Here is a 69,119-nt window from a genome sequence, read left to right on the forward strand (position 1 = left end):
GCCACATAAGTTAGTGTTTATAAAAATATATCAAGTTCTATATATAAAATAACACTATAACTATAAAAGTAGATTTACCCTAGTAACCTTTATGCTTTTAAATATAATTTTTTTCTTACAGAACAAAAAAGGAGCAGGATTACCCTGAAGAAGACTTTGTAGAAAGTGACATTGTTCTTTGATCAAGCCAACTAAAGACGGAATTTCTTCTGACATCTTTGGAGTAATCCCAAAATCTATTCTCATTTTAGGATAGGAGAAACCTTCTGTAGCAAATTAATTTGTCATCTAATACATGATGAGTCTAATTGGAGAGAAACCAAATCTGTGCTCTGAGTGTGACAAAAGTTTTACACATAAATCACAGCTTCTCATACATCAGAGGATTCACACAGGAGAGAAACCATTTAAATGCTCTGAATGTAGCAATCATTTTACCCGAAAGTCATATCTTGTTACACATCAGAGGATTCACACAGGAGATAAACCATTTACATGTCCCGAATGTAGCAAGTGTTTCACCCAAAAATCACATCTTGTTACACATCAGAGGATTCACACAGGAGATAAACCATTTACATGTACCGAATGTAGCAAGGGTTTTATACGAAAGTCACATCTTGTTACACATCAGAGGATTCACACAGGAGATAAACCATTTACATGTCCCGAATGTAGCAAGTGTTTTACCCAAAAGTCACATCTTATCAGTCATCAGATGATTCACACAGGATATAAACCATTTAAATGCTCTGAATGTAGCAAGTGTTTTACTGAGAAGAGATGTCTTGTTCACCATCAAAGAAGTCACACAGGAGAGAAACCATTAAAATGCTCTGAATGTAGTAAGTGTTTTACACAAAAGTCACATCTTATCAGTCATCAGAGTACACATACAGGAGAGAACCTTTTAAATGCTCTGAATGTATTAAGTTTTTTACTGACATGAGAGATCTAGATAGACATCAGAGGATTCACATGGTAGTGAAACTATAGAAATGCAGCAAGTGTTTTACTAGATAGATAACACTTATTAATCACACAAGGAGTCACTGTGAGTAACTGAATGTAGAATGTGTTTTTTAACATAACTTGTATAACTGTAATATGCTTACAAATGATATTTTCTTTATCTTCTGTATATGTTGTATATAATTCAATCTTGATAAAGCCTAAAGTTGAGAAACATATATAGTTGATCCTATGCACAAGTGTAATGTAATAAACATTGTGATTGGTGAAGCCCTCATAAATTGCCTAAATTATTATTTACTACCTTGGATAACCAGAATTGCCCTGGTTGAAGACTGGACCCTGACGTATACTCGCAGCCTTTATTTTTTTACATTGTCCTCATTGTCCTTACATTGATCCTGAAGAGGACCCCACTGATTGATAACATGCATTCAAACAGAGGCATATCTACTGTGGGTACAAATGGCAATGCTGCTATGGTGCCCAAGCTTCCTCTATGGCCCACCACTCTCCCTGCACCCAGTAATGCATATAAGGTGGGACAGAGTTTTCAAGGCTGCCAGGGGGGTCTAGGTGTCAGCGTTGTTAATTTAGTGCCAGCCTACCAGTTGCTTATAGCTGGAACACCAGCAGGCAGACAGAGAGATGCAGTGCTGACAGTTATGAGGCAATCAGTGCTTGCCCATTAGCATCCAATCAGCAGTCGTGGCTCCTTATTGGCTGCCAGTCTGCAAGCTACAATTGGATTGTGACCAAATCCAAATTTAAATTGCACTCGGTGCTGTCTGTCCATGCCTGTCCCTGCCTGCTGGTGTGCCAGCTGTAATTAGCTGGTATCCTGGCACAAAATCCACACCTGCTGTCTACTAGTGGCACACATGGGAAGGCAAGAGGCTGCTGGAGGTACACATGAATGTGAGTTGCTGGGGAGGGCCTGTATGTAAAGTGCATTTCTGTGTAGTATAATGTTATAAGTGCCATTAATGTGTATCATAATGTGTAAGGAGCACTTCTATTGTGTGGAATAAAGTGTTAAATGGAGCACTAATACTATGGTGCATAATCTGGAAAAGGCATTTCTGTGCAGTATAATATGGAAGGGGTATTAATGTGTGGCATATTGTATAAGGGACACTACTACTGCTTGGCATAAAGTTTATAAGGGATACTACTGGACTCTTAATGGCATTACATTAATGGGCTCTATGTGGGGGAATGGTATTATTACCAGTTATTTATATAGTGCACACATTCTGTAGCGCACTACATAATTGGCCATTCACTTCAGTCCCTACCCCAGTGGAGCTTACAATCGATGTTCCACATCACATGCACACAGACATACACACTAGGGTTACATTTTGTTGGATGCCATTTTACCTACCAGTGTTGTATCAATGTAAATTCATTGCATACATGACTTCCACATGAGTTGGGTATTTTTACCATCAGGAAATTGATTTCCAATAATACTCTATATAAAGGCCCTGATCCAAATTTATTTTGTGAGCTTTTAGAATTTTTTTTGTATAATGGAAATCATTATTTGCAATTATCTGGGTGTGTGATAGGGTCCTCTGTGGCTCCATTGTATGATAATTAATTTATGTTTAGTGTTGAGGAAGATCTTATTTTCTAAGACTCCTCTGTGTCTGAAAACATCTTGTACTATACGGGGTACATAGATGATGTCCTGCTCATATTGACTGGGAGCAGGGATCACCTTTGTTCAATACTGGACAATCATTATGGCAGACAGGGTCCTATTCAATTGTCCTACAAAGTTGATACAAGGATTATTGAGTTTCTAGATGTTTCAATTCAAATTGTGAATAACAAACTTAATACATCTTTGTTTGTAAAGCCCACTGATCGTAACATCCATCTTTCCCCTACTAGTTTTCCATCCAGATCCTGTCCATAAGGGTTTATTATTCTTGCAATTGTTGCAGGTACTTCAAATTTATAACATGATCAGTACATTTGTAGAATAAGGTTATGAACTATATACTCTCCAAAGAAAATCAAAGATAAGGTGGTGGCCATTCCAAGTAATTCCACATTATATTCTTAACCACAAAAAATAACCAGTAACCAAATTACTTGGCCTAGCAGATTTAACACCGCTAGCTTCAAACCCATAATGCCATTAAAAATACTGTCCTTTAATAACTAGTGATAAAGATCTTAGTGGTTTACATGACAAAAAGCATTCTATCATGCTATTCCCTTGGTAAGAAGATCAGGAATTACCTGGTACATCCAGATGTGACCAATATGGGATAACAAGTTAAAACATTTTTTTAGTCCCTTTGAAAGAAGGATGCTTTAAATGTGCAAGCTGTATCACCTGCACTTATATGACTACAGGTGCCACTATTAAACACTCCTACTCAGCTAAATCATTTAAGATACTTCAGCATTTATCTTGTATCAGCAAATGTGTAGTTTATGTTCTAATATGTCCCTGCAGGAAGTATTACATTGGGAAAATGGAGCATCATTTTAAAGATAGGATGGCAATGCACAGACCTGTGAAACGTGCTGCCACCCTTTCGGGTACTAGTGAACAACATGTAGTGACACATTTTGCCTCTGCAGGTCACTTTTTAACAGCTATGAAACATATTATCATAGATCAAGTTCCTCTAGTAACAAGATGTGGCAATAGATCCAATTTGCACCTGCAGAAGGAAGCTAAGTGGATCTTTCTGTTAGATACTCTAAGGGCCGTATTCAATTAGCTGCAATAAGTCCAAATCCAAGGAAAAGTATCGCGGGTGATGTCATTTTGCCAGGCGGAAACATATCTCCAAAAAAAAGTATGTTGGTGCTGCACTTATAAATAACAAATTCAAATATTAAATTAATTAATAACTGGGCATGGCAGAAAATAGAGTCAAGACACCAAATATGTGATTAAGAAATCTCTATTTATATTAATATTTAGCAATTGCAACAATACTACAATAACCAATATTTAAAAATACTTCTCTTAAAGAAGTCAATACAGACTAGTCTGAGTAATATATAGAGAAAGCAACAGCTGCTATATTTCTATTATATATATATAGAAAATATCCCTACTGGGGATCACATATACTTTTAAAACATATGAAAAACATCCAAAAAACACAGTGATCTCACTGGACCATAATTCAATTGACAAAAATATTAATCCTTTATCTCCGACCTCCAGGTCTTTGCGCAGGATATATATATATATGTATATATATATATTTTTAAGTCCTCCATATGAAGCGACGTGAGGTTTCTGGTGTAATCACCTCTAGGACTTAAAGCAATGTAGCACTTGTTGGTCTTTGTGGGATTAGCAGGATGGGCTGCGAATGTGGTTGCTTGCAATTTAGAACAGCTGACACACTGATCTGCAGCCCCAACGGGTCCAGAGGCTATAATAGAGTCAACTTGTGACCGCCTTCACCTGTCCCCATGATAATCCGATTCCAGCATCACCAAGCCAAGCGTGGTAACTAAAAACTGACTCATTCTCAGCAGAGCGCAGTGCTGCTGCTGCCATGTCAATATTATAGCAGATGAATCAATGTATATTAGTAAGCAGTTTTGATGAATAAATACTGATGTGAGTGTAGCTAATATAATAATAAAGATAATCTCAGGTATTGGTGATATGTACACAGATTATTTAAAAATGTACCCTAGAGATTAGAAATTGAACACATCAGCAGGCATCAAATATAAGACAATTGGTCTTGTCTATTATATACTATAGTAGCCTGCATTTTGAGATTTGAATGTCAAAATATGCTAATTAATATCTGTGATTGGGGACACTAGCTATACCTTAAAAATAAATAATATTTTGAATAAAAGGGGTTTACAGGAATATTGGAATAAATGAAACACACATTGTACTACAAAAATAGAGCTTGATGTACGACTGTGAATGAGCTGAGACCTATTGCTACATATATTGCCAAGAGAGCAACATTTATATCAAACTCTGACTGAAATTCCTTGTAATAATACAAGACTATTACATAGTTTATTGCAAGAGTATACATAGTTAGAAGTATGTGATGATCAGCTCAGTCTGTACACAATAGTCACATGATATATGCTCATGAAACATGGACATAATATGAATTGTGAGGATCATTAATAGGCATGTAGCAGTTTGTTTTATACATTTCGTTACTTTAATCACTATTTCTTTTATTATCCTTTTTTATATTTTCAAGTATTACATTCTATATATAACATACTGTATATACTGTATATATATATATATATATATATATATATATATACATATATATCGAGAAGGGAGTTATTGACTGTGGGCGACCAACCTGCTAATAATAAATATTCACACAAATATATAAATATAAATAAAGTGCTGAGTGCTAACGTGCTTGAATCAGCTTGAGCAAGTATACATAAATCATAAAGTGCTTAGTGCCAAATAGTCCTAGCAGCATAGACCAATGAAGTGCTTAGTGCAATATAAATACTTTTAGCAGCATACAAAAATAAAGTGATAAAAGAAAGCTAGTACCATAAAAAATATTTAATAGGGTTTGACAAAAAGAAGATAAATACGATTAAACAATGTGGTTCCTAATCAGGAGTAACCACCAGAGAGCAATAAATAACCAATAAAAATAAGATCAATTTAAGAGGTAAAAGAAGAGTTTTAGCTTATCTGAAAATCAATTTGAGAGGGTCTGGGTGTAAATCCCAAGGGCAAGTAATGAGTCCCAACGCGTTTCGTCCGTTGACTTCTTCCTGGGGATGAAGGTTAAGGAATGGTGATCACCTATTTATACTCCTTCTCCACCTTCTATTAGGGACAAAGAACTTCCGGGTCACAGTTCAAAAGTGCATCCGGGTTACATTCTAAGAGCTAAATACTGGCTCAAAACTCAAGGGGGACACCTAATATCCAAGCGTCCATCATAGGTAATGTCCATAGGGCAGTATCCTTAAAACCTTTTAATTTGTTTTAACCATCAGGTTTGTAATAGTTACATGCCTCCGCCCTTTCATATGTGTACTTCCGCCAGGCTGATGACATCACGTCCGGTCAGACATCGCGTCCGGTCAGATGTCCCACTCCAGGATTGGCTAGCATACTCGTCTTGTCTTCCGTCTGTCACGCGTCATGTCCGGACATGTGCTTCGCCACCAAGCAACATCAGGACTTATGTGAGAAAGAGGTGGGGACAATTACGAAACACAATTTGAATGGTCAAGAGAAGAAAGCTTTGAAGGAATTGAGAAACAAACAGAATATTGTTATAAAACCTGCCGCTAAAGGGGTGGGTTGGTGATCATGTACCGATCATACTATATTGAGGAAGCAAATAGACTCCTCTGTGATACAGTTTCTTATGAGAAGCTAGAGCGAGATCCAGTAGAAGAATACACGGATGAATTAAGATCACTCCTGGTCTACGGATTACATAATAAAATTATCACCAAGGAGGAATTTCAGTTCCTAATGAAAAACAACCCCATTACCCCCATTTTTTATTTTTTACTCAAAATACATAAGTCATTGGAGAAACCACCGGGTAGACCTATCATAGCCAGGATAGAGTCACTTACATCACACCTTTCAAAATATGTCGACATTTTTCTACAGAAATATGTGAAAGAGTTGGATTCGTATTTGAAAGACACGACTAATGTATTACAGTCCTTGAAAGAGATACAATGGAGAGAAGAATATAATTGGGTTACAATTGACGTACAATCACTCTATACTTGTATCAAACACACAAAAGGTATCAATGCTACAAGAGAATTTTTAGAGATGGATGGAAATGTGCACCACCTGCACAAGGAGTTTTTATGTGACCTCATATCTTTTATATTGAATCATAATTATTTTAAATTTTTAGACCAATTTTATAAACAAATCTGTGGTACGGCAATGGCGACTACTTTTGCTCCCAGTTTCGCAAATCTGTTTATGGGATGCTGGGAAAAAAACTATATTTTTTAGTAACAATCCCTACAATGATAACATTATATTTTACAAAAGATATATAGATGACATTTTAATCATTTGGCAAGGGCAAGAAGAAGTTTTTAATCAGTTTTTATCTCTGGTTTCAAACAACAACATGAATTTAAGATTCACTTCGAATTTTAACCATAAATCTGTTGAATTTTTAGATTTGGTTTTAATGGGAGATGGAGGCGAAATATCTACTAAGAATTTTATTAAACATGTAGATGCCAAAAGTTATTTGCACTTCAAAAGTTGTCATCTAAATAGTTGGAAGGAGAATATCCCTTTTTCCCAATTTTACAGAATCAAACGCAATTGTAATGACCAAAGAGTATGCAATGAACAATTGGAACAATATGCAGATAGATTTAGAGATAAAGACTATCCTGAAGAGATTCTCGAAAAAGCCCTGAATAAAACTAAATCTCTGGATAGAAACAACTTCTTGGAGTATAAGGATAAGAAGTCCAAGGCTGATTTGGTTCCATTCATTACTACGTTCAACGGACATGAAAATAAAATAAAGAAATCCTTAAGAAAAAATTGGAACATTCTCCTCATGGACCCTGTTCTGAAGGAGATTCTTCCACCAAAACCACAGATTGTTTTTAGGAAGTCAAGAAACCTAAAGGACTTACTAGCACCCAGCCTTTTGCACAAAAATGTTAAGCAAATGGGGAATGGCACTCTAAGTTGCAAGGGTAGCTATAAGTGCGGGCGGTGCAATGTATGTAAATACTTACATCCCATGCGTAAATCTTTTCCAAATTCAGCAGGTTCAAAAGAGTTCCCCATAAAAAGTTTTATGAACTGTAATTCCACATCTGTCATCTACTTGTTGGAGTGTACTTGCGGACTATAATATGTTGGCAAAACCAAAAGAACATTGAAAATACGTGTCCAAGAGCACATTAGGAATATCAAGAATAAAGTGGAAGGCCATGCAGTGTCTAAACATTTCTCTGAGAAACATAACTCCAACCAAGAAGATCTTAACTTTAAGGCCATTGAACATGTCAAGTTGAGTGAAAGAGGGGGTGACTTAGGAAACCTCCTGTCTAAACGTGAGATGTACTGGATTTTCACTCTTGATACAATGGTCCCCAAAGGATTTAATGATTATTACGAGATTGCACCGTTTCTTTAAAAAGAGGACTTTGAGATGTATCGAATCGGTTTCTTCTACTACTATAACATCATTTCCCATCTGTTGATGGGTGCCCAAATGGGGTAATTTGAATTGTGCCTGGATAGTACTTGGGAGGGAGACCCCCAAAGAATACCAGGTGAAGTAGATTTGCTTTGTCCTTCAGTTCATTCTAAGTGATGGTTTAATGGTGAGGAGCCTTTTAAATACCTACTACCATACCAGTGTGCGTGTGCCCAATCTCGTCTGATCTTGGAAGCTATACACAACTGGGCCTGGTTAGTACTGGGATGGGGGACCTCCTGAGAATACCAGGTGTTGTAGTTTAAGAGTTTCTAGGCTTTCCCTCTACCAGCACATGAAGGCATCCACCTTAAGACCGAAATCCAGTCCTACATAGAAAAAGAAAAGATGGAATAGACAAAGTAGAAAAACAGAGAGAAAAAGAAGAAACAAGAAAGATACAAAAAGAAGAAGAAAGAAAGAATTCTATGCATTAACTAATTAAAAACCTTCAACCTGAAAAGGAACTTCTATAACTTACAACACCAGGAATATTAGGTCCAATGTGAACTTTAAACAACAGAAGCTTTCTCTTGTAGCCCATTTATGTACTTTTGATCTAATCACTATTAGTTCCAATCCCCTCATAATCTAAAAAAGAAGTGACATAATTAACTGTTCCAGTAGAAATTTACACTTATGATTATTCATTCATTTTTTTAATGATGGTCTATCCTTTATGTTAGGTATCGATTGGTTGTATCTAATAATATCTATCACTACCTTTTGTTAATAACATTCTTGTTAGAACTTGCAGACTTAATTATTTATGGCTGATACTCAGAATACTGAATCACACTATATGATGATTTGCACTAAGTAAAATGTTATTAGTGGTGGACAACCCTGTGTTTAAATATATTGATCCGCTTATTTATTACTGCCTCCATTCATTTATAGATCCGTTCCATTATGATTGAAATTTTCAAAATCGATGGACAGCAGTGACGGTGACTAAAGGCGGAAGTTAGCTACTCTTTCCCCACAGGTGCTGGCGGATGTGCAGGAATTGAACTACACAACAGATAAAAGCAATCGGAGGAGGCGTGGAGCGGTGCACGTGATCACGTCACACAGACGTATGACGCAATCACGCAAGCGAGAACATGGTGGCGCGATGATGCTTGGTGGCGAAGCACATGACCGGACATGACGCGGGACAGATGGAAGATGAGACGAGTATGCTAGCCAATCCTGGAGTGGGACATCTGACCGGACGCGATGTCTGACCGGACGTGATGTCATCAGCCTGGCGGAAGTACACATATGAAAGGGCGGAGGCATATAACTATTACAAACCTGATTGTTAAAACAAACTAAAAGGTTTTAAGGATACTGCCCTATGGACATTACCTATGATGGACGCTTGGATATTAGTTGTCCCCCTTGAGTTTTGAGCCAGTTTTTAGCTCTTAGAATGTAACCCGGATGCACTTTTGAACTGTGATCCGGAAGTTCTTTGTCCCTAATAGAAGGTGGAGAAGGAGTATAAATAGGTGATCACCATTCCTTAACCTTCATCCCCAGGAAGATGTCAACGGACGAAACGCGTTGGGACTCATTACTTGCCCTTGGGATTTACACCCAGACCCTCTCAAATTGATTTTCAGATAAGCTAAAACTCTTCTTTTACCTCTTAAATTGATCTTATTTTTATCGGTTATTTATTGCTCTCTGGTGGTTATTCCTGATTAGGAACCACAGTGTTTTATCGTATTTATCTTGTTTTTGTCAAACCCTATTAAATATTTTTTATGGTACTAGCTTTCTTTTATCACTTTATTTTTGTATGCTGCTAAAAGTATTTATATTGCACTAAGCACTTCATTGGTCTATGCTGCTAGGACTATTTGGCACTAAGCACTTTATGATTTATGTATACTTGCTCAGGCTGATTCAAGCACGTTAGCACTCAGCACTTTATTTATATTTATATATTTGTGTGAATATTTATTATTAGCAGGTTGGTCGCCCACAGTCAATAACTCCCTTCTCGATTTACTAGGTAGTGTATTCACCAGCACTACAAATTATTGACTAAGGAGCAGACGCCCTAGGTATACGCCTTGGGTTATACTTGCAATTGTTCAAAGCACCAGTAGTTTATTCATTGGTTTAGGTTCTGGCGCCGGAATCATAATTATTTCTAAATATATATAGATATATATATATATATATATATAAAATGAATATTGAGTTCTTGATAAAAGTCATACAGACTGAAACGTTGAACGAACATACCTGAGTTGGAGTCATTCTTCCAGTACAAGACCCGTGAGTGCCGCAGTATTGCCCTATACATACATATATATATATATATATATGCAATCAATAAAGGTTATATTTTATTTATAGGAAGCATGCCATATACAGATACTACTCATTTCCATAGACCATGATGTTTACTTCTAGAAGGTATGTGGTCATTTTGTGTATATCCTCTTTCTCTTCAAAATTAATCTACAATTATTCAAATGTTCCATTATTAATGGGGGAGCAATACAGTGAACAAATTAAACCACAGATTGTTTTACTAGATGTTTTTTTTTCCAATGGAGCATTTCTTTTTGCAAAGCAATTTTTCAGGATAATCAGAGACAAAATGATTTTACCAGTAAGCAAGTGGATGGCCATCTAACAAAGATGTCACTAAGTCATTAGAAGCAGCACATAGCATAGTATTTGTTTGAGCTGGTGAAGCACAGGTGAACAAGCCTAATGTCACAGTGCGCCGGACACCGGCTGCCACTTACTGGGTCCAGCAGCACTGGAGTCTGCGGTGGGCGGTGGGCGTGGAGCCTCTGGCACCTGCTACCTTGACATCAGCTCCTGGTCCCCCTCCTGCCAGCTTGAAGTGCAGGTGGCCGTGGCTCTCCTAGGAGCACGCGCCGTCCTGCAGAGAAATTTAAAGGGACAGGCGCACCAAACGTGAAGTTACGTTTGGAGCTAGATTTGAATCTCCTCTATAAGAGGAAGTCTCTAGCACCAGACAGGAGCCAGAGTATAGGCTCCAAACCATACTCCAGCGTTCCTAGTACTTACCTGTTATCCTGATATTGACCTTGGCTTGTTTGTGACTCTGATTTTATCTGATCCTTTGTACTGCTCATGATATCTGTATCTGACCTCGGATGCCTCCTCTGACCTGTTTATGTCTGCTCAAAAAAAGAGAAGTTAGTTAAGAGCTGCTCTTAACTATCTCTTTTACACAGCACTTTTCTTACTATGGCGGTGCCCTGGGGTGGCTTAGCTGGGCCAGTTTGGGGGTGTCCTGCGCTCTGGATTTGAATCCTAGTATGTTAGAGACCTACCCGACAGAGGTTACTTGGATGCGGTGGGTAGGCCCATAAACTTGGCCAAGATTATGCCAAAAACCTGTATTCATTGCAAAAATGTATTTATTTATATACAATCAGTTAATTTGGAGTTGAGCACCTGTACTTCTCTTTTTTTTGTGCATATATCAATTGTCTCCACAGGTAGCACCTCCAATTATATATATATATATATATATATATGTCCAAGGTGTGCAGTCTGACGCCCATTTCCCATATAAACTGTTTATGTCTGCACCCTGGTACAGTCTCGTCTGTTTGGTGTTGACTCGGCCTGTCGACTATGTTTATTATTCTGCACCTCGTCCAGTGTCCACCAGTACCTGTATTGGGGAACCTAACCTGAGAGCGATGACCTGTGTGTCGGATACAGCCAAGTCCATACCTTCTTGCGTGGGTCCCTGGTGAATACCGCAGGTACATTAGACTCCACACCTCAGGCATAGGTCTAGCCAATTCCCTAAATACGGGCCACATCCACAATCAATCCGTGAGTTGTGACAGAATACTCTGGCAAATAACATGGATGCTACTGGTAATCCGATGCCACAACACCTGGAGTCGAGAAGCAAGAACAAGACCATGTTTAGATTATTCAGTGTTTATAGACACTGATGCAACAAGTCAGTGTCACTCAAGAACCTCCAGTACAACCAGGTCCTTCTTCTACAGTACCAGCCGCAGGGGCTTCCGCACCAATACAGAACCCAAATCCAATGAAGTATGATGGGGATCTGACAGGCTGTTGTTGATTCCTGAACCAGTGCTCAATCGAGTTGAAGTCCAGACAGCAAGTTTCCCTTCAGGCAGGTCAAAAATTTCTTATATCATCTCGCTATTGTCAGGTCAAGCATTGGCTTGGGCATCTCCATTGTGGGAAAGGAATGATCCGCTTGTCAACAACAGTGCCGAGTTTCTGAGAGCCTTTCGGAAGGTCTTTGATGAGCCTGGGCGAATTTCCTCCGCAGGGGCAGCCATCTTGTAGCTGAAACAGAGCAACTAATCTGTGGCACAGTATGCCGTACAGATCTGAACCCTTGGCTCAGAGTTGGGGTAGAACAATGAAGTCTTGGTTGCTGCATTTATGCAGGGACTGTCGGATCAAATTGAAAATGTCCTTGCATCCAGGGAATTGCCAACTTTCTTGGATGACTTGAACTCCTTGTGGATCTGAGTAGACCTTCGCCACAAAGAGAGAGCACAAGAAAAGGAACAGTCTCGTCACTTCACCTTTAAGCTGGCCCCATGAGTCACGGCACCTACTGAGTCTCCAGAAGAACCTATGCAGATTGGGAAATCTCACCTTCCTGCCGCAGAAAGAGAAAGGAGGTTCAAAAATAAACTTTGTTTGTACTGTGGATGAATCAAGCCATCTCCTCTCTGATTTTCCAAAACATCCGGGAAGCAAGAATGCCTAAATGATCGAGGGGTGGTTAGTTTAGGTGCATTGAAATACACCCCAAAAAAACAAGATACTTCCCAGTTTTTCATCAATGTAACCCTGGTTGTTTGAAATTCCTTTGAAGAAGTCAAAGCCTTCTTAGATTCAGGTGCCGATGGCAAATTCATCATGGCTAAAAAGGTCCAAGAATTAGGTATTGCTAGCATGCCGGTACAAAAGCCCCTTGACGTCATTGGCGTGGATGTAAATAAACTTCCCATGGCTACCAGTCATTTACAGATGAAAAAAATCAACATGCAAATAGGGGCTCTTCATCAGGAATCAATAACTTTCTATATCCTCCCATCAGCCGAAAGTCCTGTTATCCTGGGTCTCCCTTGGCTTCACAAGCATTTCCCTGCTCTGTACTGGAAAGAGCCTTAAATCCTGTCATGGGGTTCTCAATGCCGAGGGACTCGTTTATTACCTGTCAAACCACCTCATTGCATCATTTGGTCCTACATTTTCTCTTCGGAAGATCAGCTTCTGGCACCATAATAGTCCTTCAGTGATGTGTTCAGCAAAAATGCAGTGTAGATGCTTCCTGCCCATTGGGCGTGGGATTGCACTATAGATTTATTGCCTGGAAAGGTCCCTCCTCGTGGAAGAGTTTTTCCCCTCTCAATTCCCGAATCCCAGGCAGTTACTGAATACATTACAGAGAACCAGGAACGTGGATTTATCAGAGTCTAAATTACCTGCTGGAGCTGTTTTCTTTTTATTAAAAAAGAAACAGAGGGGTTTGAGACCATGCATCGATTACTAAGGCCTGAATGCAATTATCATCAAGGATCGGTTCCCGCTACCTCTGATTTCAGAACTCATTGATCGGATTAAGGGGGCAAAGATTTTCACTAAGCTAGATCTTTTAGGGGTCTACAATTTAATCAGAATCTGATCTTGAGATGAGTTGAAAACGGCCTTTAACACTCAAGATGGCCACTATGAACACTTAGTTATGCCTTTCGGATTAAGCAATGCCCCAGCCGTATTTCAAAAATATATGAATCATTTTTTATGGACTCTGTTGTATAAATACGTAGTGATGTATTTGGATGATATCCTAATATTTTCTGAAGATATAGCAAGTCACCGCCAACATGTTTGTGAGGTGCTTTCATGACTCCGAGCTAATCAGTTTTTCTGCAAACTTGAGAAATTTGAACAAAATTATTTGACTTTTCTGAGGTACATCATTTTGGGTTCCTGCCTTCGAAAGGACCCAGAGAAGCTTGCCGCTATTTTCAACTGGTCCTGCCCAGTTGGATTGCAAGCAATACAATGCTTCCTTGGTTTTTGCAACTTCTACTGCCAATTCATCAGGAACTACTCTTCCATCGCTGCTCCCATCACTGCTTTTACCAGAAAGAGTCAGGACACTCATGAGTGGTCAACTGAGGCAGAGGAAGCCTTTGTCCATTTAAAACAGCACTTCCTTTCAGCACCATCCTGAGACAACCTAATTGTGACCAACCATTTTTTTCTGGAGGTGGAAGCTTCCACGGTTGAGGTTGGGGTAGTCCTGTCACAGAAAGACAAAGGAAATAATTGGTATTCCTGTGGCTTCTTCTCCTGAAAGTTCTCTACATCAGAGAGGAATTATGCTGTTGGTGATAAAGAACTACTTGCCATCAAACTGGCTCAACAAGAATGGCAATACTTGTTAGAAGGAGCCAAATTTACCGTAACAGTCTACACTGATCAAAAGAATTTGATGTGTCTCAGGACAGCTCACTGTTTAAATTATCATCAGTCAAGATGGTCATTATTCTTCAATCATTTTAATCTAGTGATTACTTACTGGCCAGGTAATAAGAACATCAAGGCTGATACCCTGTCTGGAGCATTTAGTTCTGCTGAAATGGAAGAAGTAAAGGAGGATAATGCCATTCTAAACCCTGCCTGTTTCTTAGCAGCCACCAGGAGGGTCAAGATCCCACAGGGGAAAGCATTAATAGCTTCAGAACTTTGGGCTAAACTGCTTCAGTGGGTGCATTTGTCAAGTTTCAGTGGGCATGCCGGCATAAACAAAAACCTTGGAAATGATCTTCAGGTGGTACTGGTGGCCAACGAACCATGAGGGTATGTAGGACTTTGTGGCAGCCTGTCATATTTATGCTCAGCACAAGATTCCACCACACTCTCCATCGGGTTCCCTGTTGCCACTAACAGTGCCTGATTGCCCTTGGACTCACATTTCCATGGACTTTGTGACTGATTTGCCTTCATGCCACGGGTTCAACACAATTCTGGTGGTGGTAGATTTTTTTTCTCCAAGGCCACTCATGTTGTTCCTTTGAAAGGTCTACCCTTAGCACCAAAGTTGGCAGATATTTTTGTAAGAGAAATCTTTAGTTTACACGGATTTCCTAAGGACATTGTTTCCAACAGAGGGGTACAGTTTACCTCTAAGTTCTGTAGAGCATTATGCGGGTGCTTTGGCATCAACCTGAGCTTTTCTTTGGCCTATCATCCCCAGAGTAATGGCCAGACTGAACGAGTAAACCAAGAATTGGAAAAGTTCATTAGGATGTATGTTTCAGCCAATCAAGATGACTGGGTCTCTCTGCTACCTTGGGCTGAATTTGCATACAATAACCTGTACCATGAGGCATCGGGACATTCTCCTTTCTTTGTTCAGTATGGTCTGCATCCAGTGTTACCCGAATTACCAGGCCTTCAGCCAGTATCGCTTCCAGCCATACATGGTACAGTGAATTGATTCTTTAGGATCTGGAAGATGGTAAAGAGGAATAGGTGTAGATCTTTTTCAAGGTACAAGCTGTTTGCAGATAGAAGAAGAAGGAGGGGTCTGATGCTGGCTCCTGGTGATAAAGACTGTCTGTCAATGAAACATCTAAGATTAAGGGTTCTGATAATAAAATTTGTTCCCAGATTCATTGGTCCTTTTCAGATCTTACAGGTGATCAACCCAGTAGCATATTGTTTTAAACTTCCAAACACTCTAAGAGTACCCACTGTATTTCACGTTTCTCTTCTCAAGCCTTTGGTGCTTAATTGTTTCTCAACTCCTTGCAGCCCTCCTCCTGCAATTCCGGTAGACCATCAAGAGGAATATGAAGTAAAACACATTCTGGACTCTAGGGTTTCTAGAGGAGCTGTTCAGTTTCTAGTAGATTGGAGGAGGTAGGGTCGGGAGGAACGTTGCTGGGTCAAGGCTTCTGACATTCATGCACCTTAGCTTCTTCAGAAAATCCACCGGAAGTTCCCCAACAAACCATTTGTGGGGTGTTCGGTGCCCACCCCTAGAAGGGGGTGTAATGTCACAGTGCACCAGACACCGGCCGCCACTTACCGGGTCCAGCAGCACTAGAGTCTATGGCGGCAGCAGGTGGGGAGTCTCTGATGTCCACTCTGGGTCCCCCTCCTTCTGGCTTGAAGTGCAGGTAGCTGCGGCTCTCTTAGGAGCACACCATCCTGCAGAGAAATTCAAAGGGATAGGCGCGCCAAACATGAAGTTACGTTTGGCTCAAGATTTGAATCTCCTCCTTAAGACAAAGTCTCTGGCACCAGACAGGTGCCAGAGTATAGGCTCCAAACCATACCACAGTGTTCCTAGTACTTACCGGTTATCCTGATATTGACCTTGGCTTGTTTGTGACTCCTATTTCGCCTGATTCCTTGTACTGCTCCTGATATCTGGTTCTGACCTCGGCTGCCTCCTGTGCACCATTTATATCTGCTCCCTGGTACCATCTCATCTGTTTGGTTTTGACCTGACCTGTTTATTACGTTTATTATTCTGCACCTTGTCCAGTGTCCACCACTACCTGTATAGGAGAACCTAACCTGAGGCCTGCGACCTGTGTGTCAGACGCAGACAAGTCCATACCTTCTTGCGAGGGTCCCTGGTGAATACTGCCTGTACATTAGACTTTGCACCTCAGTTATAAGTCTAGCCAATTCCCTAAATATGGGCCGCATCCACAATCCGTATGTGAGTTATGACACCTAAGCATTGAAATGCGCATCCTGATCCTCCCCCCGCTCTCCATGCAGGGATAACATTGTTATGGAGCAATAGGAGAATCAACCCTGCACTTACTTCTCAAATATTATTTTCTGTGTAGGCAGTCCCCACACAGTGAATTTAGCTTCTGCAATATCTCACAGATATCAGAAAACATCTAACTCCTAGCATATGCGTGACTGCCTCCACTCTACTGTTGTTTCTAATGGCTGGAAAGCAGAAGGTTTCAGGGCATCTGTGTGCTTTACTTTTAACTACCTATGCTCTCACTCTAGGTACTAATTATGCTCAATTGCTCATAAACATTACTGTCTATCTGTATTAGTGAGATGTTTTACAATTATTGCTTTGGAAGCAGTTATAAGATGTAGCAAGTTTTGCCATAAAAAGTGTCACAGGATTTATAATGAGCTAATTAATCCCTACTATATGTTTGTATTGAATTGGGCAATAATTATACATATTTGAGAAATATTGTAGCATTGTTAAGGACATAGATCAGGGTGTAATTAATTCAAAATTTACTAAACTTGCAGCTATATTAAAAGGACAATAAGGTGTCTACAAGATTTATTTGCTTTAGTTATAGGAGATTATACAAAATAATTATTCTCTATTGTTACCAACTGTGAATGCATGTTATGCTTATATACAGTGTTGAAATACATTTTGACAACTATTAATATGATGCAAAATAATGTATCTATTTGTTACATTTATTTTTTAAAAAATAATATTTTTTTCCAGTGATTGAGGATATTTTGATATTTGGGTGGATTTATTATCTTTAGAAGTCTGTGTGCTTTAATATTTTAGATGAAACATTAATAAAAGATATGTTTTAATATTTATTTCTTGTCATATCTTTGTCATATAACCCATTTAACCATAGTAAGCAGTAAGTAAGTCCACCCAAATATAGGCGTAACGGTACAATTGCACCATGCGCCCCCTGAGCTCACAATGCTATGACATTGTGTGCATGACAGTATTACGCCGAAGGGTGCGACACATACTGTGCATGGCGCCCATCTGGACAGTGGTTGCTGCAGCAGAAATCCTGGCTGCTGCTAGCTAGGAGCAAGGGTCATGAGTAGGTGACTGTGCCACCCATAGAGCCTCTGAGCTCTATGTGGCAGCACCGGTCCTATTTCTCAGCAGTACTGAATATACTACTCACACTGGTACATCTATATACATAAATTCGATGAATGTCCCAGCTCGGGCTGGCCTCCTTGGGGGAATTTGTAGAATTTCATAATCGGAACTCATTGCTGGGATATTCTCATAGTCAGAGGTATCAGCATTGGGAAAAGAAATTGACCTGGGTTTGGTTAAAGGCAAAGGCATGAATGGCAGTCTAGAGCTATCCTCGAAGGACTCAACCCTCGCAACACTCCTGCTAAAAGCTATAGACGTTCCCTTCCTCTTTATGTCCTTGTAGAAGAACATAGCAGTAGGAGAATTGGGATGACAATGCATCCCAGAATGACTGTGTAGTTGAGGAGATGGATCAAGGCTGCTTTTGTCTCCATCCATTAGCCGGAACGGGCAATGGTAGCTTAACTGGAAGGATAACCTGGAAGAGGAAACATTAACATCAACATGGACCTTGTTTTCTGTCTTCTTCCTAAACTTTAAGGTGGGGAACCTCTTGAATGAGGACTTCTTCTTTTTGAAGGATTTATCAGAAGAATCATACTCAATCAAGAGTGAAGGGGAGCTTTTGATTATTGGATTTTTGTAATGCTGGCAAGCTCAAATTGTGGAGGGATATCCACTAAAGAGGTAGGTGTGGACATTCTGCTTTGTGTATGGTAGTTTCTCAGTGAAAAGCTACCAGAGGATCTAATGATACATGGAGAGAAGCTGACATCAGACTCAATATACATAGAGGTTGCATTTTCCCTGCCTTCTACAGAGTAAGGTATAGGATACATGATAAAATGATTTGGCTTCCTGGGTAGAGCCCGTAGAAAATCTGCATGTTTTGATTCCAGCTTTTCACACTTGCTATTCATCATTGATTCATTACTCAATGGCTGGGAGTCCATCTCGGCCCCCGTTTCTTCAGGCACAGTCTCTGGAATATTGCCTGGTATTTTTCCTGAGTATTATCTTGTTCTTGTGACAATGTTTTTTCTATTAATGCAAAGTAAATGGTTGTCTCCATCATTACTGCATTCCTCCATTGTGCAATGAGGGTCGGTGGCTTCTTCTGTGTTGTTTTTGTTAGCTAAGCCTTCCATAGAAGTTGTGCACTGGATTGGAGTATATATGTTGAGTCAGTAGGAAGTGATGCTGCACATGTACAAAAGCGCCAAGACGAGGGGGATCGGGTATAAATTACATGGGCCTGGGCTTCCTGAGGGGCCCAGCGGGGGTCTGGCACTGCACCCCCCTCCGTCACAGCAGCCCAGCACACCGTGTGTGCTGAGCTGCAGTGGACGCCTGCTCGTGGCTACTGAGCAGCAGCCACAGCAGTCTCCTATGCCTGTGAGGGGCAGCGATCACACTGATTGTGCCCCCCCTGGCTTTTCACCAGGCTGAAGGGGCTCAGAGTATCCCCTCGCCAGTGTGCAGTGCCGCTTCGTGGTGGTGCATAATTATTTTTTTTTCCTCGAGGGGACGTGGCCACGCATCCCACAATTAGGCCATGCCCCCTGTTACCCAGGCCTGCCGCAGCTATTGGCGGGCCTGCACATGTATGGTATTAAGATTAATCATTACTAAATGGGTTTTGTTCTCTCTCTCCTCCTACATGCACCAAAATCATCTGCTGCTGGAGGTCAGTGTGCGTGCAGGTGTTGATATTGCAGATATATAGGCACAAGCAGCAGATGATTCAAACTATGTACAGCCCAGTTACTTAACCAGTGGTGTTGGTTTATTGAAGGATAGCAGGAAAAGCCATATTCACTGTTACAAGTACACTGGTGATAGAGCGGAGTGAGGTTCTATACAGATCAACAGCCAGTGAGTGTATGCTGCAAACAGGTAGTGATGCAGGGATAGGAACAGTGTTATAAGGAGGTATTAACCAGGTTCTCTCCAGGAGTTGAGTAGGATACTTCTATCTCCCACCATGTCACTTTTACACAGTAAAGTGACATGAATTATATGAATTCGCACACGTTATCAGTGTTCACTCAGTGCTCCAAATTGTAGTCAGAACATTATCCCCTGAGTGAAACCTCACATATAGGTGTATTAGAATATTAGACTGTGGAATCAGAGTCTCCGTTGCCCATATAGATCAGCATCTGCCCCCAAATGTTAATTCTGCAGATGATAAGTGGTGTATGTTAGCCATGTTGGACTACACTGACACCTCAGCCCTCCAAGTGTATAGTAATGCCATAGGTAAACCACTTTATAACACTTCCAATGGGATCGGTATGACTTACCGCCGGCCGCCGGTTCAAATCCCGACAGCGGCAGCCGAACAGTACTGATACGAATTTATGCAGCTGGACAACTAAAAAGAGTCCTGCCATTCCCCAAACTGAGTGATACGAGATCCAGGGAGGGGATTTGCATTTCCTAGGAGTGAAGTCAGCAGGCAAAACCCAATGGAATTAAATGGTAGATGTCAGAGATGCATTCAGCCTGAAAGCATAGGGGTAATCTTTGTGTGATTATGCTCGGAGGTTGAAATGATAGGGACCCAATGTACTTTTTCAGGGTACTGGCAAATGGAGAAACCCTCTATGGAGAACCATTGTATGATATCTTTGTATGATATCTGGTACTTCCCAGAATCCTAATCAATAACCGGTCAATGATCTAGGATACTCACTAATAGATATTTACATGAGGGAGATAGAGAGAGAGAGGGTGGGATGTACTAAGCTCTGGACTTCACCACCTTCAGACATTAAACTGTGCTTTACTCCCTTTACAAGATTATACGGTACAGGATCAATCAGTCCGGAGGAAGAAGTCTCAGAAGAGCTATTAGAAATCAGCAAACTGATACCATCAAACTTGGTAAATCTACAAGCTCCTTATACCAAGGTTGAACATTTTTTTTGGTGTCTCAAAGGTTCGAGTTCTTAAAGATATCTGACAGGCTCATTCAAGATTTTAGAAGTTTTTTCAAGTTTTTCTGGGAAGCTTTTTTGTATTTCTGGAAGGAATTTTTTTGTGCACATTTTTGGTGTCTGGAATCCGCCCTGAAGTGGGTGGTACTATCAGGATGCGGCCTGGGTTTGGCTGCTACTCACCTCTACACCAGCATCCTTGGGCTTAGGTGTTCAGTCACTGGGAGTAGAGGTGAGAGGTGACTGGGTTTTCTCCCTGCCTGGGGTCTGCTAGGGCTTTTTTGTGTGCATCCTTGTTTCTGTGGTGCCAAGCATGGGTGAAGCCATGTTGGTCCATATCACCTGTCTTAACTCTCCCAATGGTAGTCCTGTGGTCACTCAGCTGATCCTGTAATCCAATGACTAGTTGCCCAGGGTATTTAAGTTTGACAACAGGAAACTGCTGCTCAACTTTGCTGTTCCAGTGACTGAGATACTCACCAGTGTTGCTTTGTGTTTTTTCCTTCAGAGTGTTGCTCCAGCCTATTCACAGTTTTCCAAGGTTACCTGTATTAGTTTTCATGCTATTCTCAGTCTGAGAGTTTAGCTCTCTCTCAGAACTCCAGTGTCTTATGTTATTTTCCTGTGTGTCTGTCACAAATTCTCAGATGGATTGTGGATGCTACCCATATTCAGGGAATTGGCTAGACCTATTCCTGAGGCACGGAGTCTAATGTGCCAGCCAGCAGCAGGGATACTCGCAAGAAGGTATGAACTTGGCTGTGTTTGATCGCAGCCCTCAGGTTAGGTCGCAGCCCTCAGGTTAGGTTTCCCTATACAGGTGCTGGCGACCTTGCTTGGAAAGCAGGATACTTTTGCGTAGTCAACTAACCGGGTCAAAACCAAACAGACAAGACGGTACCAGGGAGCAGACGTAAATGGGTCACAGGGATTAGCCACAGTCAGAACCAGATATGGACACAGAACCAGGGGTCAGACAGAATCGGAGTCATGAACAAGCCAAAGTCAGAACCAATAGGTAGGATATGCACAGGAATGCTGGAGTATGTTAATGGAGCCTATACTCTGGCACTGGAGTGCTCCCAGTAACTTCCTTTTATATTTCAGAGTTCAAACCCAGCCCCAATCAATATTCCCTATTCCTGCGCCTGTCTCTTTAAATCCTATGCAGAGCGGCACATGCTCCTATGGGAGCCGCAGCCACCTGCTTCAGAAGTAGAAGAGCTATCTTGGAGAATGTCACTGTAAGAAGAACAAAAGACCCCTTGACATCAGAAAGATCAGATAGATCACTACACTGGTGTAGCAAGGGCTCTTTGAAAAGAGCTTACACTTTCTGTTTTTTCCAAGTGAAGCCACCAAGAGTAAAGACTGGTGAGAGGCACATGGATGAAGGCCCCCCAAGTGTCAAGCTGAGGATCAGGAAGGAGGATCGCTGACCCCTATGGGGAAGGGTCAGCACTGGGTGCCCCTCTGTGCCCGCCAAGGTAAGCCTAGACTGGTATGACATTTATATCTGATTTATAATAATGTTGGAATGCAAGTCATAGCATTAAATATCTATCATATAATAATGTTTTCTAAGCATCGCATAACAACACATCCCCATCACATATAGTAATATTTTTCTAAGACACAACAATATTTAACTATGACACATAACTTTTTTTTACTGCACCATAGAACAATTTCTAACTAATATAATATAATATGTTATTGTTACACCTAATAAGGGGCAACTTTTAACATAATTATTTACGTCAGTTATTTAAAAATATAACTGCGATGTAACAAGGCGGCCGAGGTCTGCGGGTGGAGAGATCTACTCAGCGCTGGAACTGGAAGTCTGTGGAACAACAGAAGAGGAGCTGCCACTGGAGAAGTGTACTCGCTGTATAGAAAGGATTGTGTAATCGTACACACTTTTTTAATCTTTGGCAGACCACCTCCCTCTCATAAGCAAGACTGTAGCTACATTAAGTGCATATAATGGGACTGCTATGGGGACCAGGCCACCTCTGGGCCCTGGCTCTCTCCCTGCACCAAGTTATACTGCCATCTCATTTTTTTAATCTCACCAGAGTGCTGCTGTATTTCATCTGGGCCTAGAGCTGATCTATATGGGCAACGGAGGCTCTGATTCCACAGTCTAATATTATATCACAAATATATGTGAGGTGTCACTCAGGGGATAAGGTTCTGACTACAATTTGGAGAGCTTAGGAAACTCTGAAAATGTGTGAGAATTCATATAAATTCCACACTGCAGGCTCATTGTCAATAGGGAGTGCATTATGGGCATACGTATATAGGCGGTGCAATATGTTAAATCCAGCAACATACTTACCATATGTGCCTCAAGATGCACAAACGGTAGCCCCTTACCATGGTAATTATACAATTAAATGGGTAAGGACGCTTCTATCTCCCACCATGTACCATTACGCCTATATTTGGGTGGACTTATAATCTTTAGAAGTCTGTGTGCCTTTAATATTTTCAGCAAGTGACTAAATTTTGTAGAATTATCACTTTTTAGAGCCATGCTTTATAATGACATAAGTAGGTGATAAATCAGGGGAAATAGACCTGTGTGTTTTACTTGCCCTTTTCTGGACCTCAACATCAAAAACATTTTTTAACCAACTTAGACCCACCATAAACTTACATAGCACTGCTGATTGTCATTAGGTTAGAGCAGGGATTCCCAACCACGGTCCTCAAGGCACACTAACAGTCCAGGTTTTATCGATAGCCATACTTGCACACAAATGACTTAATTAGTACCTCAGTTATATTGATTTAACCATCTGTGCACAATCATGGATATCACTAAAACCAGGACTGTTAGTGTGCCTTGAGGACCGAGGTTGGGAATCACTGGGTTAGAGGTTCCCAAACACGGTCCTTGAGGCTCCACAACAGTTTAAGTTTTAGAGATATCTATGGTGGAGTACATGTAATTTATTTAAAGTGAAAGAGTTGCTAATTAAGCCACCTGTGCTCAACCATGGAGGACCTTGTTTCACAACATCTGCATAAGGCATTAACTAGCAGAAATGATGATTAACTCTTTATGTTTCATTTTCCTCCTCTGAAATTTACTCTACTTCTAAATGAATACTACTTGTTGGAGGGCAATATAAAAAACAAACAAACAAACAAATATTTTTTTCATAAATATAATACTTTTGAAAAAAAAGACATACATAGGCATCAAATTTACTATGTATATATGTCTAAGAAACTCATATTAAGCCTTTATATCACAGAGTCTTTCAGACCATGAAAAACATACATTCATTTAGGTTTGGACAAACATTTGACTGCTAATATATATATATATACTGTAGGTTTATTTATGTAACTATTTACAATGACTAATTGTAAGTTTCCTGCTAATATGTAGGAAAAGTATTTCTGCTGATACTCTGCCCAGACAGTAGGTGATTCCTAAACAAAAAGGTCCCTGTGGTGACATAACAGGATGCCAGAGGCTGCTGTGATCTAAGTAGAATACAAGGTGTTACCACTGCTAAGGTGTAATTAGCATTTCACACTGTAGTAAGTGACCTTAGGAATATTTACACCTCATTTTTCAAGACAAGGAGCTACCCATGGGAAGCTGCTTTGTTATATAAATATAAACTAATGTTATGAGACCCTAATTTACATGTCACCCTCAGTGTAAGAATTCTGACTGGTCATCCTGGGCACTATGGAGAGAGATGGGGAGGGATGACTATAAATAGGCTGTATCAGGCTACTGAGAGCTAATGGCAGAGCTGCTGGTTTAGTTGCTGGTTGGAGAGCTGGACGGATGGAGGAGTAAGAAAGACAAAGATAAAAAAATCTTCATAGTAAGGTAATTATATTATAAATAAAAATATATTGATAAATATTATAACAGTTATAGATTTTTTGCCTTCTATAGAAATGTACACTAATCTATGCAATAATATGCTAATGACATAGGAAGCATCTTATGTAAATTGGCACTTCATACTGGTTATCCTTATCAGCTGCTGCATCCATAGATGCAGCATTGGATCATCTATGTGACCAATGACCTTCTGAGAAACCATCATATTACCGGGGAATTCATTCAGTTAGTAAAGCTGCATCCAAGGAAACAGTCACTGGCTTTAGCACACCCAGAAAACAGGGCTGACATGCTCCAGTTTCCTGTATTGCTGTCTGCCACCTAACAATTAGGGCACTGCAAGTAATCTTGTAAAACAAGATCTGCACATAAGCAGTTTGGCATCTGCACTTTGCCCGTGAAGGACTTGTTCATAATGTAGCCTTCATTGTGAACAAGCCCTGAATGAGTATAATACACATTTTACTCATCTAAGTGACACCCAGTTTCTGTAGAGGTGACTGCCACTTGAAAACTTTTTGAACTAAACTTAAAGGTATTTCCCCTTCAGGGGTGGGCTGGGCCAGGGTGTAGGGGTACATATGTCCCCCAACCCAATCTCATATTGGGCTGCCTTGGACCAGTCAGTGAGCCACTTCAGTTTTTCCCTACACTTTGGTGTTGAACTTATTGGTTCTAGTGAAGATCACAATAAAGCTTCTTCCAGTTCCACTGTATATCTGGCTGCTTTTTCTGTTCTGTAATTACTGGGCTCATAATTACAAAAAAATGATATAGCAGTCAGGCTTCAAATGGAGCAAAAATAAACCATAGGTGGAACCAAAGGGTGATCCAGGTGTGTACAGGACAATATCTCACCAGTGCCTCTTCAATCACCATCATTCACTGCTAGTTCCATGTGTCTGCAGTGAGCATGCTCAGACAGCTGGAGATGCCAGTCAGGACTCAATAGATCATCATTCACTGGGGTGACTAAAGCAAAGTCATGATCAATGGCAGATTACTCTGGGGAACAAACACCTCCTCTTTTCTGTTTCCAAGTGATATAATGCAGTCTGTCTCTATACAAAGCCAATACACAGTGATCCCTACAGATGCAGCACTGACACAGCAGGCAGCTTGCCTCCCTTGGTAGTCCGGATCACAGGTTACAACATGACCTGGAGCTCTACATAGAGAGGCAAGAAACATAGTGGTCCTATGGGTAACTAGACCACTAACTGCCAGTCTAGCTATTGTGAGAATGCAAGTCCCAGCACACCTTGTCAACTGGATATGCTGGGACTTGTAGTGCCATGGCAACAAGATACAAATGTGTTTTTTCTATATTTGTATTTTGCTTTTGATACATTTCATTTAATTGCAACTTTTTAATTAATTTGTATTTTTTACTTTTTAGTCTGCATTAGTAATTCTGTATATGTGTATATATATATATATATATATATATATATATGTACATATATCCATCTTTCACATAAATTAAAATTATAGCTGACCCTGGTGCATCAATATGTGCAACTTGCTTAATAGGCTGCAGTCATAGTACTTAAATATACACACTGTGTATATATGTATACATTTGTGTATATGTGGCATATTTAGCAATTATTAAGTCATAGACCTGATAGTTATCCTTTCTTATTGCCACTATTTGCTGCAATAAGTAATTAAATACAGCCATCATGGCACTAAACACTTGCATGGACAGGGGATTAGATAGGAGACCACCCCTGCAATGTGTGCAATTAAAAAGTAATCACAATTATGATCACTTTAATTTATTTGCTAGTAGCAATTGCAGTACTGAACATGTGCAGTCTGATCACAGTGCATGCGCTATTGGTGAGTGTCAGGTAGGGATCCTACCATTCCTTGTCCCATAAATTTTTTGCAAAATGTAGCCTTTAGACTACAATGTTATCTTTATCATCTGATGGTCATGAAACATAGTGGCAAACTTCCAAGGTTACATATGTTCTAGCAAATTGTTGGAACTGGGACCACCAATTATTGAATGTCTAGTTTCCCTATGATTAGGGCACATATGACATTGCATTGCTAAAGGGAATAAGAGACTATGATTGTGACTGTTGCACTTAGCTAAGAGCCTATGATTACCACCTTCATCTGCCAGCACAAAGCCACTTGCACCATGTTCAAGTCCAGTTACAGTTCATCCCAACTCCAGGAGTCAGGAAAACTGCAGGCAGCGCCATAAGAAGGATGGGCCCCTGCTATTGGCCAGTGCTGTGTGCTTGCCTCTACAGCTACAGTTTGCCAGCCTGCCCCTGTTCTCTTTTCAAAGGCACCCAAGCATTTGGTCCACTGGGTATTTCTCTGCAAATTACTAGTATCAGGGAATTTTCTAGCTAAAATACTACAAACAACAGAAGTGATTCTCTTCCCTATACTTTCTCTCTTTGTACCATATTCCTGTGGTTTTCTCATCCACCATTCACTACCCTGTAAAGAAACCCTAGAATATAAGAACTAGACAATGTTTCAATTACTACCCTTTCTATTTCACAGTTATTATGTCTTTGGGTAGTTAGGATAGAGTTATATTTTGCTACTGCAAATCTCATGAAAACACATCTCTCAGTTTAATGCACTAAGTGTGCTTTTATGATATCTGTATACTACACATTGACTAACTTAAAAACTATTGGCTGTTGATGGTTGTCTGGAAGATATTTATTCATTTTATATTAATCTTCAAGTGTATTTTTGATGTTATTTGGTAAGCAATATAATTTATGTTTTCTTTAACCTATTACACTAAAAATTATTGCTTATACATTTATTAAACACCTGTTTAGAAACTATTTCGTTTAATAATTAGACACTGACATTTCTGTCAAAATGTATTTATATAATTTATGTTCCTCTTATACTTTTGATCAACAAAAATAAACTATTTTCTGGTATTTACATAATCAAATTATGATAAACACAAAAATAAATTATAGTAATATTTAAAGAAACTAATATAATTTCTCACAATATACATAATTTATGTTCATGCAGAAATTGTGTTATCTGCTGCTATAAAACTTGTTTTAAAATTTAATAAACTGACTTTTCCTCAAAGAGTTGCCCCCAAAAAGCTTTTCTTCTTTTTTTTGCACTCTGCACAAAACAAGTTTTGAGTATCTGAATTCATACTCAGGGGAGCAATGCCACCTCCACAATGTAGCAGTTTCTTTAACAGTCTTCTCTAGCTTTTCTGATAAACCCGATTCCTCTAATCACATCACTACTATGGACAGTGCAGGGGGAGAGTAATGTATAATCTACACATTCTAAATTCATAGTTTGAGGATTATGCAATTTGCATAGTAACATTAATAAACAGTGTGTACTATAGAAATATTGGTATCTGATGAAGAGGTCTCTGTGATGAACTTTTGTTTGGCTATAAGGATATAGTACTCTGCAAACTTACACACATATTTAAATAGGTAAAACATGTGTCACATAAGTTAGTGTTTATAAAAATATATCATGGTCTATATATAATATAACACTATAACTATAAAAGTAGATTTACCCCAGTAACCTTTATGCTTTTAAATATATTTTTTTTCTTTCTTATAGAACAAACAAGGAACAGGATTCCCATAAAGAAGACTTTGTAGAAAGTGACATTTTTCTTTGATCAAGCCAACTGAAGACATTATTTCTTCTGACATCTCTGGAGTAATCCCAAAATCTATTCTCATTTCTGGATAGGAGAAACCTTCTACAACTAATTTATTTGTCATCTAATACATGATGAGTCTCATAGGAGAGAAACCAAATCTGTGCTCTAAGTGTGACAAAAGCTTTACATGTAAGTCACATCTTCTCATACATCAGAGGATTCACACAGGAGAGAAACCATTTACATGGCCCGAATGTAGCAAGTGTTTTACCCAAAAGTCACATCTTATCTATCATCAGATGATTCACACAGGAGAGAAACCATTTAAATGCTCTGAATGTAGTAATTGTTTTACCATAAAGTCATATCTTATCAGTCATCAGAGGAGTCACACAGGGGACAAACCATTTAAATGCTCCGGATGAAGCAATTGTTTTGCCCGAAAGTCACATCTTATCAGTCATCAGGGGACTCATACAGGAGAGATCCATTTAAATGCTCTGAATGTATTAAGTTTTTTACTGATATAAGAGATCTTGTTAGACATCATAGGATTCACACGGTAGTGAAACTAAATAAATTATGTAAATGCAGCAAGTGTTTTACTAGAAAGAACACTTATTAATCACACAAGGTGTCACTGTGAGTAACTGAATGCAGAATATATTTTTTAAGTTAACTTGTATAACTGTAATATGCTTACAAATTATCATTTCTTTAATTTCTGAATGTGACAAGTGTTGTATATTCTTCAATCTTGGTAAAGCCTAAAGAGGAGAAACATATATAGTTGATCCTCTACACAAGTGTAATGTAATAAACAATGTGATTGGTTAAGTGCTCATAGATTGCCTAAATTATTAATTACTAGCAGGGATATCCGGCATTGCATTGGTTGAAGAATGGACCCTGAAGTACACTCGCAGCCTTTATTTGTTTATATTGTCCTCACGTATAAACCCAATATATTGATCCTAAAAAGGACCCCACTGTATGATAGAATGCATGCAAACAGAGGCATAACTACTGTTGGTGCAAAGGGCATTGCTGCTATGGTGCCCAAGCTGCCTGTATGGCCCACCACTCCCCATGCACCCAGTCATGCACATAAGGTGGGACAGACTAATCAAGGCTGCCAGGGGTGCCTGGGTGTCAGTGGTGCTAATTTATTGCCAGCCCTCCAGCTGATTATAGCTGGAACACCAGCAAGTAGACAGGGACAGGCAGTGATGCCAGTTGCGAGGCAATCAGTGCTTGCACACCATCATCCATTCAGCAGTGGTGGCCAGTCTGCAAGCTACGACTGTATTGCGACCAGATCCAAATTTAAATTGCACCCGGTGCTGTCTGTCCATGCTTGCTGCTGCCTGGTGGTGTGCCAGCTGTAATTAACTGGCATTATGGCACCAAATCCACAACTGCTGTCTGCTAATGGCACACAGTGGAAGGTGAGAAGCTGTTGGACTTACATAGGGTTGTGAGTTGCTGGGGAGGGCATGTGTGTAAAGTGCGTTACTGTGTGGTATAATATTATAAAGGGCATTATTGTGTTTCATAATGTGTAAGGGTCACTTCTGTTGTGTGGAATAATGTGTTAAATGAAGCACTAATACTAGGGCATAATCTTGAATGGGCATTACTGTGTGGTATAATGTGTAAGGGGCATTAATGTGTAGTGTAAGGGGCATTACTGGGTGGTATAATATATAATGGACACTACTGCTTGGCATATTTTTAATAAAGGGGTACTACTGGACTCTGAGTGGAATTAAATGAATGGGCTCTGTGTGGGGAAAGGTTAGGACTTAGAGTATCTAACAGAAAGATCCACTTAGCTTTCTTCTGCATGAGCAACTTGTATCTATTGCCACCTCTTGTTACTGAAGAAACTTGATCTATGATGATATGTTTCATAGCTGTTAAAGAGTGAACTGCAGAGGCAAAATGCTTCGCTACAGGTTGTTCGCTAGTACTTTGCTGAGTAGGAGTGTTTAAAATTCTCACCTGTAGTCATTTAAAGTATCCTTTTTTCAAAGGGCCTAAAGAAATGTATAAACTTATTGGTCACATCTGGATGTACCAGATAGTCCCTGAAATTTTTACCATGGGAATAGCATGCTAGAATGTTTTTGTCATGTAAACCACTAAGATCTTTAACACTAGTTATTAAGACCAGTATTTTTTGATGGCATTACGGGTTTTAAAGCTAGCAGTGTTAAATCTGCTAGGCCAAGTAATTTTGTTATTGGTCATTTTTTTGTGGTTTAGAACATAATGTGGATTTATGTGGAATGGCCACCACTCTATCTTTCATTTTTTGCAGAGTAGATCATTCATAACCTCATTCTACAAAGTTGTTGATCATGTTATCCATTTGTATACACATGTCAGTGTCATTATTACAAATTTGATGTACCCACAACAATTTGCGAGAATCTTAAATCCTTATGGAAAGGATCTGGATGGAAACTAGTAGGGGAAAAGAAGATGTTATGATCAGTCACTTTTTCTTGATGTACAAGTCATATGTCAGGAATTTTTTTATTTTGTACAGCGGTAAATACCATACAGTTCTATGATGTAACAGGTTCCTATTAACATTGCCACATGAAAGTTAGAGGAAAAATCTAATAGAGTCACCAACCCCAGAAATCACCTAGTAATAATTTCTTAGATTAGAGGCAGTTAAAGTAAGTTTGGGAAACAGACACATCTCACTATCATATGTTTAGAAGAGACATTAATCAGGTCTTCATAATAGAATTGCTGGAAATAAAACACTACTGTAGGAGAGAAATAAGGAGAGACCTTTTTGCCAAAGTATACGGGCTGTGTATATCAGACCAGTTCAAGATTTTAAATTTTTGACTCCACCTGATGTACCATGTCACTACTGGTGGTGTATGAGATGTTAACTATTTTCTGTTTTGTAACAAAGCAACACATTAACTAGTAACTTTCCCTGACTATAGAAATAAAGAGCTGAGATCTTCTTTGAACTTGTCAAACACTGTTTGGATTTGGAATGTCATATCCAGGGAGGAAGGGAGGCAATTGGAGTGATCATCTCCCCTTAGCACATTCTGTCTTTCTCCTTGATCACCTCTCTAAGCGTACACATCCTGTACACAACTGGTCTGCTCCTCCTCATCCCATATCTCTACATCTCAAGCTCTAATAGGGAGCATTTCATAAATAATGTAGTTGTGCTAGGTGAGTCTGTGCTGTGAACAGAGGTAGGGGGTTGGTTCCCTAGGAGAGCTGCAGTATTCAACAGGTTTTGTAGGAATCCTTAATGCACAGCAGCTATTCACCAGGATAATTCTGGATTAAGGGCACACAGCCCCAAAACAGTGGGCAAAGGGGAGGCAGGGATTAATGATCAGTTCATAGAGTGGTTTAGCTGCAGTTAGAGTTGTAGATTTGGGAATGTAGTTGCAGCAGCCAATAGCAGTGGGTGTGATCCTATTCTCTAGCTCTCTCCCTGACCACACTACACCATCTCTTTGCAGTAGCTGCAGCATGTACTAACAAAGCTCTGCCTCATCCAGGTAAGTGGCTGCAGATCTAAGCAATGCACACAGTCAAGACTCTCACATGGCTAATGGTGCCTTCCTATGCCTACTTTCAGTGGGGTCTGGAGCTATGTGCCCTGGGCATTGTGTAATAGGTACTGTATTGCCCACATGTGTCTGGAGATGAGATGGCAAGGGATGGGTATCCTGCAGTGTGCCAGTGCTAGACACCTCTGCTCTCATCAATGTTTATGACTGAAGACTGTGACATGGTTGAGTCAATTATTTAGTACACTTTGCATTTTACATGTACACAAGTCACATATTGAATAAATAAACATTTATAATTTGGAATAATCCATGTTACCACCCAAAAAACATGATAAGAAATTATGTTAGTCATAAAAAAAACCTTATGGGTCTGTGTTGTATTTACGCTTTCTAATCATTAATTTTTGAATACCTAGGAATCACACCATTTATGTCTAGGAAAAACCATCCCACAATAAATACTCTGGGAAGGATACAGATGTCTTAACCATGTTTTTATTTAAGAATTGCCATATATACAAATATCTGACATAGCAAAATGGCCAACAGAACTAAGTGAGAACCCAGTAAATTGGCTGAAATAATCACAATAGGACATAATAAAATGGATTGCAAAATGAGTACAAAGAATCCAAAAAGATGGCTGCCACTGAACGTTTATGGACAAGTAGTTTAAAGCTCCATTTTTATACATGATTGGCAATGTTACTTGCTAAGGCCCTGATGGAAATATGAAGTATAGTTGTTAGTCCTGTGGATAGACCCTCATCAATTGTTATGTGCATTACATAGCATATCCAGTACCCAGAAGTGATGTCACACTAAAACTCTGCCCCTTAAACTCAGCATATCAAGCAAAGGGGTATAAATACAGGGACACAACACATAATGGACATCCCCTTAAAGAATTCTAGAGAATAGACAAAACACATTGGGACAGTTCAATCCAGCCCTCCAGGACCTTCTTTTTTGAAAAAAAAAATAAAAGTGTTTTTAATTTTATTAAATTTCCATTTTTTTATATATTTTTTATATTTTTCTTACTTGATGTTATCCTAGTTCATGCTTTCTGTGCAAACCATTATTGCACAGCTACTGTTGTAATCTTGAAATAAATTGTAAACCCTATTTTAGTAAAATCAGCACATTATTGATTACAACAAGATTTGGAGATTTGTCCATGGTGGAGATTATTGTTTTAAACTTTGATGCACGTAAGCAAATGTTACAAGTAAAATTGCTGTTATTCATATAATCACGAGTGCACTTTTCTTTTTAATTTCACCTAAATCTAGAACCTATCGCTCCATGTCTTGGAGCTGGGATGCAGCTGCACTACTCCTATATCTGAACTTACTAAATGTGGACATTTCAATCAAAGGACTTCATGCACATTAGTAGTATTTCTTTCTTTTGTTTTTTACATATACATATATATATGGCACTCACCAGTAGAATTGCAGCTTATTTTATTTCATCAAACAGACAGTATGCTTATATACAGGTTGACGTTTCAGTCCCCAAACGGACCTTTTTCAAGCAGTCAAGCCTTAAGTTTCAGAGTGTCAACCAGATACAGTTCCCCGTGGATTGAAGTCCCCTCAGACTAGTTCTTGGATGGTCCACTTGGTCCCCTCCTTAAATTAATATAGTTTGCATATTATACATAAACTTTATATTGATATAATTAGTGAATAATATTAGGCAGTATCTCACCTCAAGGCAGACTGCCATCTCAACGACTAATATTATTCACTAATTATATAAATATAAAGTTTATGTATAATCACTTATTAACTCACTGTATTAACATTTAGGAGCACTTATAAATATAGGATATTGGGATCATCGATCATCGATATATAGAATAATGTTCATGTAAACTATATTAATTTGGTCCTTTGGAAATCATACTATAGGTAAACTCCAAAAAAGATTCCCCACTATTAACAAATGTGATCTGTTGTTATTTAATATGTGACCATCCTAATCAATAGATTGATATAAAGATGTTATCTGAAGTATGCCTCTTCCTCATTTAATATTAATATATAGGAAATACTGAATAATGTAACATTATGATTGTAAGGGATAAGAAGTATCCTTATGATCAAGCAAAATGATGGGAATAAGATACCTACCGATAAGGGATTGAACAGGAGGATATGGATAAACAACCTGATGTAGATAAACAACCTAATGTAATTATACATAAGGGATTCATTTCAGTCAGAACCTGACCAATGAAAAGGCTGACAAGTGAACCTGATAGGCTTTAATTATGGCCATTATGGTTGTGGATTGGCTATAAGGAACATCAGTCAGGAGAATATCACCACAGCAACATGGATAAACAACCTGATGTTATTACGTATAAGGGATTCCCTTTAGTCGGAACCCGACCAATGAAAATGCTGACAAGCTAACCTGATAGGCTCAAATGGTCACTACAAAGGGAGGCTGTGTATTGGCTGTATTAAACATCAATCATTTATGAATGCACCTGATTGGAAGAGCTGTGCTACTTAATATCCATCTACCAGATGGACGGGTTGATCCTATGACTAAGCTGACTAAGCGAAATGCGCATCAGGTAGACACGCGGTATGCTATGCCAGCGTGTTACTTGTTTGTCTAATTTCCCAGTGATGTTTATTCCACACTGAACATATAGTGGTGAATCAATGCCACATTTCCAATGACTATCATGTGGATCTCTAAATGTATCTGTTGCGAATGTTAATGAATGTGTCTGGGATTAGATGTTGTGATAGTTACAGTCACAGCGCTGCCCAAAACGGAGTAGATGAATGGGAACTGATGTTTTATAATAAGGGCATCCTGTTTTAATTCAGCATTACTGCTATCACATCAATAAGTAATAGACTGTGGCTCCCCTATATCAAACAAAAGGGACAGTCTTAATAGTGGTAACAGTGTATCACAATTAATATAACATGATAGTATCATATCACTCCTGGACGACATGATTCATAATCAATACTATAAATATTAATTTACTATACCACTGTAAGGGAGATATATGAGCGGAAATAAGTGACTATGATTATAAGATTCTTATGATAAAAATCAGCTCGATATATGATATTATACTAGTACTCTAAACTCCTTAGATGTGTATAATACTCTGAGGATTCAACAATAAGGAAAGATAACATCAGGGTTGGATTCAATACAGTGGGATACATGCTATAAGGTAGCAACAGAACCAATCAGTTCAGTGTCTCAGAATATTGTGCTGTTACAATCATACATGATAATACACTCTAGGAACATAATTACTTTAAATAGTTAACCATCTAGTGGAATTATTGAATGTACTATAAACAGTTAACCATGTAGTGAAATTATTGAATGTAATGACACACATGAACTTTTTGGAAAGCTATATTGGTCACAATAATTAATGATCATTGTGGATCTATTATCCTAATAAGAGGACCCTCTATAGGAAATATTTCACATATGACCATAACAGTGTGGCACGTTGAATCTAATGACAATTTGTGTCTAGTATATATGGGAATGATTTATACCTTAACTATAGGCAATACAATTTTTTTTAATATTTTCTTTATTACTGTTTGTGCATTTTAATTATTGATATTTCGCTGGTAACTTTTAATGTATTAATAAAAGCTACATTTTAGAAAATTGTTGAATCCCGAAATAATAAATAAACATCATTATTAGATATCAATCTGTAGCTCATGAGTGCCCCATGTAGGAATACTTTTTTCCTCTTCTTTTCTCAGTAGTTTTAGGGATAGCCAGGGCTGGTGCTAGGCTTCTGCCGCAGTTTGTCTTAGCACTTTCTGTGTTTTTTTTTCTCCAGGGGGTGTGGAAGCTGGTGTAGATGGGCACCCATAAACATGATCAGCACTCTCGATATCATGAAACAGATATACTGTATTATAAATTATATATTATAGAGAGGATGCTTTCATAATCCCGACCGTGGGGATTTTGGTGTTCAGAATGTCGATGAGAGAATCCTGACACTTGTCAGAATATTGATGATGGCATCCCCAACATAAGGATCCCAAAGATAAGTATTGGAGTTAGGGCAAGAGCATAGGATTAGACACTAAGGGGGATGGTTAGGTTTAGGGTGCAGGAGGGGGAAGTTAGGTTTAGTCACTAGATGGGGAGGTTAGGTTTAGGCACTATGGGGAGGTTCAGTTTAGGCATTAGGTGGGAGTGTTAGGTTTAGCCTGCAAGAGGGGGCAGTTAGGTTTAGGCACTAGGGTGAGGTTAGGTTTAGAAACTAGGTGTGAGGGTTAAGGTTAGGGTGCGGGAGGGGGATGTTAGGTTTAGGCACTAGGAGGGGAGGGTTAGTATACCGACCGACAGGTGTTGGTATCCTAACCCAGTCGGGATTCTGACCACCGGCATCCCATACCAAACCCGTAATAAAAAGCTGACATCAAGCTATTTATAATCTATCCTGTTCATGAGTGTTGATCATGTTTATTTTTTTTCAATATAATTATCATCCTGTGGACTGAATTGGTCATTTATACCTAGAGACTCTTGATATCAGGATCTCTTTTAATATTTATATTTTTATTTGTGTATGTTTACATACTAGATATGTTCAACTTCTTTGTGCACATTAGTAAATGTACTTTTTATATTTCAAGGAATAAAATACATTGTTTATATTGATCAAGCCATATAGAATATTCATTGCATGTGTTTGATAGATTATCATTACTATTTACTGTTTTATTTTTAATTCATTGATCTGAACAAGGTATTATTTGTGCTTTTCATTCATATATATTAGCATATTTATTAGATATATTCAGCGCGGTTCACACCCTCCTTTTTGTTCTAAGCTCTTATTGGGAGTTGCCCACTCCATTGAACCAGCTGCTTGGTCGTCAGCACCAACTGATTATCCACTTCCCTTTTTCCCTTCAACTTTTTTTTTTTTATTACAGTTGCAAATCCTAGTTTGTTACAAATATACTGTACATGTAATAAATGTCCCCTCACTTCTTCCCATTTAATGATTTTACACCTGACCCCATCCCATATAAATACTGTATATTTGGTGATTTTGAGCCCCATATACTCATTCCCTTTATACATATTTTAAAAGTTTGTGTAACCCCCTTATATGTTTTGTGCTAATCCCCCGCCCTTATATATTTTATATCCATCACCACCAAGCCCTTATATATTTTATACCCATCACTTCCCAGCCCATATATATTGTATACCCATCACCTTCCAGCCCTTATATATTTTATACCCATCACCTCCCAGCCATTATATATTTTATACACATCACCTCACAGCCCTTATATATTGTATACCTATCACCTCCCAGCCCTTATATATTTTATACCCATCACCTATCAGCCCTTATATATTTTATACCCATCACCTCTCAGCCCTTATATATTTTATACCCATCACCTCTCAGCCCTTATATATTGTATACCCATCACCTCCCAGCCCTTATATATTGTATACCCATCACCTTCCAGCCCTTATATATTGTATACCCATAACCTCCCTGTCCTTATATATTGTTTACCCATCACCTCCCATTCCTTATTTATTGTATACTCATCACCTTCCAGCCCTTATATATTTTATACCCATCACCTCCAAGCCCTTATATATAGTATACCCATCACCTCCCAGCCCTTATATATTGTATACCCATCACCTTCTAGCCCTTATATATTTTATACCCATCACCTCCAAGCCCTTATATATTTTATACACATCACCTCCCAGCCCTTATATATTTTATACCCATCACCTCCTAGCCCTTATATATTGTATACCCATCACCTCCCAGCCCTTATATATTTTATACACATCACCTCCCAGCCCTTATATATTTTATACCCATCACCTCCTAGCCCTTATATATTGTATACCCATCACCTCTCAGCCCTTATATATTGTATAACCATCACCTCCCAGCCCTTATATATTTTACATCCATCACCTCTCAGCCCTTATATATTGTAAACCCATCACCTCCCAGCCCTTATATATTGTATACCCATCATCTCCCAGCCCTTATATATTTTATACCCATCACCTCCCAGCCCTTATATACTTTATACCCATCACCTCTCAGCCCTTATATATTGTATACACATCACCTCCCAGCCCTTATATATTTTATACCCATCACCTCCCAGCCCTTATATATTTTATACCCATCACCTCTCAGCCCTTATATACAGTGTTTTATACCCCCTAATCACATTTTCACTTTTATATCCATCATTTCCCTAACCCCACTACCCCCCCTGGACTGATGTGGCTGGGGTTTCATCCTGTCAGGCGCTCCTGTCTGCACGCTGAGGCTGGCTCCTCTTGTCTTGTACAGGCAGTAAAAAAAGCCGGCCAGGGACAGGAACTTGATTCATTGAGACATGCCCCAGGGACAGGTGGGGCCGTGCATCACGCCCTTTATTTTAAAGAGGGGCCACCCACAGAACAGGAGCCACTGTCACCCTGACAGCTGCCAAGAGGAGGTGGGCTGTGGGCCCTAGCTGATAAGAAAGGTGGGAGGGTCAAACATGCAGCTGGAGGCTCAGAGCTCAAAGAGTGTTCAGTGCAGGAAACAGCAAGGGAGGTGCTGCTGTAGCTAGGCATGCACAGCAGCCCTCCTACTACCATTATACCTTACCTACAGTTCTGCTGCCCAATTCGAGCTCAGTGGATCTCTGATCGCAGATGCCTCCATCAGCATAGTATGTATTGCAAACCAGCCAGGCAGAGGTGAGCAGGGGACTGACCCAGTGGGAAATATCTCACTCAATTGTGGCCCAATTTGCTGCTGCCCCCAGGTCCCAGCACCCATAGGCAGCTGCCTAAAGCTGCATAATGGAAGCACCGGCCCTGGGGCTAGCCCTGTTCTATTCTATTCTAAAATGTGTTTTGACAGTAGCTTTGCAGTGGCTTTGAAGCGGATTTGGTCTTAATAAATCTGCAGCTAGCAAAGCCTCCACCAAACCGCCAGGGATTAGAACCCACCACTTAGTAAATTTTGCCCATAGAATATATCTAAATTCTCCAGATACTTTCAAAGCAATCTGATGAGTGATTCATTATGTGGTGGTTAAAAGGTTAAGTGCAGAGGCAGCAAATACTGTATAGTGACAACAACTACAGTGACTGGTGGGATGTTTATCCCTAATCAAATCACCTAGAACATATACACGTTGCAGCTGGATCACCAAACACATCTCCTAATTTATGTATGGTCAGAAGAGAAAAAAAAATGGTTGTTTCAAGATTATAAAGATCAGTATTAAATACTCATTTAAGCACTTGCATTGGACAATGATAAAGCCATTAGGTGGAGATTCTATGACACATAAAGGACATATATCATAACCAATATTAATTATCACTGTAAGAATAAAGAATGGGATGAGAAATACAACAAACTGCTGTAACTGTGAAATCACTGGTTACCAGTAGCTATAAGATCAGTATAATGGTAATATATGCTGATGCTCTGTTATGATCACCTCTTTGTTAGACCTTTAGGGACATATTGACTAAATTGTGGTGTTTTAGAAGTGGAGATGTTGCCCATAGCAACCAATCAGATTCTACTTAGATTTATCTAGCACATTATAGAAGATAATAGGTAGGATCTGATTGCCCCTTTACACAGATTGCAGGATTGCACACACGCGCACCCGGCCGCTGCAGAAATATGCTAATGAATGCGATCACACTGTCGCTGCAGCACAAAATACAGACACCCAGCACTTCATAAAGCCCCCTCCTTACTTTTACTTACATCCGCAAGACAGCGATAGCATCGGTAACATTGGCAACCATCGGACCCATACGCACAATCATGGTTAACCTGACTCACTCACAAACTGCTAAACTTCATGTCAGTATATAGAGCTCAGGCAGCATATGCCGTCACAGGGGTTTACTTATGCACGCCCCTGAAATGCATTCAAATGCACTGGCACACCTGAGTTTCTCTGACCATCCCCCTGCCACCGCCCCCAAATGGTCGCTTCCTGTCATCCATTTTATGATGAGACTGCCTGCTCACTGTGATTGCTTACTGATCACAGTGACTGGTTTGGACACGTGCACATCAATGCATACGCATGCGCATACCTCCCAACATTTCAGGAAGGCTGATCAGGACATTTGCTCCTGAAAAGGGGGTGTGGCCTCACAAAAAAGGGGTGTGGCCTAGCGAAATGCCCTGCTTTCATCACTAAAGGGCATGCCCAGCATCTCCGAGATGCTGGGCTGCCCTCAGGCTTCCTCCCATACATGGAATAGATGCTGTGCGCATGCGCACAGCATCTATTCTTGCTCTGCATACATGCTGCTCTGCTCTGCAGAGCAGCAGTGTATGCTTCCCCGAACTCCCCCCCCACCGCAGGACACTTGGCGCTGAATGCAGGACAGTTGGGAGGTATGCATGTGCAGAACACAAACATCGGCCAGGTGTGTACGAATTTGCATCTGCATTCCTTGCTGAATTAGTCCCAGTGCTTGTTAGTCCCTTACAGTGCTGCAGCAGCACACAACCACATAGTCCCTTTAACAAACTGCTCCTAATATTTTTTGTTAAAAAAGTGCCCCAGTAGGCTTTGAGCCCTTTTAAATTTTAAGTAACACAGTAATACAATGCTACAGTCCACTCCTATGGATTTTTTATTGTGCTGCAGCTAGTACACAGTGCATCTAGTACAGTGCCCCTGTCTTAACATTACTCCTAATAATTTTTCCAATTTTTTTATTCAAATTGCCCCTATTGGAATAAGTGCCTCTAGAGCAGTGATTTTCAACCTTTTCACCTCGAGGCACACTACACAAGATTTTAAAATTGCCAAGGCACACCATCCGGCCATGCGTTGTGGGTGACCAATGAAAAAACATAAACATTTACTCCCACATAAAAATGTACACACGCATTGGCCTCCACAGGAATAACAACACACTACATTGGCTACCACAAAAATAAAACACACTACATTGGCCTCCTCTGGAATAAAACACACTACGGTACTGTGTGCTGAGCTGACCGCCGCGGCACACTTGACAACCGCTCGCGGCACACTAGTGTGCCATGGCACAGTGGTTGAAAAACGCTGCTCTAGAGGAATAAGGAAAAATTCTGCCATAATGCCAGGATATAGACGTGGAAAGAAAATTAAAGAGTATGTAGTTCATAATGACATTTCACACTTCAGGGATCCAAATCCCTCTCACTTCCTTACCCACAAACCAGGAAACTATAAATGCCTGGGCTGTATCACCTGCAGTTCCTTGGAAACTGGAGACTCTTTTACGCAACAACATATGGGCAAAAGATTTAAGTTCCAATTTTTTCTTACTTGCTCAAGTAAAATTGTGGTTTATTTTATTAGATGCCCTTGTGGTCTTATGTATGTGGGAAAGACCACCCACCAATGTAAGAAGCGGATAGCACTTTATAGATCTTCCGTCCGAGCAGCAATTGAGGGGAAGGACTCTGACCAGCCAGTCGCTAGGCATTTTCATAATCACAAACACGGATTATCCACCATTAAGTACAAAATGATTGACCATGTCCAAGTCCAACACAGGGGAGTTGATAGTGGCCACCTACTACTACAAAAGAGTCAAGATGGATCCACACCCTTAATATGTTTCAACCATATGGGCTGAATGAACAGCTCTCTTTTTCTTGCTTTTAATAATGCTTTGTATCTGTGATTTAAATTTTGTAACATGTACTGTATTTTTTGATCAGCTGATGTTGCTCCTTATTTAAGTCTTGTGGTTTATATGTATATAATTGGGATCCTCAATTAAATAGTTGACAGGTTTCTCTGAAGTTTATTATCTTTGGGAGTATACTTGCGGTGTCGCTTGGACATTTGTCAGGTATCAGTTCTTTCATTTATGTACCATACATGGTTCTGGTTCCTATATACATTAGTCAGTCTACTTCTTTTGATCAGATGGATATGGTCAAGACCAGTGTATTGTATTATGTACTGATTGCCATGATTTCAATTTCCTGACTATATTCTTCTGCTGTATTTTGTCTTATGCTATCCTTATCATGCAGTATCGTATTATGGTAATCTATTTCATTTTTTTTCACAGTGTTTTTATGTAACTATGGTGATGGGTCACATGATTAGATGGCTCCCCTGTTGGCTCCTGGGACTCACAATGCCGGGGCAATGGCTGATGATGTCACAGGTTCTGCAGGGAGCCGTGCTGATGGAGTTGTGCACAGTGGGTGTTTATTCTATAAAAGTAAGTGTTGTTTCTTATTCATTGTGTCATGATACAAGAGTTAATCTCTGAAAAGTTGATATCTCAAACCGCAGTTGAAGCGTCTGCTTTTTTTTTAGTTCTGGAAGCCGGGAGTGCCATCCATTATTTTCTTTAGTCTATCTATCATAAGGGAAACGCACCTGGCAACGTTGTTATAAATAACAGGGAGTGCCGAGCACAAACAGTTTTATATATATATGTCTGCTGAGGAAACACATTAGGGCATGGCCTACGGAGGTATCTCTGTTACATCCGGCGCCCCTTCCCAGCTCCCGGTCTCATGGTGTTCCCAACATGCTGCTGCCTCATGGAGTCTCGCAGCATGTGGTGCAGGTTCTGGATAGTGTTCGGAATATGGTTGGTGCATTGTCTGGATGAGGATTTAACAAAAGCCATGTAGTAACCAGCCCACAGTGTCATTTCTTTGATACGAGCATACCATTTGCTATTACTATATGGCCAGTACTGTATGTTTTAAATAAAATTGTTTTATGCACTATAGAGCACCATCTCCTGTGCTTTTTTCTTTATATATATTATTGTATATTAGATGCACATATAATCCCATCCAACAATATGGTCCATCATACGGCTATATTATTATTATTATTATTATTATTATTATTATTATTATGCTCCTTTTTCATTTACTCACACTATAATCTACCTCTAACTCCCCAGAAGGGCACCTAACACTTGGTTACATATGCCCTGTTGTTTCTTATTTGAGTGTTATGATCGCTAATGTAACTAGTTTATAAGCCATATCCTTGTCCTTCATTGACATTTACTGTAAGTTGCTGATTCCTTGTTTCCTAATTTGCCTATATACTTTGTAAGGTGCTGCTGAACCCTTGTGGTGCCATATAAATAAAGGATAATAATAATAACTGACCTGAAACTCACCCCTCTGGCATCCTGATCTCACCCAGTACTAGTGGATTTTTGCATGCAACCTTATTACACTGCCAACAAAAATCCATGAGTCCGGTTGTACAGTTAATGTGGTATATATTATAATGAATGTGAATAATATAATTTTATTAGTTGTTAGTAATTGCACCCCCTTATGACATGACAGTGAAAAATAACATTTTCAAATCTATATACTAGGTTAGAAAGCATGTATGTCTGTTTTTTCTTTATGCATGGCCAAAGTTAGAGACCTAGATCCACCAATTTGGCAGGGTAGTGTAGTTTAACCAGGATTAGATTATTATCTATGTTTGAACTTTGCTAGAGTCACACACTGTTACACAATCCCTAAAAATGGGGAAAGTCTTAAAATATACAGGTTCTGGAGCTGGCTAAAGTGTAAACTAGTATATGGGAATGAACACTGGACTGCACACCCTGAATATATATAATAAGAGGTGCTACCTGTTGAGACTACTAATGCAGACACACAAAAAAACAGATCACAGGTGCACAACTCCAAAATGCTAATTATACATATAAATAAATTTTGCAATAAATAGAGGTTTTTAGCACAATCTTGGCCAAGGTCATGGGCCTACCCACTATATCCAGGTAACCTCTGTAGGATAGATCCTTAACAAACTGGGGTCCAAGGCACAGGACACCCCCAAACTAGCTCAGCTAAGCCACCCCAGGGCATCGCTCTAATGAGAAAGGTGTAGTGTAAAGTAAGATAGATAAGAGCAGCTACAGCTGCATATATAGAGTGAAAATACATATATAATAAACAAACAGTAAAAGTGTTAAACTATGCAATAAAGGAAAATGTGTTATCATGTGTTGCCCTGAAGCAGACCAATCAATGCAATCCAGGGGACCCACGCCCCAAAAATCAATCCAAAGCTGCACTAAAATATAGAATTTGTAGGACTTACCTATATTGTGCCTTGTACTAGTGTGCATGACAATCCCAGACTCCATGCTTTAAACCAATGGGGCAGGGATGCTAGTCCAGGCAAAAGGTGTCTCATGCCTTTAGGTGTGAACAGAAGCACACTAATTAGAATATATGTGAAAGAATCCTACACTGCACACCCAGAATATATATAATGGGAGGTGCTACCTGTTGAGACTATTAATGCAGACACAGAAAAACAGATCACAGGTGCACAACTCCAAATTACTAATTCTATAAAAAAACATTTTGCAATAAATAGAGGTTTTTAGCATAATCTTGGCCAAGGTTGTGGGTCTACCCACCATATCCAGGAAGCCTCTGTAGGGTAGGTCCATAACAAACTGTGGCTCAAATCCAGATTGCAGAACACCCCAAACCAGCTCAGCAGAGCCACCCCAGGGCATCACTCTAATGAGAAAGGTGAAGTGTAGAGTAAAATAGATAAGAGCAGCTACGGCAGCATATATTGAGTGAAAATACATATATAATAAACAAACAGTAAAAGTGTTAAAATGTGCAATAAAGGAAAAATGTGTTATCATGTGTTGCCCTGAAGCAGACCAACCAATGCAATCCAGGGGACCCACGCCCCCAAAATCAACCCAAAGCTGCACTACAGTATATAATTTGTAGGACTTACCTATATTGTGCCTTGTACTAGTGTGCATAACAATGCCAGATTCCATGCTTTAAACCAATGGGCAGTGTGCTAGTCCAGGCTGACGGTGTCTCATGCCTTCAGGTGTGCATAGAAGCTTATTGATTAGAGTATATGGGAAAGAATCCTAGACTGCACACCCAGGATATATATAATGGGAGGTGCTACCTGTTGAGACTATTAATGCAGACACAAATAAAAACAGATCATAGGTTCACAACACCAAAATAATAATTATATATAAATAAATTTTCCAATAAATAGTTTTATAGCATAATCTTGACCAAGGCTATGGGCATACCCATCATAGCCAGGTAACCTCTGTAGGGTAGGTCCTGTCTAATCCTAATTTTTCCAGGTGTTTCATTGTTGCATAAAGTAGTATATACTCCAATCCAGTACACTTAAGAATTTGTAATTTATTAAATAATTAAATAAACAGATCTAGCCCATAACTGGGAGCGCATATCCCCCAGGGTTATAATGCAAGAATAACAATGATTGATTACAGTACAGAAGTTTTATGCCTTCCTATTAACTCTATTAAGCTAATACACCCACTTACATTATTTACATCATACTCCTAGAACATCCTACATTATTCCACATTATGCAAGCATATTCAAATATAACATTCATCAGGAGAGACAAAGTTTATTCTTGTTTGCCTGTCTTTGGCAATGGAATCAAAATAGATTCTTTCATGAGATGCTCATTGTTCAGCATCACTATATTTGGTTGCGAATGTTTATTTTACTAGCCCAGAATTATACATAAATGGACAAGCTATTATTCCATTCTGCAGATAAACACTTTCATAGGGAGTTGTCCTTAAAGATCTCAACTCATTTTACTTAGTATTGCTAAGTCTGTACAAAGCAAAATGGCTGTGCACAGGCCATATTGAATTTCATGAACTGTGGGCCTGATTCAGACTCGGTCGCAAGCTTTGAGCGCTCGCAACCGGGTCGACGGTGGCCCACAGTACATGCGCACGATGGAGCCGGCTCCGTCGTGCGCATGTGTGAGACCCGGCTAGCGACGGGCACTCCGTCGCTCTGGGTCTCGCACCCAAAGGTGGTGAGCTGTCGATGTTGAGTGACAGCTCACCCCGTTTGGTGGGCGGGCCAGGGGGGGGTCCCTGCCCAAATTGAGGCATTCCCATGAGAACGCTTGCCATTTGGGGGCAGCCCCACTGACATCACAAGTGATGTCAGTGGAGATCTTCTGGCTCTGTCAGAGCTGAAAGCTCTCTGGGGCTTGCATGGGTGAGACCCTACCACAAGGGTCTCGCCACAAGCCCGATGGTCGCGATGGTCTTGACCATCGCGCCCATCATCCTTGCCTGCGCAATTGCTGTGGGTGGTCACCCACAGCTATGCAAGTGGCCAAGAGGCCGCTCCAAAAAAAAAAAGCCCTGCCCTGATTCAGAGTGAGCGCTCTGTCAGAGCGAGCGGCTGTGAATTAGGCCCTATTTTCATTATGAAGCATATGCAAATATGGAATTATGTAAAATATAATGTTTTTCGTAAATTTATCTTCAACAGTCCCTAACATACTGGGGTTCAAATCCAGGGCACAGGACAACCCCAAAAAGCTTAGCTAAGCCACCCCAGGGCATCACTCTAATGAGAATAGTGAATTGTAGATTAAGATAGATAATAGCAGCTATGGCTGCATATAAAGAATGAAAATACATATATAAATTACAAACAGTAAAAGTGTTAAAATGTGCAATAAAGGAAAAATATGTTATAATGTGATGCCTGGAAGCAGACCAACCAAATCAATCCAGGGGACCTACGCCCCAAAAATCAACCCAAAGCGGCACTACAGTTTATAATTTGTAGGACTTACCTATATTATGCCTTGTACTAGTGTCCATAACAATGCCAGACTCCATGCTTTAAACCAATGGGGCAGGGGTGCTAGTCCAGGCTAAAGGTGTCTCATGCCTTTAGGTGTGAACAGAAGCACACTGATTAGAGTATATGGGAAAGAATCCTAGACTGCACACCCAGAATATATATAATGGGAGGTGCTACCTGTTGAGACTATTAATGCAGACACAAAAAAACAGATCACAGGTGAACAACTCCAAAATACTAATTACATATATCACTAAATTTTGCAATAAATAGAGGTTTTCAGCATAATCTTGGCCAATGTTGTGGGTCTGCCCACCATATCCAGGAAACCTCTTTAGGGTAGGTCCCTAACAAACTGAGGTTCAAATCCAGGGCACAGGACACCCCCAAACCAGCTCAGCTGAGCCACCCTAGTGTATCGCTCTAATGAGAAAGGTGAAGAGTAGAGTAAGATAGAAAAGAGCATCTACGGCTGCATATATAGAGTGAAAATACATAAATAAGAAACAAAAAGTAAGTGTTAAAATGTGCAATAAAGGAAAAATGTGTTATAATGCGATGCCTTGAAGCAGACCAACCAAAGTAATCAAGGGGACCCACGCCCCAAATATCAACCCAAAGCTGTAATACAGTGTATAATTTGTAGGACTTACGTATATTGTGCCTTGTACTAGTGTGCATAACAATTCCAGACTCAATGCTTTAAACCAATGGGGCAGGGGTGCTAATCCAGGCTGAATGTGTCTCCTGCCTTCAGGTGTGCACATAAGCACACTGATTAGTGTATATGGGAAAGAATCCTAGACTGCATACCCAGAATATATATAATGGGAGGTGCTACCTTTAGAGGTGTTTAATGCAGACACAAGAAAAAACATATCACAGGTGCACAACTCCAAAAATCTTTTTTAAATACATTTTGCAATAAATAGAAGTTTTTAGCATATTCTTGGCCAAAGTTATGGGCCTACACACCATATCCAGGTAACCTCCGTAGGGTAGGTCCCTAACATACTGGGGTTAAAAATCAAGAGTGCAGGACACCCCCAAACCAGCTGAGCCTCCCCAGGGCATCACTCTAATGAGAAAGGTGAAGTGTATAGTAAGATAGCTAAGAGCATCTGTGGCTGCATATATAGAGTGAAAATACATATATAATAAACAAACAGTAAGAGTGTTAAAATGTGCAATAAAGGAAAAATGTGTTATAATATAAAGCCCTAAAGCAGACCAACCAAATCAATCCAGGGGACCCACACTCCAAAAATCAAACCAAAGCTGCACTACTGTATATAATTTATAGGACTTACCTATATTGTGCCTTTTACTAGTGAGCATAACAATTCCAGATTCCTTGCTTTAAACCAACAGAAAAGTATAGATACTGCTGCATATATAGAGTGAAAATACATATATAAAATACAAACACTAAAGGTGTTAAAATGTGCAATAAAGGAAAAATATGTTATAATGTGATGCCTGGAAGCAGACCAACCAAATCAATCCAGGGGACCTACGCCCCAAAAATCAACCCAAAGCGGCACTACAGTTTATAATTTGTAGGACTTACCTATATTATGCCTTGTACTAGTGTCCATAACAATGCCAGACTCCATGCTTTAAACCAATGGGGCAGGGGTGCTAGTCCAGGCTAAAGGTGTCTCATGCCTTTAGGTGTGAACAGAAGCACACTGATTAGAGTATATGGGAAAGAATCCTAGACTGCACACCCAGAATATATATAATGGGAGGTGCTACCTGTTGAGACTATTAATGCAGACACAAAAAAACAGATCACAGGTGAACAACTCCAAAATACTAATTACATATATCACTAAATTTTGCAATAAATAGAGGTTTTCAGCATAATCTTGGCCAATGTTGTGGGTCTGCCCACCATATCCAGGAAACCTCTTTAGGGTAGGTCCCTAACAAACTGAGGTTCAAATCCAGGGCACAGGACACCCCCAAACCAGCTCAGCTGAGCCACCCTAGGGTATCGCTCTAATGAGAAAGGTGAAGAGTAGAGTAAGATAGATAAGAGCTTCTACGGCTGCATATATAGAGTGAAAATACATAAATAAGAAACAAAAAGTAAGTGTTAAAATGTGCAATAAAGGAAAAATGTGTTATAATGCGATGCCTTGAAGCAGACCAACCAAAGTAATCAAGGGGACCCACGCCCCAAATATCAACTCAAAGCTGTAATACAGTGTATAATTTGTAGGACTTACATATATTGTGCCTTGTACTAGTGTGCATAACAATTCCAGATTCCTTGCTTTAAACCAACAGAAAAGTATAGATACTGCTGCATATATAGAGTGAAAATACATATATAAAATACAAACACTAAAGGTGTTAAAATGTGCAATAAAGGAAAAATATGTTATAATGCGATGCCTTGAAGCAGACCAACCAAAGTAATCAAGGGGACCCACGCCCCAAATATCAACCCAAAGCTGTAATACAGTGTATAATTTGTAGGACTTACGTATATTGTGCCTTGTACTAGTGTGCATAACAATTCCAGACTCAATGCTTTAAACCAATGGGGCAGGGGTGCTAATCCAGGCTGAATGTGTCTCCTGCCTTCAGGTGTGCACATAAGCACACTGATTAGTGTATATGGGAAAGAATCCTAGACTGCATACCCAGAATATATATAATGGGAGGTGCTACCTTTAGAGGTGTTTAATGCAGACACAAGAAAAAACATATCACAGGTGCACAACTCCAAAAAACTTTTTTAAATACATTTAGCAATAAATAGAAGTTTTTAGCATATTCTTGGCCAAAGTTATGGGCCTACACACCATATCCAGGTAACCTCCGTAAGGTAGGTCCCTAACATACTGGGGTTAAAAATCAAGAGTGCAGGACACCCCCAAACCAGCTGAGCCTCCCCAGGGCATCACTCTAATGAGAAAGGTGAAGTGTATAGTAAGATAGCTAAGAGCAGCTGTGGCTGCATATATAGAGTGAAAATACATATATAATAAACAAACAGTAAGAGTGTTAAAATGTGCAATAAAGGAAAAATGTGTTATAATGTAAAGCCCTAAAGCAGACCAACCAAATCAATCCAGGGGACCCACACTCCAAAAATCAAACCAAAGCTGCACTACTGTATATAATTTATAGGACTTACCTATATTGTGCCTTTTACTAGTGTGCATAACAATTACAGATTCCTTGCTTTAAACCAACAGAAAAGTATAGATACTGCTGCATATATAGAGTGAAAATACATATATAAAATACAAACACTAAAGGTGTTAAAATGTGCAATAAAGGAAAAATATGTTATAATGTGATGCCTGGAAGCAGACCAACCAAATCAATCCAGGGGACCTACGCCCCAAAAATCAACCCAAAGCGGCACTACAGTTTATAATTTGTAGGACTTACCTATATTATGCCTTGTACTAGTGTCCATAACAATGCCAGACTCAATGCTTTAAACCAATGGGGCAGGGGTGCTAGTCCAGGCTAAAGGTGTCTCATGCCTTTAGGTGTGAACAGAAGCACACTGATTAGAGTATATGGGAAAGAATCCTAGACTGCACACCCAGAATATATATAATGGGAGGTGCTACCTGTTGAGACTATTAATGCAGACACAAAAAAACAGATCACAGGTGAACAACTCCAAAATACTAATTACATATATCACTAAATTTTGCAATAAATAGAGGTTTTCAGCATAATCTTGGCCAATGTTGTGGGTCTGCCCACCATATCCAGGAAACCTCTTTAGGGTAGGTCCCTAACAAACTGAGGTTCAAATCCAGGGCACAGGACACCCCCAAACCAGCTCAGCTGAGCCACCCTAGGGTATCGCTCTAATGAGAAAGGTGAAGAGTAGAGTAAGATAGATAAGAGCTTCTACGGCTGCATATATAGAGTGAAAATACATAAATAAGAAACAAAAAGTAAGTGTTAAAATGTGCAATAAAGGAAAAATGTGTTATAATGCGATGCCTTGAAGCAGACCAACCAAAGTAATCAAGGGGACCCACGCCCCAAATATCAACCCAAAGCTGTAATACAGTGTATAATTTGTAGGACTTACATATATTGTGCCTTGTACTAGTGTGCATAACAATTCCAGATTCCTTGCTTTAAACCAACAGAAAAGTATAGATACTGCTGCATATATAGAGTGAAAATACATATATAAAATACAAACACTAAAGGTGTTAAAATGTGCAATAAAGGAAAAATATGTTATAATGTGATGCCTGGAAGCAGACCAACCAAATCAATCCAGGGGACCTACGCCCCAAAAATCAACCCAAAGCGGCACTACAGTTTATAATTTGTAGGACTTACCTATATTATGCCTTGTACTAGTGTCCATAACAATGCCAGACTCCATGCTTTAAACCAATGGGGCAGGGGTGCTAGTCCAGGCTAAAGGTGTCTCATGCCTTTAGGTGTGAACAGAAGCACACTGATTAGAGTATATGGGAAAGAATCCTAGACTGCACACCCAGAATATATATAATGGGAGGTGCTACCTGTTGAGACTATTAATGCAGACACAAAAAAACAGATCACAGGTGAACAACTCCAAAATACTAATTACATATATCACTAAATTTTGCAATAAATAGAGGTTTTCAGCATAATCTTGGCCAATGTTGTGGGTCTGCCCACCATATCCAGGAAACCTCTTTAGGGTAGGTCCCTAACAAACTGAGGTTCAAATCCAGGGCACAGGACACCCCCAAACCAGCTCAGCTGAGCCACCCTAGTGTATCGCTCTAATGAGAAAGGTGAAGAGTAGAGTAAGATAGATAAGAGCTTCTACGGCTGCATATATAGAGTGAAAATACATAAATAAGAAACAAAAAGTAAGTGTTAAAATGTGCAATAAAGGAAAAATGTGTTATAATGCGATGCCTTGAAGCAGACCAACCAAAGTAATCAAGGGGACCCACGCCCCAAATATCAACCCAAAGCTGTAATACAGTGTATAATTTGTAGGACTTACATATATTGTGCCTTGTACTAGTGTGCATAACAATTCCAGACTCAATGCTTTAAACCAATGGGGCAGGGGTGCTAATCCAGGCTGAATGTGTCTCCTGCCTTCAGGTGTGCACATAAGCACACTGATTAGTGTATATGGGAAAGAATCCTAGACTGCATACCCAGAATATATATAATGGGAGGTGCTACCTTTAGAGGTGTTTAATGCAGACACAAGAAAAAACATATCACAGGTGCACAACTCCAAAAATCTTTTTTAAATACATTTTGCAATAAATAGAAGTTTTTAGCATATTCTTGGCCAAAGTTATGGGCCTACACACCATATCCAGGTAACCTCCGTAGGGTAGGTCCCTAACATACTGGGGTTAAAAATCAAGAGTGCAGGACACCCCCAAACCAGCTGAGCCTCCCCAGGGCATCACTCTAATGAGAAAGGTGAAGTGTATAGTAAGATAGCTAAGAGCAGCTGTGGCTGCATATATAGAGTGAAAATACATATATAATAAACAAACAGTGAGTGTTAAAATGTGCAATAAAGGAAAAATGTGTTATAATGTAATGCCCTAAAGCAGACCAACCAAATCAATCCAGGGGACCCACACCCCAAAAATCAAACCAAAGCTGCACTACTGTATATAATTTATAGGACTTACCTATATTGTGCCTTTTACTAGTGTGCATAACAATTCCAGATTCCTTGCTTTAAACCAACAGAAAAGTATAGATACTGCTGCATATATAGAGTGAAAACACATATATAAAATACAAACACTAAAGGTGTTAAAATGTGCAATAAAGGAAAAATGTGTTATAATGCTATGCCTTGAAGCAGACCAGCCAAAGCAATCCACGGGACCCACACCCCAAAAATCAACCCAAAGCTGCACTACAGTATATAATTTGTAGGATTTACCTTTATTGTGCCTTGTACTAGTGTGCATGACAATGCCAGACTCCATGATTTAAACCAGTGGGGCAGGGGTGCTAGTCCAGGCTAAAGGCGTTTCATACCTTCAGGTTTGCATTGAAGCACACTGATTAGAGTATATGGGAAAGAATCCTAGACTGCACTCCCGGAAAATATATAATGGGATGTGCTAGCTGTTGAGACACAAAAAAAAACAGATCACAGGTGCACAACTCCAAAATACTAATTATATCAAGTGGAAATTGGTAATATACCAAATACTTGTGTGGAAGCCACAAAATATCATTTTAACCTCACAGTCTAAGCAAGTGCCAAACTTTATGGCCATTTAAATTAACCATTCCTCTGTGTACGTATGCATCAGTGTAACTAGAACATTTTGGGCTACAAAGCAAGATCTTAAAAGGGCTTCTAGAGGTAAAAAAAACACATACATTTCCCCAACACAGAGCTCAATCATGTAATGCCAGTCAGATCCCATTCAGGTTATGCTCCACAGTAGTACCCCTAATAAACATTATGCCAAGCAGTAGTAGTATCCCTTGTACATTATGCAACAAAAGTAATGCCCCTTACACATTATACCACACAGTAATGCCCCTTCCAGATTATGCCCCATAGTATTAGTGCCCCATTTAACACAATATTCCACACAATAGAAGTAACCCTTACTCATTATGCTACACAATGATGCCCCTTATAACATTATACCACACACATATGCCTTCCCCAACAACTCACCCCCCTGTGTACCTCCAGCAGACTCTCTCTTTGCCCTGTGTGCCATTAGCAGACAGAAGGTGTGGATTAGGTGCCAGGATGCAAGCAAATCACATCTGGCACATCAGCAGGCAGAGGCAGGCATGAACAGACAGCACTGGGTGCAATTTAAATTTGGATCTGGTCACAATCCAATCATAGAAAATGGATCTAAGACTGCACACTCTGGACATATATATATATATATATATATATATATAATTGGAGGTGCTACCTGTGGAGACCATTGATATATACACATAGAAGAAATACAGGTGCTCAACTCCAAATTAACTGATTATATATAAAGAAATAAATTTTGCAGTAAATACAGTAGAGGTTTTTGGTATAATCTTGGCCAAGCTTATGGACCTGCCCACCATATCCGGGTAACCTCTTGTTGGGCATGTCCCTAACATACTAGGGCTCAAATCCAGAGCACAAGACACCCCCAAACTAGCCCATCTAAACCACCCCAAGGCACAACTCTAATAAGAAAAATGAAGTGTTAAGAGCAGCCGTTGGCTGCATATAAAGAATAAAAATAAAAAAGTGAAATACATATATATAAAAGAAACAGACAGTGAGGTATTAAAATTTGTTAAAGGAAAATGTGGTATACTGCGGTGCCCTGAAGCAGACCAGCAAAGCAATCTAGGGGGACCCAAAAATGAACCAAAGTCTAAATATTAGCTGGACTTACCTATATTGTGCCTTGACTGGTGTGCATATTACATTGCCAGACTCCATGCTCAAACCAATGTAGTAGAGGTGCGAGTCTGAGTGGGAAGTGGCTCAGGTTTCCCATGTGTGCAAATCAATGCACTAATTAGTTTACAAAGAAAATGGATCTCAGACTGCACACTCTAGACATATATATATATATATATATATATATATATAATTGGAGGTGCAACCTGTGGAGACCATTGATATATACAGAAAGAAGAAATACAGATGCTCAACTCCAAATTAACTGATTATATATAAATAAATACACTCTTAACACTTCACTTTTCTTATTAGAGCGGTGCCTTGTGGTGGTTTAGCTGGGCTAGTTTGGGGGTGTCCTGCACTCTGGATTTGAGCACTAGTATTTTAGGGACCTGCCCGACAAGAGGTTACCCGGATATGGTGGGCTGGCTCATAAGCTTGGCCAAGATTATACCAAAAACCCCTACTGTATTTACTGCAAAATGTATTTATTTATATATAACCAGTTAATTTGGAGTTGAGCACCTGTATTTCTTCTTTGTCTATATATCAATGGTCTCCACAGGTAGCACCTCCAATTATATATATATATATATATATATATCTATGTCTAGAGTGTGCAGTCTGAGATCCAATTAGTGCATTGATTTGCACACCTGGGAAGCCTGAGCCACTTCCCACTCAGACTAGCACCTCTACTACATTGGTTACAGCATTGAGTCTGGCAATGTAATATGCACACCAGTCAAGGCACAATATAGGTAAGTCCTGCTAATATTTAGACTGTGTAGTGCAGCTTTGGTTCATTTTTGGGGTGTGGATCCCCCTAGATTGCTTTGCTGGTCTGCTTCAGGGCACCGCAGTATAACACATTTTCCTTTAACACATTTTAATACCTCACTGTCTGTTTCTTTTATATATATATGTATTTCACTTTTTTATTTTTATTCTTTATATGCAGCCAACGGCTGCTCTTAACACTTTACTTTTATTATTAGAGCGGTGCCTTGGGATTGTTTAACTGGGCTAGTTTGGGGGTGTCCTGCACTCTGGATTTGAGACCTAGTATGGTAGGGACCTGCCCAACAAGAGGTTACCCGGATATGGTGGGCAGGCCCATAAGCTTGGCCAAGATTATGCCAAAAACCTCTACTGTATTTACTGCAAAATGTATTTATTTATATATAATCAGTTAATTTGGAGTTGTGCACCTGTATTTCTTCTTTGTGAACACAATCCAATCATATCTTGCAGACTGGAAGCCAATCAGGAGCCACCACTGCTGATTTGATGCTGGTGTGTTAGCTCTTATTGCCTCATAACTGGCAGCGATTCCTCTCCCTATTTGCCTGCTGGTGTTCCAGCTATAATCAGCTGGTGGGCTGGAACAAAAGTAACACCACTGACAACCAGGCCCCCTGGAAGCCTTGACTAGTCTGTCCCACCTTATGTGCATGACTGGGTGCAGGGGGAGTGGTGGGCCATAGAGGCAGCATGGGCACCATAGCAGCATTGCCCTTTGCACCCACTGTAGTTATGCCTCTGTTTGCATGCATGTTATCAAACAGTTAGGTCCTTTTCAGGGTAAATATAATGGGGTTATAGATGAGGACAAAGAAAAACAAATAAGGCTGCAAGTGTAATTCAGGGTCAAGTCTTCAGCCAGGGCAATGCCGGATATCCCAGCTACTAAATAATAATTTTTATAATTTAAGAGGGCTTCACAAATCACATTGTTTATGATATTACACTTGTGCAAAAGATCAACAATATATGTTTCTGTTCTTTAGGCTTTATCAAGATTGAAGTATATAAAACATTTGTCACATTCTGAAAATAAAGACATTATCATTTGGAAGCATATTACAGTTATACAAGTTAAATTAAAAACCACATTCTACATTCAGTTACTCACAATGATTCCTTCTGTTATTAATACGTATTATTGTTCTAGTAAAACACTTGCTGCATTTACAGCATTTACTGTATATAGTTTCACTAACGTGTGAATTCTTTGATGTCTAACAAGGTCTCTCATGTCAGTAAAAAAATAATACATTTAGAGCATTTAAATGGTTCTTTCCTGCATGAGTCCTCTGATGACTGATAATATGTGACTTTTGGGTAAAACACTTGCTACATTCAGAACATGTAAAAGGTTTCTCTCCTGTGTGAATCCTCTGATGTATGAGAAGCTGTGATTTATATGTAAAGCTTTGTCACACTCAGAGCACAGATGTGGTTTCTTTCCTGTGAGACTCATCATGTATTAGATGACAAATGAATTAGCTATAGAAGGTTTCTCCTATCCTGAAGTTAGAGTAGATTTTGTGATTACTCCAGAGATTTCAGAAGAAATTATGTCTTTAGTTGGCTTTATCAAAGAAAAATGTCACTTTTCACAAAGTCTTCTTCGGGGGAATCCTGCCTCTTTTTTGTTCTATAAGAAAAAATGTTTATATTTAAAAGCATAAAGTTTACTGTGGTAAAACAACTTTTATAGTTATAATGTTATTTTATACACAGAACATGATATTTTTTTTATAAACACTAACTTATGTGACCTATTTTTATACCATTTTTAAATATTTGTGTAAGATTGCAGATTGCTATATTCCCTATATCCAGACAAATGTGCATCACATAGACCTATTCCCTCCTGCAGCAGGTACCAATACTTATATAGTACACATGGTTTATTAATGTTACTATGCAAATTGTATTATCCTCATACTGTGACCTCATAATGTGTAGATTATACATTACTCACCCCCTGCACTGTCCGTAGATGTGATGTGTTTAAATTAATTGGGTATATTAGAAAATCTTGAGAAAAAGAGAGAAAGAAACTGCTACATTGAGAAGATGGCATTGCTCCCCTGAGTATAAATTCAGATAATCAAAAACTTGCTCTGTGCAGAGTGCAAAAAAAAAAGAATAAAATCTTTTTTGGGGCAACTCTTTGAAGAAAAGTTAGTTTAATAAACTTTAAAAATAAGTTTTATAGCAGCATATAACAAAATTTCTGCATGAACATAATTAATGTATATTGTGAGAAATTATATTAGTTTCTTTAAATATAACTAGAATTTATTTGTGTTTATCATAATTTGATTGTGTTCCAGGAAGTAAATACCAGAAAATAGTTTATTTTGTTGATCAAAAATATTAGAGGAACATAAATAATATAAATACATTGTAATAGAAATGTTGGTATCTGTTTATTAAATGAGATATTTTCTAATCAGGTGTTTGATAGATGTATAAGCAATAGATTTAATTGTAATAGGTTAAAGAAAACATAAATCCTATTGCTTACCAAATCGCATCAAAAATAAACTTGCAGATTAATACAAAATTAATAAACATCTTCAAGACAACCAGCAACAGTAAATATTTTTTTAAGTTAGTCAATGTCTAGAATACTGATACCAGAAAAGTACACATAGTGCATTAAACTGAGAAATGTGTTTTCATAAAATTTGCAGTAGCAAAATATAACTCTATCCTAACTGCCCAAAGACATAATAACTGTGAGATAGAAAGGGTAGTAATTGAAGCATTGTCTAGTTCTTATATTCTAGGGTTTCTTTGCAAATCAGCAAAGACAGAAAGTATAGGGAAGAGAATCACTTCTGTTGTTTGTAGTATGTTAACTAGAAAATTCCCTGATACTAGTAATTTGCAGGGAAATACCCAGTGGACCAAATGCTTGGGTGCCTGTGGAAGAAGAGCAGGGGTTGGCTGGCAAATTGTAGCAAGGGAGGCAAGCTCACAGCACTGGCAAATAACAGAGGCCCATCCTTCTTATGGCCCTGCCTGCAGTTTTCCTGACTCCTGGAGTTGGGATGCACTGTAACTTGACATGAGCATGGTGCAAGTGGCTGTGTGCTGGCGGATGAAGGCGGTAAGCATAGGCTCTTAGTTAGTGCAGCAGTCATGTTACCGGCTATTATTCCTTTTAGCTATGCAATATCATATGTGCCATAATCATAGGGAAACTAGACATTAAAGACTTGGCGGTACCAGTTCAAACACTTTGCTAGAACATATGTAACCTTTGAAGTTTGCCACTATGTTTCATGACCATCAGATGATAAAGATAACATTGTAGTCTACAGGCTACATTTTGAAAAAAAGATAAGGACAAGGAACGGTAGGATCCCTACCTGACACTCACCACTAGCGCATGCATGGTGATCAGACTGCACATATTCAGTAGGGTGGTGGTTACTAGCAAATAAAATAAAGTCATCATAATTGTGATTACTTTAACTGTACACATTGCAGGGATGGTCTCCTATCTGAGCCACTGTCCATGAAAGTGTTTAGTGCCATGATGGCTGTATTTATATACTTATTTCAGCAAATAGTGGCAATAAGAAATTATAACTATCAGGTCTAGGACCTAAAAATTGCTAAACATGCCCCATCTACACAAATATATACATATATACAGAGTGTACAGTATATATAAGCACTATGACTGCAGCCCATTAAGCGAGTTGCACATATTGATGTACTAATGAGGGCACCAGGTCAGCTATCATTTTAATTTATGTGAGTGATGGACATATGCATATATATATATATACAGAACATGATATTTTTTTTATAAACACTAACTTATGTGACCTATTTTTATACCATTTTTAAATATTTGTGCTATCATTTTAATTTATGTGAGTGATGGACATATGCATATATATATATATATATATATACATATATATTCGAACAAACCAAAGTTCACTCACCATGGCTTCTCTTAGAAGTGTAAAAACACCTACTTTAATAGTCACAACATTGGTGCAATAAAAGAGTCGACGTTTCGACTGCAAGAATGCGGTCTTTTTCAAGACACCCCTCCAGTGCAGACAGATAGGACACACAGCTCCTTCACTCCACAGGACCCCTTTTAAACCACTGTTAATCGTGAAACATCCCTTCACTCAATCAAAGTTCGGAGACCGGAAAACCGGCACCCGGAAGTCCATATATGGACATGAACAATAACGTTAGCACAACAACACTATCTAACAACAATAGCCCATGGTCAATATACTGAGACCCCACACTAAGTCCACACTGCGCTCAGGCACCTTGTACTCACAGCGTCAGATAGCACAACACTTCAGATTGCACTGTACGATACTTCCGGCTTGTGTTCCACAGAACCGGAAGTCATGCGATCTGTGCTACCATAATAGCAGGAACTCAAAACCACAGGTTGGTTAGACCACGCTTCCGGCTTGCGTGTTAAGCAACTGGAAGTCACCAACCATACATTCCAACTGCAGTGTGCAATAAATGATCTAGTCCCCGCATCAGAGCTATTTAGTTCCCAGTAAAATCCAATTAAAAGGGTATACAAGCCTGCCCCGGGAGCTAGAGCTGTTAATAGACATAGTGACAACCATCACCAAAATATAAAACACAAAAATACACTTAATTAAAATAATAAATGAGCCTCAGAAGAACAAATCCATAAGAAACATATATATATATATATATATATATATATATATATATATATATATATATGGGTTAAAAAAACTATAAGCAATAATGCTAGTATAGAAAGAAATATTACTAATATGAAAAAACCATGAAAAAATATTAATAATAAAAAAAATTACATATTAACAAAATTTCATCGGGGTCGTCCAATATAGATGTATAGGAAAGCATCTTAACTTCCAATATTCAATGCAAAAATTTATGCAAATGGTTATACTCATTCAGACCCCCGCAGGGCCACAGTGTCCAAAAAATTAATCCATTTGGACTCTTTCTTCAGTAACAAGAGATCCCTATCCCCACCTCTCTTAAGGGGAGGAATACATTCAATAATATATATACAGAATTACAAAGCAGAGTAAAAAGTAAAAAATACAAATTCATGTAAAAGTTGCAAGTAAATAAAATGTATTAAAAGCAAAGTACAAATATAGAAAAAACACATTTGTATTTTCTAAGGTCCGCTCTAGTTGCCATGGTACTACAAGTCCCAGCATTTCCAGTTGAGAATGTGTGCTGAGACTTTTACTCTCATAATAGCTAGACTGACAGTTAGTGGTCTAGTTACCAATAGGACCCCTATAATTCTTTTCTCTGTATGTAGAGCTCCAGGTCATGTTGTAACCTATGATCTGGGCTACCAAGGGGGGCTACCTGGCTGTTGTGCCAGTGCTGCATTTTTAGAGATCACTGTGTATTGGCTTTGTATAGAAGCAGACTGCATAGTATCACTTGGAAACAGAAAAGAGGAGGTGCTCCTCCCCAGAGTAATCTGCCACTGATTGTGACTTTGCTGTAGTCATTCCAGTGAATGATGATCTATTGAGTCCTGACTGAGATCTCCTGTTGCCTGAGCAAGCAGACTGCAGACACATGGACCTGACAATGAATGAGGGTGATTGAAGAGGCACTGGTGAGATGTTGTCCTGTACATACCTGGACCACCCTTTGGTTCCACCTATGGTTTCTTCTTGCTACATTTGAGGCCAGATGGTAATTTCTATTTCATAGTTGTGAGCCCCACAATTACAGAATACAAATAGCAGCACTAGAACCTATAAGCTAAACACCAAAGTGTAGGGAAAACTGAAGTGGCTCACTGACTGGTCCAAAGCAGCCCAATATGAGATTGGGTTGGGGGACATATGTCCCCCTGAACCCTGACCAAGCCCACCCCTGAAGGGGGTAATACCTGTAAGTTCAGTTAAAAAAGTTTCCAAGTGCCAGTCCCCTCTGCAATGACTGGGTGTCTCTCTTAGATATGCATTTTACCCAATCAGGGATTGTTCACAATGTAGGCTACATTATGCACAAGCCCTTCACGGGCAAAGTGCAGATGCCAAACTGCTTATGTACAGATCTTGTTCTACAAGATTATTTACAGTGCCCTAATTGTTAGGTTACAGGCAGCAATGCAGGAAACAGGAGCATGTCACCCATGTTTTCTGGGTGTGCTAAAGCCAGTGACTCTTTCCTTGGATGCTGCTTTACTAGCTTAAGCAGAGTGAATTCCCTGGTTATCTGGAGTAATATAAGGGTTTCTCAGACGGTCATTGTTCATACAGATGATCCAATGCTGCATTATATGGATACAGCAGCTGATAGGGAAATCTAGTATGAAGTGCCAATTTACATAAGATGCCTCCTATGTTAGCATATTATTGCATAGAACAGCATACATCTCTAATATCTACAACTGTTATAATATTTATCAATATATTTGTACGTGTAATATAATTACCTTACTATGAAGATTCTGTCATCTGTGTCTTGCTTACTCCTCCATCCATCCAGCTCTCCAACCAGCAACTAAACCAGCAACTCTTCCATTAGCTCTCAGTAGTCTGATACATCTTATTTATAGTCATTCCCCCATCTCTCTCCAGTAGTTCCCAGGATGACCAGTCAGAATTCTTACACTGAGAGGTGACATGTAAATTAGGGTCTCATAACATTAGTTTATATTTATATAATAAAGCAGCTTCTCCTGCTTAGCTCCTTGTCTTGTAAATGAGGTGTAAATATTCCTAAGGTCACTTACTACAATGGGAAATACTAATTACACCTTGGCATGGTTAAGACCTTGCATTCTAATTAGATCACAGCAGCCTCTGGCATCCTGTTATGTCACCAAAGGGAACTTTTGTTTAGGAGTCACCTATTGTCTGGGCAGAGAATCAGCAGAAATACTTTTCCTACATATCAGCAGGAACCTCATAATTAGTCATTGTAAATAGTTATATAAATAAACCTATATAAGCAGTCAAATGTTTGTCCAAACCTAAATGAAAGTATGTTTTTAATGGTCTGAAAAACTCTGTGATATAAAGGCTTAATATGAAATTCTTAGATATATATATATATATATATATATATATACATAGTAAATTTGATGCCTATGTATGTAATGATTTTCAAGAGTATTATATTTATGAAAAAATTATTCTTAATGAACTCACAATTTAAATAAAACAGTTCAAATGTAAGGCCTCATTTAAACCATGAGGATTTACTGTGTTTAAAGTGAAAATCCAATAACTTTCAATTTGAAGTAATTATTTCGATCTTGCACCTCCCCTGATGGTCCAAGGGATGTGATCAATCATTTGATAATGTAGAGTAGCCATCGTATGATTGGCCTCTACAAAATGGCAGGCTTCTGCTTGCTCACTACTGCCCTGTGAAAGGGCAGACTAAGGACTATATGATTGTGACAGCCCACTGGGTAGATGTATCGCCTTATGCAGCAACAACAGCAGCGTCTCCAGTAGCAGCATCTCAGAAACTCCAGCTCGTTCCAAGGCAGGCTACACTGTATATCACCGGTTTCAGTAAGAGGCACACCGCCGACAACCTCTTAGAGAAACAGAGGGAAATAATCGCCCATTGGCTCCCCCCACTTAGACTCTCCTGTGGATTTGTGATATCTGACAATGGCACCAATATTGTGTGCGGGCATTACATCTGGGCAAATGCCAGCATGTCCCATGTTTTGCTCACACAATAAATTTGGTGGTGCAGAATTTTCTGAAAAATGACAGGGGCATGCAGGAGATGCTTTGGGTGGCCCAAAAATTTCTGGCCCTTTGAAAAAAGGATGCTTTAAATGTGCAGGCTGTGTCACCTGCACTTATATGACTACAGGTGAGGCTATTAAACACTCCTACTCAGCAAAATCATTTAAGATGCTTCATAATTTATCTTGTACCAGTAAATGTGTAGTTTATGCTCTAATATGTATCTGTAGGAAGTATTACATTGGGAAAATGGAGCATCAGTTTAAATAGAGGATGGCAATGCACAGATCTGCAATACATGCTGCCTCCCTCTCGGGTACTAGCGAACAACCTTTAGCAAGGCATTTTACCTCTGCAGGTCACTCTTTAACAGCTATGAAACATATTATCATAGATCAAGTTCCTCTAGTAACAAGATGTGGCAATAGATCCAATTTGCTCCTGCAGAAGGAAGTTAAGTAGATCTTTCTATTAGATACTCTAAGGGCCGTATTCAATTAGCAGCGATAAGTCCACATCTACGGAAAAGTATCGCTGGTGAGGTCATTTTGCGAGGCAGAAACTTATCTCCATATTAAATTCCAACTGTAGTGGAACTAAAGGTACCAGCAGGCCCATAATACCCTGAATGCAGGTACTTGTGGTTCTCCAAGTACCAGCATGTGGGGTGGCTTGCTGGGAGCTGCAGTTCCACAGCAAAAGAGAATATTTAAAACTATATAAAATGCACTACACTTACACAATCAACCCACCAACCACTGCCCATGAATGGTGGGGATAGCCCTGGGCTATCAGCCTAGGCCAAAGGTTCCCAAAGGTTCCCCAAAGGTTCCCCAACTCCCCAGGGATCCTTATCCTTGGCTGATTAGCAGTCAGGGCTGATGCTGCAGCTAAAGGACTCAGTGATAGGGCTCCCCTGGCTGTGGCATCAGTCCCCTGCTAGAAAGAGTATGGTGCTGGTTCTGGAGCTTACAGGGTAACACTATGCAATTTTTTCCCTGTAAGTCCAGAACCAGGACTGGTTCCCAGAGTCCAGTGCTGGTTGTACTAAGTACAGTGGAACCCTATATATTTTTCCCTGTACTTAGACACGCAGGACTAGCTATGAAAAGACCGGGGCTGGTTCTCTTTTAGGAGTGGGGGGCACACAATTTTTTTTTCATTTAAATATTTATAAGCTATTTACAGTAAGGTACATGCATGCATCTCACTTATGTATGCATATATCTGTGTCAATCCAACATACTCAAGCTCAAATCTTAAGCATGAAGCAGGTCTATTCATTTCGGGATTTGAAGTTCCATTTTGTGTTCAATTTCAAATTGAAGGATAGTAAATAAGGTATTTGTGTGTTGGTCTATGTAAAAGTACCAATGTTTTTCTGATGTTTGATTTGAGTTTGATTTGAGTAAAATTCACTTTTACATTTGATTTTACATTCTATTTGCTCTTCAGTAAATAACAAAAAGCAAAATTGAATGTAAATTGAATGCCAAATCACTCAAAATGCAAAATTGAATGTTAATAAATATACCCCATTATCTTTTTTAGATGTCTTCTACAGCTACATGTGCTCCTCAGAGAGATTTATCCCTAAATCCATTTTAGAGGAAGGTACTTCCAGTCCTGGTTTCCTTCCATTCCATTGTGTATCTAATACTAATCCTGTTCAATCCAAGCCTGGATCCAGTCCAGTTCAGTCCAAGTCCGGTTCAAGCTTGGTTCAGTCAGAGCTCAGATCCAACTCAGTTCAGTCCATTCCCAGATCCGGTAAGTTTTAGTCCAAGTCCAGATCCAGTCTGGTTCAGTTCCAGCCCACCTTCAGTCTCATTTGGTCCAATTTCATTACCATTCAAGTACAACCTATGATTGGCCCTGATTCTGCTCAGTTTAGACAAGCACCTAAGTCTACCAAGGTGCTCGAGATCTTGAACCTGGTTCAAAGACCTAGTCAGAGCTCTGATATTATCTCCCAAATCTCAAGACCAGAGGTCCTATAGAGCTACAAGACAAGAAACTTTTTAGTACCAACAGAGTTTACTCTGCCCCTTCAGAGTATTGCTCTTATTTTTAGTAGTAATACCCCTATCTGCAGCTTAATCCCACATGCAAAGAAACTTCATTAGCCAACAAGTTTTCATCATACAGTATTTTTTCCAGCAGTACCCCCTGAATTGAGCCTGAGTTCACGAGGTCTCCCCCAGCATGACAGAGATATCACAACAGTGAGTGATAACCAAGTCAAGTGAATGCCCATTCACATGTGAGGTTGAGTTGATCCATTAGGGGAGATCAACTGATGACTTGAGGAATTTAGAGACAGAGGATTCTTTGGGGAAATTAATAGGCATATTTAAGTCACCAAAGTTAATGGAGGGAAGATCTGAAGAGAGGTAGTGAGGGAGCCAGGAAGCAAAGTTGTCTAGGAATTTGGAGGGAGAGTCAGGTGGATGGTAAATGACAGTTACTTGAATGTGAACAGGTTGGAAGAGGCATATAGCATGAACCTAAAATGTAGATAATATAAGGGACTATTAAGAGGGAATGAGTGAGTAGGAGCAACTGGGAAATAGGAGGACCCCAACACCACCACCACCATGGCAACCCCCAGAGAATGTGTGGCCCCCAGAGGAAAGACCAGCAGAAAAAACTATCAGAGGAGGAAGTCCAGGTTTCAACAATGGCTTGGAGATTCAGGAAGTTGTATATGAAATGGTCATGGATTTAGGCCAGTTTAGTACAGATGCTTATGGCTACTATATAGATATCTATCCTAAGGTTGCACTTGCACATTGGCTGTGGGGTACCTGAACCAGGAAGCAGTATGATAGCATCAGTAATCACTCTGCTTCCAGCACTTTCTTGGGATTGTCTCTTATCAGAGCCCATCTCCATGCAAAATTTAATTGTAAATTTGCATGAAAATATTTATTACATCTGCATTAACAATGCAAATTGTTATAAATATACTATAAACTTTTCTCCTAGTATGTTACTGATGTTTACATCTATAGGGTAAACAAGAAAAAAGTTTCTAGTGCACAGGAAGCATGACCATTTATTACAAAAGGAAACCCAAAATTAAACACTCTCAGAATCCACTTCATAAATTTCCTTCTGGTTATTGAGGCTGCTGCCACAGATGAGTAGGGTATATAGTCTATAGAAAGGCATAGTATCTGTACATGGCACACTTCATATAGATAAATTATAATCTTTACTGAATGCATATAAAACAATAAATATATATATATATATATATATATATATATATTAGTAGTATGTAAACCGAACAAAATAAAGAAGGACAACAAAGAAATAGTGATTAATGTAATGAACTGTGTAATAAAAACTGATATATGCCTATTAATGATCCTCACAATTTATATTCTGTCCATGTTTCCTGAGCATATATCATGTGACTATTGTGTAAAGACTGATATGGTCATCAAATATTTCTAGCTATGTTTAGAATATTCTCTCAACAAACCTATGGTCAGCATGCTGGATAGATGACACACATTGACTTGTCTTGATAAAGACCCAGTGGGGTCGAAACATCGATTGAACACATTGTCTTGGTGAGAACTATTATCTAAAGCATCTTTTTTTTTATCTAAATGCGGTGAGTGCCCTCTTTGACTTAAAAGTCTAAACATGGATATACAACTGGAGTACTTTTAGTGACTTCCTTAGTAGTGCACCCCATGGACTTTCAATATCTGAATGTGAGTGCAGTATTATACACATTTTATATATTATTACATATATATATATATATATATATATATATATATGTATGTGTTCCAATAAGGCAGCACTCTTCACTGTGCATGTAATTTTTAATGCAGGTGCCCTCCAAACAATGAACCCACAAGTGGGTCAGGGTTACAATATTTACCAAGCAGCGGCTCTTAATTGCAGATTCAGGAAATGAGATGCGTGGTTGATTACCAACATTTCAATGTTTAATCACAACTTTTTCCTCAGGGTGCACCCTGAGAATAATGTTGTGATTAAACATTGAAATGTTGGTAAGCAACCACGCATCTCATTTCCTGAATCTGCAATTGATTGCTGCCACTTAATAAATATATATATATATATATATATATATATAATGGGATAAAAAGTGGTGGCACTCACAGGATTTAATACAGCAATAGAGACGTGGTGTAAACACACCTAACTCCCAATGGGTACCTTAATGTGGTCAATGTTTCATTTATTCAAAAATTTAATCAGGACATATATTACGTATATTGGAGGGACCCAGGTGAGATGGATCATTTTAAGCATTGAGTGGCAGCTATTTTTTTCACTTTATATATATATATATATATATATATATATATATATATATATATATACAGGTTGAGTCTCCCAAATCCAAATATTCAGAAATACGGAATATTCCGAAATACGGAATTATTTTGGCATGACTAAGTTAATGGAACCTTTGATTTTTGATAATTCAATGTACACAAACTTTGTCTAAGGCACAAATTATTAAAAATATTGTATAAAATTATCTTCAGGCTGTATGTATAAGGTGTATATGATATATAAATGAATTTCATTTCTGTACACAAACTTTGCTTGAGCCACAAAATGATTGAAAATATTGTATAAAATTACCTGCAGGCTGTGTGTATAAATTAGGGATGTGCAGGCTCGGTTCTACTCGGTTCTGTTCGTTTTTTTACCGAATCTTATTGGCTAACCAAAACTCGTGACAGCTGAAACCCAATAAGATTCGGGAAAAAAACCCGAACGGAACCGAGTAGAACCGAGCCTGCACATCCCTAGTATAAATGCATTCTGTGTTTTTATTTGGGTTCTATTCCCAAGATTTTTCCTTATGGTATGCAATTATTCCAAAATACGGAATATTCCGATATCCAAAATACCCCTGGTCCCAAGCATTTTGGATATGGGAGACTCAACCTGTATATATATATATATATATATATATATATATATATATATGTAATCAATAAAGGTTATATTTTACTTATATTAAGTGTGCCATATACAGATACTACTCCTTTCCATTGACCATGATGTTTAATTCTATACAGAGTATGGTCATTTTGTGTATATCATCTTTCTCTTCAAAATGAATCTACAATTATTCGAAGGTTCCATTATTAATGGGAGAGCAAAGCAGTAAGCAAATTAAACCATAGATTGTTCTACTAGATGCTTTTTTTCCAATGGTGCATTTCTTTTTGAAAAGCAATTCTTCAGGATAATCAGAGACAAAATGATTTTACCTGTAAGCAAGTGGATGGCCATCTAACAAAGATGTCACTAAGTCATTAGAAGCAGCACATATAATACTATTTGTTTGAGCTGGTGAAGCACAGGTGAACAAGCCTAAGCAGTGAAACGCACATCCTGCTTCTCCCCCTGCTCTCAATGCAGGGATAACATTGTTTTGGAGCAATAGGAGAATCTACCCTGCTTTTACTTCTCAAATATTCTTTTCTGTGCAGGCAGTCCTCACACAGTGAATTTGGCATCTGCAATGTCTCACAGATATCAGAAACCATCTATCTCCTAGCATGTGAGTGACTGCCTCCAATCTACTGTTGTTTCTGATAGCTGACGACCCCTCTGACATCCATCATCCTATTCATGGAAGACAGAAAATTATACAAAATAATTTGTCTTCATTGTTACAAAATGTGAACGCATGTTATGCTTATATACAGTGTTAAAATACATTTTGATGACTATTAATAAGACGCAAAATAATATATCTATTTGTTAAATTTATTTTAAAAAGGAATGCTTTTTCCAGTGATTGAGGATATTTTGATATTTGGGCAGAGTTATTATCTTTAGAAGTCTGTGTGCCTTAATATTTTAGATTAAACATTAATAAAATATATGTTTTAATAATTATTACTCTTCATATATTTGTCATTTAACATTTAAAAAAAGAGTGCTCTCCAAAAAGGAATTTCTTGTATTTTTTAGCCCTTGATAAAATCATTTTGACTGGTGAAGCATTTGTCAAGTCCTTTAAATCTACCCAAATATGACATAGGGGCCTATTCATTGACACATAAAATGCGATGGAGGTAATTACGTTTAGATCTCGCATGGAGTTCTACCTAATTACAGGAGGAATTCATCATTCCCCCTCTCCATAACTATATATTCCGAATAGCTGTCATTTTTGCGATGACAGCTTTTCGGGAAAAAGATAGTTTTCCCTCACTACACTGCATTACCGCAGCTGTAATCTGTGCTGCTCATGCGCTGTTAAATCCGTAAACCCAGCGCATGCGCAGCACTACTTATAGCTGCGGTAATTTTGTGTACCATAAATCCTCCACTCTCCTCCCCCCCATCCCGCACTTAA

General features: G+C 39.1%; 2 pseudogenes; both read left to right on the forward strand.

Moving 5' to 3' along the window:
• Positions 1-295: 295 nt before the first annotated feature.
• On the forward strand, positions 296-29,055 carry LOC148522659 (uncharacterized; annotated as a pseudogene).
• Positions 8,332-8,450, forward strand: LOC148522660 (5S ribosomal RNA; annotated as a pseudogene).
• Positions 29,056-69,119: the final 40,064 nt, after the last annotated feature.

Source organism: Taudactylus pleione, unplaced genomic scaffold, assembly GCF_031769625.1.
Source record: "Taudactylus pleione unplaced genomic scaffold, aTauple2 ptg000145l, whole genome shotgun sequence".
Classification (NCBI taxonomy): domain Eukaryota; kingdom Metazoa; phylum Chordata; class Amphibia; order Anura; family Myobatrachidae; genus Taudactylus; species Taudactylus pleione.